This window comes from Benincasa hispida, chromosome 12 (assembly GCF_027475165.1).
Source record: "Benincasa hispida cultivar pf3 chromosome 12, pf3_genome.v1.1, whole genome shotgun sequence".
In the NCBI taxonomy this organism is placed as follows: domain Eukaryota; kingdom Viridiplantae; phylum Streptophyta; class Magnoliopsida; order Cucurbitales; family Cucurbitaceae; genus Benincasa; species Benincasa hispida.
This window is the reverse complement of record NC_143489.1, coordinates 42719964-42777672: the sequence shown is the minus strand read 5'-3', so window position 1 is coordinate 42777672 and position 57709 is coordinate 42719964. Positions and strand designations below refer to the sequence as shown.

Here is a 57709-nt window from a genome sequence, read left to right as displayed (position 1 = left end):
TTGTAGCAAATAATGCCCAAAACATCGTGCCCTTACAAACCAAATTGTAAAGAAAGCAATAAATCTAAAGATTAATCTCGAAATTATCCATGAATTGCAAACCATTCATTCATCCATTCATCGACATGAATAGAATACAAAATTCAAACCCACAATTAACTGTAAAATCAATTATGGTAAATTAAAATTGGGACCAAGAACCTCCCTTTGATACCAATTGAAAGAACCATGAGGTCCATTGCAAAAGCAAGGATCGTTCCAAATTTCGTCTTTTATAGTAACTAAAATTACAGTACAAACAAATTATGCATATACATAGAATAATTTACAACATGCTTTAGAATAAGAGGAAACGAAGAAAGTGTGGCGCCACACCTTCTCTTGGCCCGAGCAAAATTTACTCATAGTAGGATTATGATGTATTGTTCATTAGATGAATCAGTGGTGCTTAAGGAGTTAGATGTAATTACAGGGGGAAAATGGTAAATTGGCTCGGCTTTACTTACAAGCGATTTGTGAAGGGTCATTGTACTGTTGATTGGTTATATCCAATGGACACAGAAATATATCTGTAGCGCGAAGAATGTAGCTGTCGATCTTTAGTGGAATGCTCGACAGTTAATGGATGGTGGATATCATGATTAAAGAGTTTAGTAAGTTATTCACGTACCATTGGAGCTTCAAGCTACAGGTCCATAAGGTCCCCTAGGTAACTCAATGGATTCACATTGATAACAAGTTTTTGGGTTAGTTTGAAGTGTTCAAATTAACAAAAGGAGATTTGATTATATACGATATAATCAAATTGCATCAATTATGTGAGATATAATTGACTTAATATATTGCATATATTAATTGGAGGAATTATTATTAAATGTTATAAGGGAGAAAAATACTATGGTTTATATATTACATGTGATGTGATATTAAAACAATAAATATGACTATATTATTTATTTGTAATAAAATCAAGTATGGAATAATTGGTTACGATTTTTTCTCCCAATAACCAACTTAGTGGGAAGCTGTGATCAGTTATGGTAACGGATGGATAGAATGAAAATCGTTTTCATTTTTACAAAAAGCGATTGAGAATCGTACGATCAAAAGAATTAGTTATACGATAGCTTGAGAGCATACACGATCGTGTAACGAGTTTTCTATACGATAGTCATTTATTTTCTAAACGATCGAGTACTCAGTCTATAAGATAGACTATAGTCATCTCCCACTTACTCGATCGTCTATATGATCTATCAAATTCCTCCTAACCTCTACCAAATCCTACAGAGCCCACAACTCCTGAATTCTCATATCGAGAATACAAAGGTAACCTTATGGTGGTATTTGCTTCCTGTTTGAGGGTCGAATGTTCTTTGTGCTTGCTCGAGGAGATTGCTGAGGTGTGATGTTCATGTTGGTGAACGATCGTGCTGTTACATCGAGGGAACAAGAATAATAGTTCTTCAAGGGTAAGTTCTCTTGATACTTAGTAATTTCCTTTATGAAGCATGTTGTAATTTAGAGTGTATGCATAACTATTACCGTTGGATTGTAAATATGTATGCTCTGTCACAATAAGGTTTAGAACAATCTCACTTCCACTCACTGGTCTCTTTAAAAGAGTTCCTTCAATTGGTATCAGAGCCAGGTTGTTCTGATAGTCTAAATTCCATTGATGCATCGAATTACATTTACGGTCTTTGTGGGTTTTATGTAGTTTGCAATGCATTTAAACGTTAGATGCAGTTGTGGATTTGAATCGATGGATGTTTTGGGATGGTGGCCTCTATTTGTTAAAGCTTTTTTTACATTTCAAGTTCATTTGTAAGGGCCTTTATGATTTTGGGCATGATGATAATGCTATCGAGTCTGTATTCAAAATGTTCGAGTCTGTAAGAGTCGTTCGTGAAGATGCTTCAGTGCATGAAGATGTCGTTCTCATCGTGGAAGAAGACTAAAAGTTGGTCGTGTTGTGTAGCTCAGGTTAAACGATCGTTTAGATTTAGCTACGCGATCGTGTAGAAAAGCTATACCCGACCGTGTAGTATTTGCTAAACAATCACATGGCTGATGCTGAGCGATCGGGTAAAGTGTTTACTTGGTCGTGTTGCATTGGTTACTCAATCGTGTAGACATTGAGGTAAATGACCATTGAGGTTTTAATACTCGTCGCATGGTAAGCGCACACACTAAACAATTGAGTCAGCTAGCATTCTTCATCGCATAGTCACTGGCTACTTGATCACTTGGTATAAGATACTTGATGCTTACTCCACGATCGTCGTAGACAATCATGTTTTACCATATAACTGCATCTACTTGATCGTTTAGGCATACGTTACACGATGTAAGTTGCATGATCGCGTGGCCTTCATGCTTCATCGCATAGTCATATGCACACGATCCATGTTAAACGATCGTTTATTCTCGTTTAACGTCACTAGACGATCACACAGAGCTTCTATACGATCAAAGGAACGATGATTCACCTGGGAAATTCAAGACCCGATTCGCCTATTTGAACCGATTGACTCATTCGTTTTGTAATAGATAGCTTTAATTTTTTTTTCGATTTTTTAGGCTAATCATCCCGATCCATTGATTCTTGATGAATGTACATGTGATGTATGTTTATATTTGTATGTCATATAATTTCTAAAACCCACCATAGGTTATGCATTTGTCATGCATCTTCTCTATATTGCAAGAGTTATGATGTAGTAGCTTGTATGACTAAATTACTTTAAAGCATACTCATGTATCATATAATATATGCATGCATTAAGTATATCCATGCATCATCTTTATATTATAAGTGTTATAGTATAAAGGTGTATGAAAGCATGTATGTTTGGTTCCCTACATGTTATATAAGATTTATATATAGTAATGAATGAACATTGCATGCAACTTGACACATAGGATAATTTATAAAAGTTATAAATACCTAGTCTAGCTTATTAATGTGAATGATTTTAGTTGTTTATGTTTATAAGAGTTATAATAGAAATTAGAACTAAAATCAATAAGAAAGACATGCATGCAAACTTAGGTTTAATCAGGTTTTAAAAGAGTTTTAAAATTTGATTGAGATAAACCTAATATCACGGTTCTAATGAGATTATAAACGTAAGTTTAATCTTTTAATTAGTTTAATAGGATTAAATTGACTAATAAAAGATTAAATATGTATCAAATCTATCTATAAGGAATCTTTTGTCTAAGGCGGGTTCTGTCTAGGTTGAGGTATTTAAGGTGATGGAAATGGAACACCTCTTCTTGGGAACCTACCTGGAAAGGTGAATTAGATAAATTTGATGCATACATGCAAATTCGTTGATAGTCTGTTAAAGTGTTTAATGGGATTTGATTCGAACTTATTTAATTATCAAAAGCAAGAGTTATTTTTTAGCAAATTAAACTCACACTTAGATAAAATAAATAGTCGGATTGTCTAAGTTAATGAATCCCTAGGCAGAACATTCAGTGGGAGGCACTTGGGGTATATGATACTTCACTTAAACCTCTACAGGTTTCTCCCTAATGTTCACACCGTAAAATCTATCATCAGCCTCGTGGCACCTTGGGAGTGTCCCCCTAAAGGATGGTGTTTGAGTAGGTCAATACTGTAACATCCCGTATTTTTTTAGTATTAATGCAATTTCAATAATTTTTATTAACTGAGGACATTTTTGGAATTTTGGGCCTTAAGTGTAATTGCGGGAATTTAATTATTGACTTTGGAAATTATTTATGTTGGAATTGAATGGTAGGAGTTAATTATTTGTTAAAGGAAGGGAGTTTAAAGAATTCACGTAGATTAAGAAAAGAATAAAATATAATATAATACATTTTATTTTATTTTATTCTATTCCTTTTCTTTTCTATTATATTTATTTTTCTTTTTCTTCCCCCCCTCCCCCAATTTTACCGTTGCTATTCATGTGCCCTAGCAGCCGCTCAACTCTCGTCGCACGCCAAACACCTTCCACCGCTCGCATCTCTCTCTCTCGGCAACCCTCGCCCCTTCACTCATGCCGGATCTCGCCAACCGGTCAAGTCGCGCCACCTTCCGATCGACGTTTCAGACCCAGCCGCACGTGTGCCGCTTGTCCTCGTGCGCTGCCGCGTCTCCCCAAGGTCATCCATGTCGGATCTGGGGATTTGACCACACCACCAATAGCCGTCTGATGCCGCGAGCATCACTTCAAGCTGTAGAGCCACTTCAGCCCCGCGTCCGTCACCCTAGTCGCATCCCTGCTGGCTGTCGTCACGTTGTCGCGTCGGGTCCGTCTTGGTCTTCGTTAGATCTGTTAAGGTAAGGTTGTGTCGGTTCGTTTCGTTCTCTTGACCATTAATATTGTGTTTCAGTGTTATGACTCGCCTTTGCTGGATGTTTGTTTCAAGCTTAAGTCATCAAGGAGTTTGGAAGTCAAAGGAGGCACCGTCGTGGAAGGTGGAAGTGATTTTCATTCTTTGAGTAAGTTATTGATAGTTTGGATTTGGACCTGAAGTCTTGTAATTGTGGCTTCAATTGAAATTTGAGAGTTGTTTTGTTGTTAGGGCCGCTACTTTGGATTGTCGTTATAGTTTGGTGGTCTAATTCTTTATCTGTGGAATATCGACTCGAGGTAAGTAATCTTACTACTAGAACTGCCCACGGGCCAGTCACTGGATGTATGCTAGCATGATGGATGAATGTTATGGTAGAATGACAGCATGATGAACTGATAGTTTAGTATATATTACGGTATAATGACAGCATGACAAACTGGTAATTTAGTATAACCGCTATACGTTTTTTCTTGAGGATATGAAAGATGTATTTGTGCACATGGATACTTAAATGCTAGCATGAGATGATATTTGATTCCATGAAGTTGTATGTGATCTGTGGATATTGAGGCATGTGTGTTTGTTGTAGAGCCATGGTGTTGAAGCATATATGTATGTCATAGAGTTATTATGATAATTATGGTGTCGAGCCTATGCTAGTGATTTTACTGATTAGTTAGTATGCCCACTAGGTTTGTGTCTCCTTTGGGATTCACCAGTTTGTGTCTCCTTCGGGATTCACCAGTTTGTGTCTCCTTCAGGATTCACCAGAGGTAGTGGGCATATTTAGCTACAGTAGGATATAACTCAGTTTTTCATGTATGTATGTGTCCCCTGAGGACTAGGACAGTTTATGTGTTCCACCAGAGGTAGGCATCTAGAGGACATAGATGCCTAACATGACCCCTGTATTGGGGTTACTTACTGAGTATTTTATACTCATTCCTTTTCATGTTGTTGTTTCAGGTAGGTAGAGATGCACCGGCGATGGACAATCGAAATTCTTGATCGAGCCACTGGGACTAGTTTTATGCTCCTGCTCACGAGATTTAAATTTCTTTTCATATTTTTCTTAACTTTCAGTTTTGATGTTTAAAACTTACTATTAAGAATTTTTTTTAGACTTATTTATTATTTATGATTTATGGGTACTCTACTGTTGTTTTTAATATTTGAATTTAATGAAAGCCTTTGAACTTACCTTATTTAATTAGCATTTATTTCACCATAACAGAGTGTCGTTTTAAGTTTCATGCATGCATGTATTTAGTAACGGCCTAACTTAAGTCCTTAGGGGTCGGGTCATTACAGATACTAAGGTGAATGGAGAGAATGTTCGTAGTAAGTGGGAACGGGACGTGTGACAACATATCCCACAGCCTCTCTTATTAGGTTGGATAATGTTTTGTGCATCGCCTTGAGGAACTCGGCGAATGTCCCCTCAAAGGATGGCAGTTTTGCACGACTCTTTATCTGATCTCCTGAAAAGGATAAGGTTACTTTAGTCTCTTGTCCTAATATGTTTTTTTTCCTACGGTGGGCACATTAAGGCGGGACTCTAGGACCTAAAATGAGGGGTTACACTTACCGAAATTGTTAAAGTTTAGCATGTTCTGGACTGAAAAAATAGTGACTGTCAGAGTCAGTTACAAAGGTTGTTTATGTCTAATGGTTGAGAATGTCTCATCTCAATGAAGGGGTACTTGATTACCCCACCGATGACTTTTGTCTTGCCTTGCTAGGGCATCATTGCAAAATAGATGTCTTTCACTTAGGTACAATAAAACTATTTTGTTAAAACCTAAAATTGATGTTAAAAGTGATAGTGCAAATAGACTTATTAAGTTTGTTCATGTTTTTTCAACAACTTTTTATTATCACAACCGCGACATTAGCTTTATTAGTCGCAGACAAACTAACCAGCGATAACTACGCTAGTTGGAAAAACTCAATACTTACTATATTAATCATCGATGATATTCGGTTCGTCCTTACAGAGGAGTGTCCTCCTATTCCAGCTCCTACTACTGCTCGAAACGTTCGAGACGCATATGAGCGATGGACATGGGCGAACGAAAAGGCCCGAGTATATATCTTGGCCAGCATAAACGATATCTTGGCCAATAAGCATGAGCCCATGGTCACTGCACACGATCATGGAGTCTCTGAAGGGAATGTTCGGACAACCGTCCGGGCAGCTCAAGCTTTTTCCAACACTAACAAGTGGAAAAGGAATAAGGGTAGTAAGGGGAAAGGGAATACACCAGCTAACCCACAATCTACCACACAACGGGGTAGGTAACAAGCGCCAGTTGAAAAAGGAAAATGTCTCCATTACAACTAGAATGGGCACTAGAAGCGGAATTGCCCGCGTTGGCTAAATGAGAGGAAGAAGGCTAAGGCCAATAGCAGACAAGGTAAATGTTTACTGGTTTTGAAAACTTGTTTAGTGAAGAATTATGATTCTGTCTAGATTATAGACTTTGGGGCTACTAATCATATTTGTTCTTCTTTTCAGGGGATTAGATCCTGGCGGCAGCTTGAGGCTGGTGAGATGACGATGCGAGTAAACACCGGGCACGTCATGTTAGTTGTGGCAGTGGGAGGCCTCCAATTAACTTTACACAATAGATTTATCATTTTACATGATGTATATGTTATTCCCGAGTTAAAGAGAAACCTAATTTCTGTAAAGTGTTTTCTTGAATGTAAATATACCCTCGACTTTTCAATGAATAAAGTGTCTATTCTAAAAGATGATGTTGAGATATGTTCAACATTACTGAAAAATAATTTGTATGTGCTAAGACTGTTAGCAACAAATTCCCTCCACAGCATAGAGATGTTTAAAATTGTCATAACTTAAAATAAACGAATTAAATTTTCTTCTAAAGAAAATGCCAAACTTTGGCACCTTCGACTAGGGCACATTAATCTCAATAGGATCGAGAAATTGGTGAATAATGGACTTTTAAACGAGTCAAAGGAAAATTATTTACCTGTGTGCGAGTCATTCCTTGAAGGCAAGATGACTAAAAGACCTTTTACTGGAAAAGGTTATCAAGCCAAAGTGCATCTAGAGTTAGTACATTCAGATATTTATGGTCCAATGAATGTGCGAGCCAAATGAGGTTACGAGTATTTCATCATTTTTATTGATGATTACTCGGGGTATGAGTATGTTTATTTAATGCAACATAAGTCAAAATCCTTTGAAAAGTTCAAAGAGTTCAAGGCTAAGGTTAAAAACGCATTAGATAAACGGATTAAGATAGTTCAATATGATCGGGGTGGAAAGTTTTTGGATTGTAAGTTCCATAACTAATTGATAGAACATGTAATCGTTTCCCAACTCTCAGCACCTGATACACCTCAGCAAAATGGTGTATCGGAGAGGAAAAACAGAACGTTATTGGACATGGTTCAATTGATGATGAGTTATGCTTCCTTATCAGACTCGTTTTGGGGTTTTGCAGTAAAGACTACAACATATATCCTCAACTGTGTTCCTTCCAAGAGTGTTGTCATAACACCTTTGGAGTTGTGGAATGGGCGTAAAGCTAGTTTGCGTCACTTCCACATATGAGGTTGCCTTGCATATGTGCTTGAGGCTAATCCTAAGAAATTGAAACCACGTTCGAGGCTGTGCCTATTTGTAGGCTACTCCAAAGGGACACGAGGGGGCTACTTTTATGATCCTAAAGAAAACAAAGTGTTTGTGTCGACAAATGCTACCTTCCTTGAGGAATATCATATAAGAGAGCACAATCCGAGAAGTAAAATAGTATTGAGTGAACTTTTAAAAGAAAATTGAAACTTCAACAAGAGTTGTTGATGGAAGTTTATCTAGTAGGTCAAATCCATCTCAAAAGTTGAGGGAACCTCGACGTAGGGAGAAGGTTGCGAACTCACCTGTTTGTTATATGGGTTTAACTGAAATCCTGGCTATGGTAGCCAATGACAAGGTTGAGGATCTGTTGTTTTATAAGAAGGCAATAGAGGATGTTGACAAAGATGAATGGGTCAAAGCCATGGATCTCGAGATGGAGTCTATATACTTCAACTCAGTATGAGATCTTGTAGATCAACCTTGATGGGGTTAAACCTATAGGTTACGAATGGATCTACAAGAGGAAACGGAGTGCTGATGGGAAGGTGCAAACCTTCAAAACTAGACTTGTGGCAAAGGATTATACCTAGGTAGAGGGAGTTGACTATGAGGAGACTTTATCACCTGTTGCCATGCTTAAGTCTATCTACATCCTCATGTCCATTGCCTCATATTATGAACATGAGATATGGAAAATGGATGTCAAGACTGCCTTTCTGAATGGTAATCTCGAGGAGACCATTTATATGGTGCAACCCGAGGGATTCATAGCCTAAGGTTAGGAGCAAAAGGTTTGCAAACTGAATCGGTCTATTTATGGACTAAAACAGGCGTCTCGATCTTGGAACATAAGGTTTGATACAACAATCAAATCTTATGACTTTAACCAAAACATTGATGAACTTTGTGTCTACATGAAAATCATCAACAGTTCAGCAATTTCCCTAGTGTTATATGTAGACGATATTCTACTCATTGGGAATGATGTAAGTTTACTAACTTTAGTTAAGAACTAGCTAGCGACCCAATTCCAAATGAAAGATTTGGGAGAGGCTCAATTTGTTCTTAGGATTCAGATCTTTCGAGATTGAAAGAACAAAGTGCTAGTACTGTCTCAAGCACCGTACACAAGATGTTAATCAAGTACTCAATGCATAACTCCAAGAGGGGCCTTTTGCTCTTTTGTCATGGAGTTACATTGTCTAAGGAGCAATGTCCTAAGACACCTCAAAAGGTTGAGAAAATGAGACAGGTACCCTATACATCTACCATTGGCAGTTGATGTATGCGATTTTATGTACTTGACCTGACATCTGCTATGTTGTGGGGATAGTTAGTAGATACAAGTCTAATCCAGGACATGGTCACTGGACTGCTGTCAAGAACATCCTCAAGTATCTTTGGAGAACGAAGGACTACATGCTTATGTATGAATATAAGGATTTGATCCTTACTGGATACACGGACTATGATTTTCAGATTGATAAGGATTCTAAAAAATCCACTTCAAGATCAGTGTTCACTCTTAACAAAAGAGCTGTAGTATGGCAAAGCACTAAGTAGGGGTGCATCGCTAATTCCACTATGGAGGTCAAATATGTGGCGGCTTGTGAAACTGCTAAGGAGGCCGTTTGGCTTAGGAAGTTCCTGACTAATCCGGAAGTTGTTCCAGACATGTCTAGGCACATCACCCTTTATTGTGATAATAGTAGTGCTATGGTAAATTCCAGAGAGCCTAGGAGTCATAAGCACGAAAAGCATATCAAACGGAAATACGGTATCATCAGAGAGATTGTGCATCGAGGGGACATGATTGTCACGAAGATAGCTTCAAAGCACAATGTTGCTAATCAGTTTACGAAGGCTTTCATGACTACAATGTTTGAGGGTCACCTTTAGAGCATGAGTCTATAGGACCGTCCGTGGTTGGACCAGGGCAAGTGAGAGTATTGTTGTACTTGGCCTTTGTGCCTAGTTTATTGATTTGTACTTGTATTTTTCTTGTACACTCAACTAGCTTTAGGACAAATGGGAGATTGTAGGAATTGATGCCCAAAATCTCGTAGGGTTCAATAGTTTGTAAACACCTGTATGAACAAACATTTGTGAAATAATAATATGAGATATTTTTTTCACTGCAATCTTTGAAATATGAGATATTTTAGTTGCATTAACCACAAACCAATAATATTAGATCTTTGGTTATCGTTGTAACTTAAGCATGTATGTGATGACATACAAGTGGATCATGCTTTAAGTGATAACCTAAGTGGTATGTAGCATATGGATAAAGGAGAGAAACCTTGTCATGTTGACGCTACGAGTGTGGTCCGCTTTATAGATATTACGAGTGTTGTAAAGTGCTACAAATGGTCTGATTCTGACCATTTGTGTATTAGACATGCGAGCGGGATGCTCTATATAAAAGAGTCTGTATATGACCAGACCACAAAATGTATAGTTTTGTTATATAATGCCGTTCATGACAACGACTTTCATTTCACTAGGATGACCATAGGTAACATGACCTTAATCCTGAGTGAGTTAGGAACCTTTGCTTATGAGGGCGGTCATTTGATTTGTATGGGTACGAGTGGCCAGATCGCCGACTCAAACCTACCACTTTAGGGATTCGTCTGATTGAGGAGCTGAGAACTCAGCTACATAAGACGAGATTCACTCATTCCTCGATTTAGGGGTAAGTAGATAGATTGCTCCCTTAAGGGCTGATTCTAAGACTTGAACGATATGTCGCTACACCTTCTCTTGGCTCGAGAAGAATTTATTCATAGTAGGACTATGATGTATTCATTATAGGAATTAGTGGTACTTAAAAAGCTTGATGTAATTAGAAAGGCAAAATGGTAAATTGGCTCGGTTGTACTTACGAGCGATTTATGAAGGGTCATCGTACTGTTGATTGGTTATATCCAATGGACATAGAAATATATATGTAGCACGAAAAGTGCAGCTGTCGGTCTTTAGTGGAATGTTCAACAGTTAACGGATATCGTGATTAAAGAGTTTAGTCAGTTATTCACGTACAATTTGAGCTTCAAGCTACAGGTCCATAAGGTCCCTTGGTATCTCAATGGATTCATGTTGAGAATAAGTTTTTGGGTTAGTTTGAAGTGTTCAAATTAATAAGAAAAAATTTGATTATATATGATATAATTAAATTGCATCAATTATGTGAGATATAATCGACTGAATGTATTAGATACATTAATTGGAGGAATTATCATTAAATACTATAAGGGAGAAAAAGAACAATGGTTTATATATTGCACGAATTGTGATATTAAAACTTATGAATATATTATTTATTTGTAATAAAATCAATTATGGGATAATTGGTTACGGTTTTTTTCTCCCAATAACCAATTTAGTGGGAAGTTGTGATCAATTATGATAACTAATGGATAAAATGAAAACCGTTTTCGTTTTTACAAGTGATTTTTAAGCGATTGAGAATCATACAATCAAAAGAATTAGCTATACGATAGCTTGAGAGCATACACGATCGTGTAACGAGTTTTCTATATGATAGTCATTTGTTTTCTAAACGATCAAGTACTCAATCTATACGATAGACTATAGTCATCTCCCACTTACTCGATCGTCTGTACGATCTGTCAAATTCTTCCTACCCTCTACCAAATCCTACAGAGCCCACAACTCCTGGATTCTCACACCGAGAATATCAATGTAACCTTATGATGGTGTTTGCTTTCTGTTCGAGGGTCGAGTGTTCTCTGTGCTTGTTCGAGGAGATTGCCGAGGCGTGATGTTTGTGTTTGTGAACAATCATGTTGTTATATCAAAGGAACAAGAAGAATAGTTCTTAAAGGGTAAGTTCTCTTGATACCTAGTACTTTATGAAGCATGCTGTAATTTAGAGTGTATGCATAACTATTACTGTTGGATTGTAAATGTGTATGTTCTGTCACAATGGGGTTTGGAACAATCTCACTTTTGCTCGCTGGTCTCTTTAAAAAAGTTCCTTAAGAAATGTTAGAATTCGACTTACCCTTGAAGAAACAATCCGTCTTCACGAAAATCCTCCCAAAAGGTCACGATCACTTCGAACCATCGACCTTCAAAAAATCACAGCAAATCAAAAGGACACCATAAAAAGGTAAACCTTTATACTCTTTGTAGGAGATGAGAATCACAAGAGATGAACTCCGTGTTCTTTTGGGAAGAGGGAGATAATTTGAGAGGAATTAAATTTTATTGGGAGAATTACATTTTGTTGAAAAAAGATTTTTTTTCCAGAGAGCTCTCAACAGTATTCTTTTATGAAGAAGATGATGAACGTAAAAACCGAACAACCTCTCTACCACGATCTTCTAACCGAGAGAAAATTAAGGGGAAGGAAGTTGTAATTCCCTCCCTTTGATTTTGAAATTAAATTGAAATTAAAATACCATGACTGGTACAAGTTTTCATTTTAGAATGTCAATATCTTATTCAAAGTCATTTCATATTCCCATCTATTGAGGCATTTCATAACCACCAAACTAGACGAGTTTTCTCAATTTCCAATGTGTTCTATCTCTATTACTTTTACATTTTAATTTTATTTGTTTTTCTCCTTTATTGATATTGTTTAATTTATTTAATCTTTATAAAAATGTTTAAATTAGATTCATAATTGACATATATAATTAATTTTATTAATAATAATGCTAATATAATAATTTCTGATATTATTATTAATTAATATGAAAAACCATAATCTTTTAAAAATGTATATAAACAACCATAATTATATCTGCTTAAATCTCTTGTATTGGTAAATATATATTGACATGATAAATTATTTATTAAAATTACACTTTTAAAAATATCAATTAATTAACTAATAGTAAAATAAGTTACTTTTTTTTTTCAATCAAACAATCTTGCACACTTGTAATTCTAATTTTAATTAAACAATTAGCTAATTAACTATTCAATTAACAAAACTACAAGAGAAAATTAGATATTTAAATTAATTATCAATATGTTTAATACAAAATTGACAATATAAATGTACAATATAAAAAATTAAATTGTTAATAAATATATTAAACTGGACGAGTGGGTAAATTTGATTAAATTTTAATGGCTTAAAATTGATTTAATAACTTTGTAGTTAAAATAAACTAACAAACAAAAAAATAATGATTGAAAACAACTTTGATTAATTTTATACTTTATAATTACATAAAAAAGTATAACATGTTCCCACACATTTTATTCTCATTCTCATACACAATCATCTTTGATTCTCACATATCTTATTACCAGACATCTTCTATTTTGAGGCTTCTAAAATCCTTAAATCAAATGATCATCATTGAACTACCAACAAGTGTGAATTTAATTTTTAAAAGATTATATGGTAGATTTATCACAAATTCTTTGTTACCATCATCGTGTTCACAAGACTAAAATTTATATGAAAAAAAAGAAAGAAAAAACAGTATAATTGCTCTTTAAAAATAAAATAAAATGGATACAATTCTAATCAAATTCATCCAACTCTTGATTTGCAACAAATTGATTCTAATGTTGTGAATTTATATTATTTGTTATAGAATTTGAACAGTTTCCGTTTCAACATAATAATAATGATAACAACAATAAAAGGGAATTGTAACGGTCTATAAATTTAATGTCATAATTTATCCATCAAATGCAATTACTTCGGTTACAAGTAATTTAATTTTGGAAAAAAAAAATTAATTGGGTTTTCATATTTATTTATGGCATGTGATGAGATAGTCTTAAATAAACGTGACACTTGCAATTCACTCGAAATCAAAAGAGTAAAACAATCTAAAAATATTTATATCAATCCGACCTTTTTAATATAGATGGATATAATATAAATTATACATTATAGATATGGATAAATCCTGACATCATTCGATAATCATTGATTTTAAAAATTATGTTTTTTCATTACAACATCTTTGCCCAGTTTTTCATATTTCTAACTAAGCATTTGGATTAATTTAAAACATAAAAAACTTCTCTTTTTTGAAAATCAATCCAAATGCTTTTCAGAACTTAGTTTTTTAAAATAACAAAACAAACAAATTGATAGGTATTAGGTATAAGTAGTGTCTATAACATTAATTTTTTAAAAATTAAAAACTAAATTTCAATCCTTGTTTTTAAATTTTTGAAAATTAAGATTATACTATTATTTTCATCATGGACTATTGATTCATTCATTTTGTTGTCAACTTTTTAAGGATTCTTTAAAAAATTTAAACCAAAATTTTAAAACTAAAACAATAGTTTATACAAAACGTTTTTTGTTTTTGTTCTTTTTTTTTTTAGAAGAAAATGTGAAGTATATCATAAAGAAACTATATTTGGATATACATATCATTTGAATATTACTAGACATAAAATTAAACTATGTCCATTAGCAATATTGACTTTCGCTCACATTTAGTGAACACAATCCATTGATTTGAAAGCTTATTTTTTGAATTTAATTATGTTAATAAAACAACAATTTTACCCAAAAAAAAAAAAATTGGTTTCCCGGGAAAAAAATTAAAAGTCACTTTTAATCTTTAAACTTTCACAAACATAACAATTTAGTTCATAAACTGCTCGTAATGATTTAGTCTAAATATTTTCATTCACGTAACAATTTAAACATTGAACTTTAATATATAATAATCTAGTCCTTAAACTTAATTTTTTTTTTTAATGATTTAGTCTTTATTGTAGAAATTAATGTTATAGTTTAATGAGATTTTATGCATAAACAAACCGTTAAACTAATTAAAAACTCAATATTTCTACAAAATATAAAGTTTACATCACAAATTATTAAGAACTGACATCTAATTATAACGAGTTTTTTATGTTAGGGACTAAATTGTCATAAAAGTATAAGGACTAAATTGTTACATAATAAGGTTTATGGACTAAATTGTTACAAAATTGAAAATATAGTGATTAATTACCAACTAAAATTTTGAAATGTTACTTTTATGAAAATCCATGGATGAAAAGTATTTTTCTTAAAAGAGCTTTATTTTAATAAATTTTAACATTTTTTTTCTTGAAAAAGTGTGAATCTTGAATACGTTAAAAATAAAATTGAAGAGTCTAAATGATCGAGATCAATACGTTTAACTCTCAACAAAAGGAAAAAAAAAATGAATACGTTTAATTTAATTTTTATTTTTAAATACGAAAAGACAGCATCTAGGAAAAGTAAAAAAGGAAAAATACAAAAGCAAAAAAACTCGAGGAATCGAAATAATGTAAGAAAAAAAAATAGTGAAAACGAAAAAAGAAAAGGCAAGGGCGATGATCGGGTAAAACGATTGCATCAGCTAAGCGAATGGATGAGTGCCACGTATATAATAAAGGAGGTAATAGCGTTGAATTCAGACTTGCTTACTACATCCTAATAATTCTCCCCTATTAAAATATCTTCTAGAAACGAACCGCCTTCACTGCCTGCAAATAACGCGAATCTCTCTCTCTTCATTTCTCTCTTATCTCAATCGAAAGCGAAATCGAACTGTGAACAAAATTAAAATCATTTCACAAGAAAAAGGGATCCGAAAACTACAAGAACCATACTAATTTGAGACCCCAATTCTGGTTTCATCTCATCTTTTCCTCATCTTTACCCTTTGCAACCGAAGAGTTGGACCAGGATTTCAGGATTAGGGTTAGGGTTAGGGTTTGTTTTTCTACATAGCGAAGGGGGCCTGGATCAGAAAAAGCGTAGGTATGGCCGTGTTGGTATTTGGATAGAGTGGAATTTGAGGTTTTGACCATGGGATGCACCATAGGTTGGTTAATTTCTGGTTATTGTTGGTGATGACTAGAGACCGATGTCACCTGGGAAAGAAGATGATGGGTAGGGGTGCGGATGGAGGTTGTGGTACTGAGGAGAGGCCTTGTCCAGTGGCAAGAGTGCCGAACAGAATAACGTTGACCCAAACTCGAACAGACGAGGAGAAGAAGCTGTCTACTGTGGATATTGATTATTACGCGCAGGCTCAAAAGGCTTTATGTGAGCGTTCGCCATTTGATGTTGCGGAAGAGAGTTCAGCTCCTTGTGTGCCTACTTTGCCCAGTAGGTTGGGTAACTTCTTGAGTAGACATACAGGTGGTAAGAAACGGCAGAGGAAATCCAATTCTGGGGCAGATAAGAAATCTTCTAGACAAGGTGAAAGGTCGCGTGTTTCCAACATTTGGGTCGAGACTGAGGAATATTTTAGAGACTTGACGCTGTCTGATGTAGACACTTTGCGTACAGCGTCTTCCTTTAGCGGTTTAGTGGCTAGGAAATGTTTTTCAATTCCGTCTGTAAGAGATGTTCCAGAAGCAAATGTAGGTGGAAGTGAGAATGTTAGTGATGAGAATACGGATGGGGCCATTGTTAAAGAGGAGGTTGAGGATGATCGTTTGTGCTCGGATGTGGGCATGGTTGAAACCAGTGGTTCACCTCTCGAAGACAAGGGTTGTTTGAATTTGGATTCTACTTTCGGCTTAGAATGGCTTTTAGGATGTAGGAATAAGGTGTCTTTAACTTCGGAGCGGCCGTCGAAGAAACGGAAGCTTCTAGGTGGCGATGCAGGATTGGAAAAAGTTCTGGTTGTTTCTCCTTGCGATGGAAATCCATCTTTGTGCCACTTTTGCTCTAAGGGTGATACGGACAAAGGGTTAAATCCATTAGTTACTTGCAGTTGTTGTCATGTGGTGGTTCATTATAAGTGCTATGGCATAAAAGAGAGAGTCAATGGATCCTGGTTGTGTTCTTGGTGTAAGCAGAAGGATGAAACTAATGATTCCACGAAGCCTTGTTTGCTCTGTCCCAAGCAGGGTGGTGCTCTGAAACCTGTACACAAGAACGTTGACAGTGGATTTTCTGTTGAATTTGCTCATTTATTTTGTAGCCAGTGGATGCCAGAGTTATATATAGAGAACTTGACGCAGATGGAGCCCGTTATGAATCTGGGAGATATAAAAGAAACCCGAAAAAAGTTGGTATGTAACATATGCAAAGTCAAGTATGGAGCCTGTCTTCGGTGCAGCCATGGTATGTTTATTGCCCCATTATTCTATGCCATTCTCCTTTTCTGTTTGGATGATGCATCAGAAGCACATTCTACGTGGCTACTATGGTCGTCAGGTTTTGGCTCATGTTTTTCTTGTTGATTTCTGTATTTTGTTGTACTGGGTAGATTAGTTTTAAGCTATCTAGCAGAAAATCATGATAACGTCATCTGTACAAAGTATTTAGAAGTTGGTAGAAATCTGAAATCATCGAACAATTATTTTCTACTACTGTGGTTTGATTTTATGTTCCTGGCTGCTCTCTCTCCCTCTCTCCTTCCCTTCCTGTCTACGTCTCTCTCTCTCACATGCACAATTGTGCTTTCTGATTTCTTTGGAAGGTTAGTTGCTGAATTATCATACCACTACTACCATATCGAGAGACGTAGGAATGGGTATCAAGAGAGTCGTGTGTGTGGTGTCTTCCTATTTGTTATATTTCGTTTCTCGTCTGTGTATACTCCAAAAGATTCGAGCAGTATAGTAGGCCCCAGGATTTATTGTTGGTTGTAAATAGCTATCATTTAATTCAGGTTTATGAAATTTAAATAAATAACGGGTCTTTGTCTCATGTTAGAGAGTGTCTTGTTTAAAAAACGTGCCGACGGGGGGATTTAGCAGGACAGACTAGTTTCTTCTTGCATGCTCTGTACGTTATGTATTCTGATAGTTATAGGGCAACTTTCTTATAGGATGTTGGTGGTTCCTGATTTTCCAAAAAGAAATAAGATCCAGGAATTCCTGTATATTTTATAATTCCTGCATTTCAACTTATAAACCTCTTATTGGAACTCTGAAATGCCGACTTTTATTTTATTTTATTCTTTATTGTTTGATAGGAAACATTTCATAGATTAGTGGAATAGGGGAAACTTCATTGTGAAAAGACAGATTACAACAGAAATTTCTAATTGGAGACTAATAAGATAAATTGGAATGAGTAAAATGGTGCTTATTTTTACACCAATGAAAAGCAGTAGACTTTTTTCTCCCCAAATCATCAAAAGAGGAAAAAGAATCATAGAAATGATCGTGTTCTCCCCAAGGAGTTCAAAGGAAAGCACACATGATAGCTAGCCAAACCATCTTTTTAGTATTGCTAGAAGGATGACCCATGGTGTAGGGACATTTTGGGTATTTTGCCAATTAGTTTGGCCGTTTTATTTTCAGTTTATTAATTCTTAATTGTAGATTAGGTGTGAACAAGCTCTTCCTCTTTGGATCTATTTAAAGAGGTTAGGATTAGATAGTTAGGTGTGAAAAGCCCTCCTCCTTTGGGTGTATTTAAAGGGGTGTTATTACCATTTCTCCAATTGAATAAAAGTTTACACGTCAATTCCGAGAATTCTCCAAGAACCAACGACATCAACCCACCAAAAGAGATGCTATAATATCAAGAATGGGATTAGGACAGGTCGAAAACCAACCAAAAGCTTCCAAAATTAAGTGCTAGAAATGAGAAACGGAAGGACCATGCATATATAAATGAGTTGGGGACTCAAGATGACATTGACACATGATACCCTGAGGAGGAAGAGACATATACGACATTTGACGTTGTAACCGATCAACTATATTAACAACTCCAAGACTAAGCTCCCAGAGGAAAATTTTAATTTTCTTAGGATAATGGTCTTTCCAGATGACAGCATAAAGATCCTTGACAAGAGGCTCAACCATATCCACCAAATTTGGCAAAAGAGATTTAACAGAAAAAGACGAAGATGGATCCAGGGACCAAGACCAAGTATCAAGTAAAGGTCGTTATCTTAAAGATGATAAAAGATGGGATAAGGAAGCACATTCAAGAGTCTCCAAATCGTTAAGATTATGACGAAGACTGAAATCCCATGCCTTTGTATCCGCAATTCATGCACAAGCCACCTTAATGTCAGGTTGAAGCGCGAAGTGATTATGTGGGAAAACAATGGAAAGAAAGACCACAACTCAACCAAGGGTCCTTCTAGAAAGAAATAGATGTACCATCACCAAGACAATTTTGAGTACAAGTACCAATCAAATCAATAGTCTGACAAATAGACTGCCAAGGGGATTTTAAGGACCCACAACGGACGACAACATGCCAAACACAAGAAGGCGAGTAATACTTAGCCCCAATAAGTTTTCGCCACAAAGATCATGTTCATAAATGAAGCGCCAAATCCATTTTGCTAAAAGGGTAGAGTTATAATGACGAAAATTACCAACACCCATTTCACCTATCAATTTCGGACGTCGAATCTCCTAATTACCATTATGCATCTGCCATCATCATGAGAAGCTTCAAAAAAAGAAAAAAAAATTCTCAAACCAACTTATCCAAACTCTTAATAATATCGTAAGAGCACGGAAAAGAGAGAGGTAATATAGTAGGCATGCTGGAAAGTGTAGCGTGAATAAGTGTATGCCTTCCTCCCTTGGAAATAAAAGCATATTTCCAATTGTGAAGCTTATACTGTATACACACCATAACTGGTTGCCAGAAATGGGGAGAGCAAGGTCCCTCCCAAAGGCAAAACAAGATAGGTGGAAAGCTAGCTACTTTGCTTGCAACCAAAAGTGGCCAACATCCGCTCCAATTCAGAGTCAATAACATAGATCCCTGATAATTCACTCTTAGAAAAATTAATAGCTAGCTAGAGGCTTGCTAAAAAATTTGGATAAAATCAAAGAGATGTTGTAAAGCCAAACGATATACGTGGAGAAAAGCAAAGTATCATCAACAAATTGAGATGGCTAAAGAAAAAGGAAGACTCACCAATAGAATGAGTTGTTATAAGGCCCATGAAGAGCTATGATCCATAAGATAACTCAAACAATTAGCAATCGAAATAAATAAGAAAGGGCGGAGCGAGGCCCTTTGCTTGATGCCACGAGATGGGATAACCTTTCCTTTGGGTTGACCATTAATAATAACAGAGAAATTTGCACTCGAGTTACTACCACAAATTCAAGATTGTCAAATAGGGCCAAAACCGTTAACCTGAAGCACAACATTCAGAATGTCACAATCAACAGTATCGATAGCCTTCTCAAGATCCAATTTAAGAATCACACCCTGCTTTCTTATTCATAAACCAATCATCAAATAACTCAAACAACAAATAAAGGAGGCATGACGAACAATTATTAGTAGAGTATTTTTTTCCCCCCTTCTTTAGCTGAGAAAAAAAATGAAAGAATACAAGGGTACACAAAAAACCAAACTCACAAAAAAAAGAACCCCTATAAAGAAAAGGGGACCAATCAAGAAAAATAGTGCTTATAGAATAGTTACAGAAGAACTTTAAAGTCGAAGCTCAAAGAACAGGAAACCTAATAATGGCCAAAACATCATTAGGCTCCCTATCCAATCCTCTGAATATTCTATTGTTCCTTTTCTCCCTTAGATTCCACATGAGAGAAGTAGCACACACCCTTGTCAACTATAAGAAACAACCCCGTTCACGAAAAAGTAGATGGGGGAGGAACCCCCGATCATTAAAAAAGGTATAAGAACATTGGATTTTACAAAATAAGCTGTTGTGGACGATGCTCAATTAGAGAAATTGGACCAATTGAACCCCATACCTTCCATTTGTTTTTCTTTTGTCAAAAAATTCTATGATTTTTCTATCCAATCTCCAACGAAATAGTCATTGAGGTGCTTGGGCCCACTATTTCAAATGGGTGGAGTGGGCTTTAATAATAGTTCGCTTCATGTTTGGGGCCCAATTATAATGGTTGGTGTTTCCAACTATTATGACATACAATTAACTACACTATTACTATTTCAAATATCTTTGTTACAGTGTTTACTACTATTACCGTGTTTACTATTTCCTACTCATTCTCTCTCTCTTTGTTATAATGTTTACTATTTCCTACTCGGACTAAAATAGTATGTGCCCCAAACACATACTATTGTAACCAAGATTGAAATAGTCTGCACCCCAAACACAAACTATTATAATCCACATACTATAATAATCAACTCAACGCCCTAAACACCCCATAGCAGTCTAGAGATCTTGTCTATCCCTTTTCTTCTTTTGATATATTTGGGTGCTCCTCGACTATTCTCTTGAGACAACTACCCGAGCCTACTACATTTGGTCTCAGATGATAGGGGTAGCTCAATATTTAATACATCCACTCATTTTCTTGAGGTTAGATGTTCAAATTTCTCATAACCACCTATGTTGTAAGAAATTAGGTTGGACTGTTTTTGATATACGTGAGTGTCTTGACCAACTTGAGTGTACCTCGACTATTCTTCTAAGACAACTGTTTGAGCCTAATACATTTGGTTTCCTAAGTAACTCATAGGACATGGATTCTAGGTAGGTGGCTAGAATGGCTAGAACCCATTCCCTTTTCTCTTATTATTTACCTGGCATGTATTGACCCTCGGCCCAAGCATGGTTGATTTTTTATCTTGTTTCTGGAAGGTTGCGCTCAAGCTAGTTGATGGATGAAGTCCTGAAATCTTTTAGAAGCACACTTTGAGCAATTGGAAGTTTTTATAGTCTCAAGAGAATAGAGTTAGCTCGATATTTAGTACATCTACTCATTTTATCGAGGGTTCTCATCCTCACATTTGTTGTAAAAAATTAGTTTGGACCGTTTAGATTCAATTGTTAAAGAGTAGTTTCTAAAATCCTGGGCTCTGTTAAGTGTTGAAAACTTTTTAAGTGTTCTATATACTAACTAGCTGAAAGTATGATAGCTAGACGGATAGGTTTGAAGGAAAAAGGTTATACATCGCTAGTCACTGCTACAGTTAATATTACAGCAGCCAATCTTACTGTGGAGATGATCTGATTATAAAATTTTCCATTGAACAAGCAAAGGTGGCGGAGAAAATGAGAATATCAGTAATCTTTGGGCTAGAGGGTTTCGTACTTGCAAAAGTTTCAATTAACTCGTATTGTACCGTGTGACATTGATATCCTATGTCATAGATGTAGTGTTTAAACTGAATTGAAAGAAATATACTAAATGTTTTGGAGATTCCATTTTTCTTTCGTTTATGTCTGGTTCTCTCTGTATATAATTTATAAGAAAATGATGCACTATACTGAAGAGCATAAAAAGAAAGATGAGATATCCCCCATAAGACCTAAATGTTACAAAAGGGGGCCCTTGGTCTGTACCAGGTCATAATTAAGTTACTAAAATCCCTATTTTTTTTGGGAACAAGAAACAACTTCTCATTGATGAAATGAAAAGGAATAAAAGCTTAAATGATACAATCTCCCAAAAGGAGAGAAGAAGAAAATAGATGAACAACAAATACAACCAAATAAAGATGAAGTTTCTAACAACTGCAAACATGCCTCCTTCAAATACTGAAAAAACAAAAACTACTACAAAAAACACCAGAGAGACCCAATATTCGACCACCAATCAACAAAAACCCAACAAAGAACAAACTGGAAACTCTTCAAATTGGCACAAACTAAAAGTTTGATAAAGGAAACTTTTGATGAAGCAGCACCAAGAAGTTTCCTTAATTTATTACAGAAACACCAATGGATGCCAAACAGATAGAATAATCTGTCCACCTGGCTCTCACAAAATCGCAGTGAAGGAAAATGAGCTCTTGGTTTTGCACACCCCTTCTACACATTACATAAGAACTAGGGGAAATGCAATCTTTGAAAGTTGCTCTTTCTAAGGCCTTTTGTACATGTCAACAGTCATTTCATTTGAAACAGACCACATTGGAATTTAGAGGTGGAACTCATCATTATCACAGAATTTAATAGGCGGTTCTTTGAGAACAGTTGTCAAATATTAGAAGATTCAGCAGTACCATGCACAATGAAGTGGCAGGGTACCTCCCTTGATTCATTTTCTTTGGTTTTTAATTTTCTTCCTCATTTTTGTTATAGAATCTAAAGTTGACGAAGATGAGAAATCTTCTTAGCTACAAACAAATCACGTGAAAAAATGTCTATCCAAATTACATTAGAAATTCCAAGGGGGCTTTTGACATACTAGTACTGATAATATAATTTGAAATTTTAATCTATGTATATATATTGACTATAAATTAATTAATTGTACACGGTTAAATTAAATTTGGCAATAAGATTTTGTTTAATAACTTGCTAAATACTGATTCAAAATTAATTATTTCTAATTAAAAAAATTAAATTGCATTTTATATTAACTTCGTTTCATGGGTTAATGAGCCAATGTCTGATACTAACATAGGTTTAGGTTGATCACTCCCTTAATTTCCTTGCTGCAAGCTAAACAGCCCTAGAAGTTTACATGTTCTGAACAACCTTTAAATCAATCTCTAACTGTACTTGTGGCGTGGCTTCGCTGACCTTTAGCCTTCTTAAGGCAAACTGATTTGGTGCAATTTGGTGGAAACCTAGCCTTGGCCAGTTTGGTTAGGGATATGAACAAGAGGAAATTTTGTGGACAAAATTAAAGACTCTGGATTTCGCGTTCAGAGAAATTTTGGAAGTCAGATAGGTATTTGGGTTCTTCTGAGGCATACTCTTCTAATTGCAACTTCCCTTTGGTTAATGCCATTTAGAGTATTCTTCAGGTATGGAGGATAGTTCATCTTCCTTTGTAGGTTTTCTTGGATAATTTTTTTATCCAGGAGAAAATAAGTATTAAACACTATTGTGATCCTGTTACTCTTTTTTTTAAAAATTGCTTATTCATTTCCAATCAAATGATTTAACATAAAGTGAAACTGTAAGCCTTTAATGAGCCCGTCTCTTTTTACTGGTAAGTAGTAATTTCTCCAAAAATGTCCTATATTCCCTTCAGATCCCTCTCTGGTATAGGTCTAAGGAGCACCTATGGGCTATTATAGCGGTTTTGTGGAAGATTTAGGGTCAAAGAAATGCAAGAATTTTCCAAGACAGTCGAATCTTCCAAGGAAGTCTTAGAGTAAGCTACTCTCAATGCACTCTTTTGGCGTAAAAATTTACAAGCCATTAAAAGTCGATAGGCTCTCGAGACCTATACATATATTTATGAGAACATAATTTATTCTTTGACATATATGCTAATCCTCACTGTGATTTGTTTATATGGTTTACTGTCCTGTTTTGTCTTTGCATGGTGGTGAGAACAGGAGCTTTCTCTGTCTTGGATGTTTTAATTCGCACGATATTGTTGGCTTGATATGGTGCTTCTTTGGTTTGCTATGATGTTTAATTTTATCTAATTTCTTCATTTGTTTGGGGATGATTTTTAGTATGTGGATTTGCTCTTCCCTCTACATGTTTTGATTTTTCTGTTTTCTCATTCCCTCCAACCCCTTTGAATTCCTCCTACCCTTTATTAAAGGTTATCTTGCTGGATGATTGCTCTCAGGAACCTGCAGAACCTCCTTTCATCCAATTTGTGCAAGAGAGGCTAGACATAGAATGGAGGTGTGGGCCAAATATGGGTGTGATAATGTAAGTGTGAATTATTCTCATTCTACAATTCGAGATGCCAATTTCACATGCTTCAATCAAAACAAACTAAATGTGACGGTAAAATGTTACCCAATCAAATTTTTTTTTTTTTATTATTATACTAATTATTATTTATCAAGAAGCCCATTGTATTGTCTAGAAAGTGTTCACTTCTCAAAGATTTAAAGGTTTGCTTCTTTCAGGTTGAGCTTCGTGCTTTCTGCTCTAAGCACTCAGAAAGTCGAGATAAGAGCAGCAATCAAGACCATTCAGCAGCTGTCAACAGTAGCTCATATGTGGTCAACCACCTTCCAGTGACATTGTCAATTAACCGACCACAAAAATTAGTTGGGAGAAGGAACATTGATAGCCTTTTACTCTCTAAGGAAGCTTCTGATACCAACTCTGGAAAACTGGATGATGGCGAATTAGAAGATATAGGATCCGCTGATCCCAGTTTAAATGCTGCTTGTGTAACACAGAAGTCTACTGTCCAGGGGGTTGAGGATGTTAACCCACTCGATTCCCATAAGTTTGCATCGATCATGAAAAAGGCAAGTTTGTTAATCTATTTTGTTATTCATTTATTATTATTTTTAAATGCATTCTTTCCTTCTAGGACTGTCATAATTAAATCGTATATCTACCTTCGTGCAGTTGATTGATCAAGGAAAAGTGAACGTTAAAGATGTAGCCTCAGAAATTGGAATACCACCTGATTTATTATGTGCAAAACTTACTGTAATGCTTGTGATTATTTAATCTTTTATTATTGTTGATTTGAGCTCTTTCCCATATAACAAAGTTCTTGTCTGCTTATGATGTCCTTCATGTTGCAGGCTGACAACATGGTTCCCGACCTGAAATCCAAAATTGTCCGATGGCTAAGAAATCATGCTTATATTGGTTCCTTGCAGAAAAATTTGAGAGTAAAACTTAAATCGGCTGTTTTAGCTAGGGCTGTCGTTGGAGCTGCTGATCGTTCCGACTCTTTGTCAGTACTTGATTCTGATAATTCAGATCTTATTGCTGATAAGATGGTTACACCTCAAAGAAAAATCAAAAGCAATATTAGCCATTTGAAGAATGATGAAATCAAATTTTCATCTGAAGGTGGCCATGGTCTAGCAATTCAAAGTGATACCTTGGACTGGCAAACTTGTGAAGAGCAAGGTGATTCAAAGAAGGAATGCTTCCAAGACACCGGTGAGAAGGTGAGCACGTTATCAATAATTTTTTTCCTGCCATTATTTTTTTGGGGTGTTAATCTTCTTTTTTAATATACATTTTAATTTTTATATCCTACGGAATCCATGTGATGATTTGTACTGTTATGCTTTGTTCCCCATTGGCCCTGCCTGGTTGCTTTGATTTCTTGATTGGTGGACTTGAGATGGTTGCAATAACGACCTTACTTGAATAAGATCTGTTTTATAGGTTGTACAACTGTGTCCTTGAGTTCTAAGGATATGGTTGCAATAGATGGACTTGATTATGTCAATGCAAAATAGAGTGACACTTCTGTTCTCATCTGTCTCTATTTTAGTTCATTGTTTATTTGCTGCATTTTCAGGTCTGCTAAGACAACATTTGTATGTGCTGGTTTTTGAAAAAAGTTATGTATAATCAATTCAATGTTTTACTTTATCATAATTCTCATACTCATACTTCATTGTTCTCATCTTTTATTGTTTACCAATATTAACCGACTGATACAGTCACGTTGGTAGGTCGATAAAGGCAGTGTGTTGAGGAGTGGAGAATCTCTATGTAATTTTGCATATCTTGGTATTTGCCTAAGTTACGTGGTTTTGGTTGTATTTTCATGTTCTTTAAAAGGTTTGGAGGGGCTTGATATTGAAGAGAACATGGTATAGGGGTTGAGGAAAATATCCCCCAAGTATTACATGTATATTTGAACCCGTTGGTTGTCAAGAGAACAGGGATTCTTTGAGTATTAAAATTTAGGGTACCTTGCAAAAACCATCCTTGAAGTATGGTGGTTGTAATAATTGCCCCCCTAACCTTTCAAGTGTAAAAATTAAACCCTTAAACTACAATACATGTAAAAATCAAACCCTCAAACTATCACAAATGTGGAAATTAAACCATTCTACTAAATTTCTCTCAAATATTTCTTCTTTCTCTTTCATATTTATTCCCTCTCCCTCTTCTCCTCCCTCTTCCTCCCTCTCTCTCTCTTTCTCTCTCTATCTTCCACTTCTTCCTTTTGTTGTCATTCCTTGCCATTTAGATGGAGGAGTGACATCACATGAGAGTGGGAGATTTGAAACACTCGCACAAGGAAACCAGAAGCTCATACCATCTTCACATTTTCCTCAACATTAAAAAACTCACACCAAAACCAAAATTCCATTTCACAACAAATCCATATCCACCCAGAAACCAAAAAACTTAGGCACACTACGACAAGAAACCCATCACCATCTTCGTTTTTCCTCACCATTCAAACACTTACACTCGAAAACCAGTAAGCCCATTTCGCAACAAATCCATATCCACTCGCGAAAAGCACAAAAACTTCAGTTCGATGTTCAAACTGTCAGATATGGGGCATTAATTGTTGGGTGACTGATTAAAGCGAATGGAATGATCAAAGGGAGGAAGAAGTGGAAGGTAGATAGAGATGGAGGAGGAGAGAGGGAAAGAAGAAATAGAAGATAGAAATTGAGTATATGGTTTAATTTTCACATTTGTGAGTGTCTGTGGGTTTGATTTTTACATTTATCAAAGTTTGAGGGTTTAATTTTTTCACTTGAAAGTTTAGGGGCACAACTTTTGTACTTTTAAAAGTTCGAGGGTTTAATTTTTACAATTGAAATTTTAGGAGTGCGATTGTTACAATCACCCTACTTCAGGTGTGGTTTTTGCAATTTGCCCTAAAATTTATAACTATAGCTGTACTTGACTGGTTTAAGATTTGTGTTTCATTCTGCCGGATGATATTCTTCACATTGTCTCATCTGCTTATCTTGCTGTTCTGTTTGTCACTGGTGTTTCTGACTGGTTCTGAATTGATATGAATTGGGAAGATCAAAGTGATAATGTGTTTCTCATTTTATTCTTTATCTTTCTAAGTGTAAATTGTCCCCTCTTTTTCATCATTTTAGCTACTCTACACTTCTGTGGAATGAGAAGTTTTTTGTAACTCCTTTGGATTGACACACCTCCTTTTTATAACCTCTTGTTGTAATTTCATCCATCAACGAAATTGTTTCTCAAAAAAAAAAAAAAAAAGAAGATAAAAAATGAGAATCTACCCCTTCTTCTCCGATTGCTAATGTTTTCGTGGTTTCTCTATTCATTAGTTAGCTCTCTGCCGTCATTCTCATTGGTTGTAGTTTTGTCTGTTGTCACATGTCACTATCTTATGCCCCACTCTGACAAATTCACCTGAGAAGCCATATGGTCCTGAGGTGGGAGTGGAGAAACTAAGCCTGGATGTCTACTGCTCACTCTCACGTTGCTTCCTCCATGGTCTTAACAACCAACCCATCAGGTTAATACTTCGATCAGCTTCTTGTCTTTTGAGTTGCACCAAGCCACTAAAGCAGCCTTAGATTCAGTGATTAAGTGTAAGGAGGAAGTAAGTGAAAAGTTAAATGATATGGGATGAGAAATCTTTCTTCAGTCTTTTAGTTGAGAAATATGGAACATTACGTATGCTAAAGCAAAATTTGGCCAAATTTAAGCAGAGACAGGTGGTTTGACAGAGATGCATCTTGCCTTCTTATAATCGCCTTGCAGACTTTCAGTGGCGAGAATTAGGTAAAAATGTGATCTTGGCAGACACTCTGATCCCCTCCGACTGCACCATTTCTTTCAGGAAAGATCCTGGCCACTCCAGCTGTAGGAAATAGGTGAAGTTAGGGTACTACGAATTGAGCACTTCAAAGATTCCATCCGCTACCACACACCTTAGATGTTGGAGGAACCTTTTGTAATTTAAATGACTGTATCATTATGCAAAAAATTCAAATGGTTATATCCTTCCTGAACACAGTGTGGTACAATTGCAGCAATGCTGTTGATTTAGTGGTTAGCTATTCACTCTCCTGGCAAACTTGGCAGTTGGCACTGCCAAACAGTTTATTCCATTTATGTCTGCGGAACAAGCTGATATACTTCTCTAGCCAATATGTGATAGCACCTGAGAATCCCTGAATTCTGGCCTGTTTGTCTACTGTGAAACTAACTGTTAAGGGGTAACCTGTAGTGAGGTGATAACTGTTCTTGTTTCTGGTTTTCCATTTGGTAACATTATCATATCATTCCTGGTTTCTTTTTTTCTATTTCCAGTTTTTGAGAAACATAACTGTCTGGCCATTATTTCTGTTCCTTGTTTCTCAATTTTACGAAACACACGTATACTTTTGGAGACAAAAAATTCAAGCTTTTTTGTTTTTATTTGTCCCGTTCCAGCTTTTCAAAAACACGAATAAGAGCATTGTTGTGTTATTGGCTTATAAAATTCATAATAAATATAAAACATAATTGTAACAAGAGAATTTTTAATTTTTAATTATATATGTATGTATGTATGTATGTATTTGTATTTTTTTTTTCATGTAATTCTTTCTTAAAATTTAGAATTTGTGAGAACGGTAAATAAGAATGGTTACCAACACACTTATCTTCTTTTTGTCCTGAAAGCAGAAAGAACAAGAAATTAGAAATAGTATACATTTTTCTTTACTTAAAAACAAGATAAGACACATGATTGTTACCAACCAGGTCCTAAGCTAGCAAACTTTTAATTCCTTATCCTTTTGTTTTTATATTATGTCAAGGTTATCGACAAGTGCCTTAACTGTTATATAAGAACTCAGAAATCGGTGTGAAGAGATCCCCAATGAGCTCCCTTCTTTCTCTCACTTGGCTTTATGTGTTGTGAGTGATGGAAGGAAATGTATTTCTTGAGGATAGTGGGTGGGGATAGACCTGTTGTACAACATTTCGTCATTTATATAATTTAGGGTTTATATGGGAAATCACTGTGTGGCTGAGGTTTTGGTTCTTTTTGAGAGCTCTCCTTCTTTTCCCTTTAGTTTTTGTCGTTCATTGTTTGATAGGGAATCAATGTTTGTCAAATCTCTCTCTCTCTCTTATTTATTATTTGTTATTTATTTTTTTTATTGGGGAGTTTGATTTTGGAACCCTAACGTTTCTTGGGTTTCTCTTGTAGCTCTTTTTTCCATTGTTTGTTGGACCCTTCTCTCAATAGGGCTTTATTCTGCTTTATAGAAGATCAAAATTCCAAAGAAGGTTAGAATCTTTGTCTAACATGTGGAAGAGTTAATACTCCTGATAGGCTTTGAGAAAGTGGCCTCATTGGTTATGTCGTTTCGTTGCATTCTTTGTCGGAGGGCGAAGGAAGACATGGATCACATTTCCTTTGGAGCTGCGATATTGTGCAGTCTGTTTGGATTTACTTTTTTGAGGCATTTGGCTTTTAGTTATCCCATCATAAGAGATCTTAGCTAGATGATCTATAAGTTCCTTCTCCTATCTGCCAATTAGGGAAAACGAGATATTTTTGTGGCAGGGTGGGGTGTATACTTTGTTGTGGGATCATTAGGGAGAGAGGAATAATGGAGTCTTTAGAGGATGGAGAGGGATTCGAGTGATGTTTAGTCCTTTGTTAGGTTCTAATTTTCTCTCTAGGCTTTGGTGAATGGCGACAAATTCTTTTAGGTTTTATTTTGCACAGTTGGTGCTTCCTTTTGCTGGCTTGATTTTTTGAATTCTGTTGTATTCTATCGTTTTTCTGAATGGAAGGTTGATTTCACATAAAAAAATGTTATATAGGAACTTTTTTTGACCACTGTTATATAAGAGCGTTGCCTGTTCAGGTTGTGGCGTCTTGTGCTTTTACCACGGATTGATGTTTCTCTTCTTGCTGCTTCTTATATTTTGAACAATTGGGACTATGCCATGTTTATGAAGTTGCACATTTCTTTCCAAAGATTCCCCAGTGTTACTATAGTTCACAATTTTTTTTTTTTTTTTTTTAAAGTTTGTGATATTTCCCGTATCCATCGTTGATGATTTTTTTTCCATCCATGCAGCATTTAAACGAGTGTAGTTCTCCTTCAAGAAATTTTCCAAATGACATAGGTATGTTATAAATTTTATGAACGGTTATTCTCTATATGTTTCCAGCAGAATCGTCTTTTCTCCCCTCCATTCTTTGATAGATTCAAGACAATTTTTAATCATCTATAATGATAAGTCTGTTAGTAATTGTAACTTATTTTTGTTACTCTACTACAACAAAGTATTCTCTACGAGGTTTTGAAATGTTTCCATTTGACTTGGTGAGAAAAACTATTTTCAATTACTTCTTGATCCCTATCCCTTTCTTCCCCAGATTTTAAAATTTATCGCATTTGAATTTCTTGGCTCAGTGGAAGTTTGAAATATACCTGAAACATAATCTTGACAATGAGTGAAAGCATTAGAAATGTAGTTTAATCCTGTTTTGATGGCTGTTGAAATTCAGTTATTTTAATATTATTATTGTATAAACAACACCCACATAAATTATTTTAATGAGAAACCAAAAATGAAAAAATATAAAAAGGGCGTAAAAAAGAGCCCACACAAAGCCAGCCTCTAACTATACCGAAAAGGCTTCCAGTTCAAAACAAAATTAAACCTAATGGATTTTTGCACAAGACTTTGGAACTGAAGCCCAAGTAGAGGCATTAGGCCTAATGAGAGACCATACTTCCTCAAGGAACTCTGATTTCTACCAAAGAGGTATTCTATTTTCAATTTCCAAAGATCTTCTAAGGTTTTATAGTTTTTGTTCAGTTTTTATATAGGTGGCTGATCAATTTCTGTTAAAGATAAATAGGCAGGCTTATGTAACCCACCAATAGGTGTTTTGGAGCTTCTCATTTCATTCGTCAATGGATATTGTTTCTCTTCTTAAAGAAAAGGCTCTCTTATGGGTTTCTTTTGGAAGGAGAGGAATGCTACGGCCTACAACCTATGAAGATAAATTCTACTGTTTTGATTCCTTTTGTAATTTGTTCAAAACACGACCTTTTGGTGGCTTTCTTTACGTACAAAATTATTTTGTTATTATAACCCCTCATGATTATTAACGATCGGAAGACCCTTCTTGTTTAGCTTTTAGGGGGATTCTCTCTACCCCAGCCCTTAGGTTGTTCCTCATTTTTTGTTGAATATGCTTCTCTAATGTTTCTTATAAAAAAAGGTAGATTTTTTTAATAATTCTTTTTATAAGAAACAATTTAAATTTACTCTAAAAGGGGGCATAACTCGACGCTGTCATGCTTTCTATGACCCTCCCACCCACAGACAGAAAAAATGGATCTTCAAATATTTACTTGTGAACTTATTGGATCCTTGGATTTGCCCCTAGAATATTGGTTACTCATTTTTCTGTTATATGTTTTGCCTTGTACAAGGTGATCAATTGAAGGTTTCCGTTTCTGGCCATAATTCTTCAATAAGAGCAGTTCATGGGTATGTGGTTATTTCATATCTATTGTAGATTGATTTGAAGGCTTTTGACAAGTAACTTATATTTATATATTATCTGCTGATGTCACAAGTTTTCTAAACATTCTAGATGAATATTGTGCAGAAAGGCTGGAGAGTCGCCTGGTTTTTATTTTCATCCATTTGTCCAAGAGAAGATGGCATATATGTTGCATGGAAAGCTTCTAAGTAACTACATACTTGGATCTCCTGCTAATGTTCTTCATGTACTTGGTATGCATTGAATTTATTATGACATTATTTTACTTCACAGATGTGTCTGAAGGAGAGAGGTCATGTTCGCAAGCATCTTCCAATGCTAGCGGTTGTTGTGATCACCAACATCAGCATTTAGACTGCAACGACGTGAGTTGCAATTCTGGTGGATTTAGTCCGAAGCAGCAAGTGAATAAAAAAATAGATGGAATCATAAAGTTGTCTCCAGAAGATGAAATTGAAGGAGAAATTATATTTTATCAGCACAGATTACTTGCAAATGCAGTTTCAAGGAAGAAGTTCGCTGGTATTTTAATTGTTCTTTCAAGCTTCAATTTATATGTTGGTCTTTTTTTGCTCATTGTTGTTCATTCGCCCTCCCCTTTGAAAATTCGGAAGCATTAGCATTAATGACTATCAATTGAAAGAGAGGATTTAAATCCGATATTTGATCCTTGAACTCTTAGGCTTTCCATTTTGGGTTGCTCAACTTCCAATTAGTCTTAATTTAGTTCTTGAATCTTTTTAAAGGACTATTTTGGTCTTTATCATTACTCTGCCATCAATTTGCTGTACCCAATTTCTGCACGAGCCAAACTATATGACCTTAATACATGCCATGTTAGCTTGTTAATTCATGTGTTGAAGTCATATCATTCATCAATTAAATATTTGCACCAATATAATGGTAAACATCAAATTGGTATTTTTTCTTTTTGAATGGACTAAATCAGACATTTGAAATGTGGCTTAAAAAATTAAACCATTGACGGTAAAAATGGGCAAGGAAAATGGGTTTTCTCAAATTTTTCTATTTAATAGTGTATAGACTTAAAATGACATTTTATTAGTTTAAAAGTCTGATGACTTTTTACTTTACCATGAAGTAGTACCACAGGCAAGCTTTCTCTGATAACTTTTGGTGTACCAAATGGTTTTTGCAGATCATTTAATTTGTAACGTTGTTAAGAGTCTTCCAAAGGAGGTTGATGATGCAAGAAGTACTAGATGGGATGCTGTTCTTATTAATCAGTATTATAGTGAGCTCAGAGAAGCAAAGAAACAGGGTAAGAAAGAGAGAAGACATAAGGAAGCACAGGCTGTACTAGCTGCTGCAACGGCTGCTGCTGCTGCCTCTTCTAGGATGTCATCATTCAGAAAAGATATATACGAAGAATCTGCTCACAGAGAGGTTTTTTTATGACTTTATATTTGGGCTCTTTACTGCACTTCTATGTAATATCTGTTGAGAAGTGACTAATGATGAAATGTATGGCAATTATTCCCAGTTGATGCCTCGTGCAAAAAAAACGCTTACTAAGGTTGCTCTCGCAAAGACTTCATTAGAGTCGGATGTCTGTAAAGAACACACTAGATCCTGTGATATCTGCAGACGGCCAGAGACAATACTAAAGCCAATTTTAGTCTGCTCAAGCTGCAAGGTTTGCATTCTTTATCTGCTTGTTTTTGTGAAAAAGGAAAAGGAAAAGGAAAAAGAAATATTATATTTGATTGATAGATGGTGTATATATCAGGTTTCAGTACATCTGGATTGCTATCGGACTGTGAAAGAGTCCTCAGGTCCATGGTGTTGTGAATTATGTGAAGAATTGTCACTATCAAGAGGGTCTGGAGCATCAGTAGTCAATTTTTGGGATAAATCATATTTTGTCGCAGAATGTGGTCTATGTGGTGGCACCACAGGTGCATTCAGGAAATCATCTGATGGCCAGTGGGTTCATGCCTTCTGTGCAGAGGTAAAATGATTTTTCAAAGTTATAACGAACCACCTTTTTTTTTTCCGGAATATTGTAAAATGCATAATTAATCTATAGTACTTATCCCTCTCATTTTACTTGCTCTCTTCTTCTGTCATTCTGAAAAGATAAAACAAAGATAGCCGCCGTGCTCTTAAAATTTTAAAAACATCATTGTTGTCACTCTATAGAGGATATGACCAATCTATTGGAAAAATTATTTTATGCATTCCTCTTACATATTCACTAATTTTTGTTTACTTCATGTATCATCTTGTAGTGGGTCTTCGAATCAACTTTCAAAAGAGGACAAGCAAATCCCGTGGGAGGCATGGTATGTAACATTTCCATGTGTTTTACTACTGATTATATTTGTGAATATATTTTCGTGAGTCAAAAGTTCATTTGTGTGAGCACTGACACTCATATTATTTTTTAATCTTCAATTCTACCTCTCTTAATGTAATTCCAGGAGACAGTTTCAAAAGGGGTGGACTCTTGCTATATTTGTCACCGCAAGCATGGTGTCTGTTTGAAGGTCAGCTTACTTATTTTTTCCTCTATATGTCTGTTTTAAAATTATAGTAGTGTTGGCATGTGAATTCCTGTTTTCCGTTGGTCTTTTTGTTTTATTGACTATTGTGATGGTTAAAGTATCTTGATTTCATCGGCTTCAGTGCAATTATGGTCATTGCCAGTCCACTTTTCATCCCTCATGCGGTAGAAATGCTGGATGTTACATGACTGTAAAGAGTTCTGGTGGTAAGTTGCAGCACAGAGCATACTGTGAAAAGCATAGCTCAGAGCAAAGAGCAAAGGTACTCTATCTTGTCTGTTTCCTATAAAAAAAATGATTTCTGTTCTTGTTTCATACAATTGTGACATCCGATTTTGAACGAACGTGGACAGGCTGAAAACCAAACACATGGAATCGAGGAATTGAATAGAGTCAAGCAAATTAGGGTAATTCTTTTTCCTTTCTAATAATTTCTTATGAAATTACTTTTCTGTTATATCTGTGACACGATGCTGATGCTTATGTCGTATGGTTACATTAGGTGGAATTTATGTTTTTTGATAGATTCTGCTGGATTACATGAATAATTTTTTAGTTTTAAACATTTAACTACTTTTCGTTATTATTTTACATTCGTTATTATTTTACATCCATTATTTTTTTACATCCATTATATCTAATTGGTGAATGTAAGAAGTGATTTGTAAATTATACTTGAAGAGGTTCCATGTCATAATCATTTATGAGATCATTTTTAATTAAAATTGTGAAACCAGCTTCATTTACATGCTCTGCCTTGTGTTTTTACTGGTTTGACTTTGGCTATATGTGGGTTATATGTGAAATCAGGCTATAATTTTTGTAGCATATTGTTGATTTCTCTACTTATTTTGTAGGTTGAACTTGAGAGGCTACGCCTACTCTGCGAGAGAATCATCAAACGTGAGAAGATCAAGGTGTGGCATTTTTAGCTCAAAAACCTGTTTCTCATGAAGTTTAGCCCATATTTGGATTGACTTTCCAAGAGTTTAAAAACAATTTTTTAGCCTTTAGAAAGTCAATTCAAACAGGGGTCTAATATCTTTTCAATTGGTAGTCCTTCCTCAATAATTTTTTTCCAATAAGTAGTTAATTCTCCAATCTTCTTTTTTGGTTACATTCATTGGGCTTAACTTTACTCTCTCTCTCTCTCTGTTTTTTTTTTTTTTTTTTTTTTTAACAATGAACTTTTCATTGAGATTTGAAAAGCTACACACTATCAACTTTCACAAGAATGTCGACTATAGTAGTCTTTCAAAACTACAACAATACCAAAAAAACAAACAAACAAACAAACTTTCCAATTAGGATTAATGTCAGAAATGAAATATTTTTGAAATAGTTTGGAAAGAACACCAGGAAGCCACATGAACTTTAATCATCTCAAAGTTCAATTGTGTTCTCTCATTGCAAAAAAAGGTTCAATTGGACTCAACTCTTGAATCAAAAGTGTTTGCCAACCATGGGCATTCTGAATACGATATAAATGAGTGAGTGCCTAGCCACTCAAGAACTAGCTTTTAGTTAGTATTGGTTCATGAAATCGTGAACTTATCTCAAGGTGTGGTCGCTCTATTGGGTTGAGTGCTTGGGGGTTTTGGGCTATCTTGAGTAGATTAGTGCGATGGGGTAGTACCACTGCTATTTAAACAAATGAAAAAGAAATTCAGGGCTTGGCGTTAAAATCTTTGGACAGGAAAACTGTTATATGGCATTATTTGGGGAATATAAATTTGAAATTTCTTCCCTCTTTATGTGTTCCGTAGGTTTTTTCCTCAAAATTAGTCAGAAGACTGCTTTGTATGTTTGCAGAGGGACCTGGTTCTCTGTTCACATGATGTTCTTGCTTTTAAAAGAGACCATGTAGCACGATCAGTACTTGTTCGCTCTCCTTTCTTCCTACCCGAAGTTAGTTCTGAATCAGCTACGACATCACTGAAGGGGCACGTGGAAGATTTAAAATCGTGCAGTGAAGCTGTGCAAAGATCAGATGATGTTACTGTGGACAGCACAGTTTCCATCAAGCAGTGGAACAAAGTACCGTTGTCATTGGATACTGAGCAAAAGACGGATGACGATAGTACTACATCTCAGAATCCATTCCACCGAAAATTTGCAGACAGGGGTCAGTATGCTGGGAAGCAAATACCTCAAAGATCTTCGACTACTGCATCACGCAATCTTGTAGATGTTGGAGGATTGAGGCGGCTCAAGTCTAGAAAGGTACAGAATTATATTTCCTTCTTTCTTGTTAGCCTACTGAGGCTGTAAATTCAAGTATGTGCATGATCCTGACTTGAATATTATGAACCGCAGCATGCCGAGACATTTCAGAAAGAGCTGGTAATGACGTCTGACCAAGCATCAATGAAGAATTCTCTTTTACCTAAGCAGTATCTGTATGTTCCTGCTGATGTCCTTGCCAAGGAGAAGCAGGTCAACCAGGAAACATGTTCTGCCGAGCTGCCGAAATGTGACAGGTAGTTGGAGAAGGCATTTCTTGTGTTTCAGATTTCCACGTTGGAGGCCAAACATCCATATGCCTCGGGATGCATATCCTGCTCGGAAACTGAGTCCGAGAGCAGGTGATATGGCCGATGGAGAAGAACAGCAGAGTGAATGCTGGGATGGCTCCACTGAGGCGCCGGGTTTTGACTTGGGCAACAAAAGTTTTGGCATTGCAGATGTACGTTCGACGTCGATTGTAATTGTACAGGTGGGTGGGAGTCATGGTTAAATGTCGAAATGGGAGCAGATTGAGTTTTCCTTGTCTTTGATATCTCTTCCTGGTGGGTAGAGTCGAATTTTTAGAAGTATTAACCATTGTGTGTACGAGGAGTTGGGGGGAGGGGGAAAGGAAAGAGTTGCTGCTGTGAAGCTACCCCTGTAAAGTTAGTGAGTGTATAACTGATATGCAATCAATCACTCTGTCCATCCTCTTCCAACCAACTCACTGCCCACTTTAAAAAGTACAATAATGCTCAAGCTCAAAATTCGTTCTACTCTTCTATCCGTTCCATTAATGAGATTAGGAAATTTTTAATTATCACGTGCGACTATTTCTTTGATTGAAGGTTTTTATTAGCTTCAACGCTTGCCAGGAACAAGATGTCAGTTCGCTATAGAAGGAATCAAGTATATACTGCTGGTCTTAAATTTGATTGGTTTGGTTGGTCAAGTATGAAATCGATGTGACCTTGTGAAAAATTGGACAAAATAATTTACAGCCTTCTCCGTATGATCATAAAAGTGATTAGCTAATTAAGCCCCCTTGAGACGAAGAACACAACACAAATTACTACCAAAACATAAACACCTCATGTTCCTTAAAAAAAAACGTCCATAATTAGACAACTGCAAAGTGTTGAAAAAAATTATCAGTCACGTTGTAAAGGCTTTTAGACCATTATAGACAAATCAGTTTCACACCCCAGGTAAATGGATACCTTCATATGGTGTTTTATTTTATTTTATTTTTTGACGTGTGAGATATATCATGTAACTAAGAGATAATGTGTGTGTGTGTGAGAGATGCTATTATGATCATGAGCGGGGAGAGAAATGATAGAACCAATAAACGAGGTGAAGGAGCGCGAGTAAAGAATGAATGATGACTAGTGAGATTTGAACAGAAACTGTACTGTTTTTATTGTTTTTTTTTTTTAATGCATTTTTGTTGTTTGAAGGATGGACAAGAAGACTCTTAATTCGGTATAGTGGTTGATTGAATGACAAAGAACAATACTATAGTGGAGCTCCTTTGAAGGATATTATAGTATCGAGCAGATTGAAGTATAATGAACTGAGAGATCACATATGTGAACTTACTAAAGTTAGGTTAAGTTCAACATTATAACAATGGTAAAATATAAGTTGGATTATGAATCTCTTCCGGTGTACTTAATGGATCACGATGATGTTCAATTTCTCTTTTTGGAGGTGGATTGTTCTAAACCTCAGATGTTCATAAGTATTGAACAAATCTATCAATAGACAATCTTTGAAAACAGAGAGAGAGAATACTAATCCATGTGTGGAGGCAGGTGATATCATTACTACTGGTGATAGTGAGATGGATACTTTTCCATCGGTGGTCTCATGCATCAACCATGGGATCCGTTTACCATCCAACATAACTCAAATAAAAAAAATGATCGTAATGATGAATGGGATGCATGTAGAGAAAATTGTTACCTAGAATGCATGAGGAAAACCGGTAGATTGCACTTTATAGTATATTTCTTGTTTGTTTTTTGCCTTCTTCTCGTACGTACCGACCTTGTCTTTTAATGCTTTTTGAAGGTCACTGAAGATTCTATCCCATAAAATATGTCCCAAATCGAAACTATTGAAGTAGTCTAGGTCCTCTACATCCTCCGATGGTGATTTATAAACACTACTTTTTGTCTTGATTTTTCCCATAATCTCCAACTCAATATAATAGACTAATGTAATCTTGAAAATGTTTGGGCCATTGTTGAGCTCAAACTCCTTGTACCATTCTTCAAAGGTTGCGGGGTGCATTTCTGTCACTAATAAAATATTAAAGTAATGTTCATAGGGATTCAATAACTTCAACATTATGAACTAGTTTAGTAAGTGACCGCCACAATCCTGTCACTAAGGAACTCTTCTTTGGAGAATTTGACGATCTTCCTGTTCAAATCAAACCTCATGGAATCTCTTCTATCGCTCTGTAGCTCCCTCAATAAGATATGATGAACTAGAGGATTTTTGAAGACTATGTCCATATCCACGAACTATTCAAGCATGATCCTCTTGAACAAGTCAAGTTGCCTTTCTATAAGCTTTTCTTTGACTATCTTATTTGCAGTCCAATGTTAAATAATAAGCTTGTAGCTTGGCTGGAAAATCGATCTTCAATGAAAATCTTTAGATTTATAGTCATCTATTGATTCGTATAAACAAAACAAAAAAAGCATAGTTGGGAAAAAAAAGAAGACAATTTGGCTTAAAATTGGCACTTCTGCAAAACTCTTGTTCCTCGCTCTCATGTGCACTTTTGTTTCAACATCTTGTTCCTCTTTACCTTATCTTGATACTTGATTCTATTTATTATATTTGGGTACTCTCTGAGCCTCTCTCGCTACTTCATCTCGATGATTGATTCCCACTACTCACTTGAAACCTATTTTGCTATTCAGGTTAGAAATGAAAACCCTAACGCCATAAAAAGCCAATGAGAGAGCACATGAAAAGGAATTAGAATTAAGTGTTACCTTTTGTGATAGAGAGAGAAGAGAGAACTGATGGGAATGAGTTCGCTAGTACTGGTTAAAGATCGAGAACGATAAAGATGGTAAAATCATAGTCAAATAAAAGTCGTTTGAGAGAATGTAGAAATCGCTTGATGTATGGGAGAGCAAGAGAAAGTAATAAGAAATGAGAGAGAGAACACCAACCCAAATTTTTTTTTTTTTTTTTCTTGTATGACGATTAAAATTCATTTAACACGATCAAGTGTTATGAATGAAAATAGAATAGCGCAAGTGAGATATTGGAGCGAGAGATGAGAGCGAGAATCAATACCAATGATTGAGGTTAGCCACCGAGCGTGGTTCTTGAGGTCGACGCGTTATTTTTACAACATGTTGATGCAAGTAGAAGATTAAAATTCATTTGATTTTAAAGCGTGGGCCAATTTTCATTTGGGTCTCTGAAAATGGGTCATCTGTACACAAAACCCATTAAGATATGGAATGAAAGATGTGTCAACTTTATCATTGTATTTCAAAAGGTTCCAATAGACCTTTGCACTTTTAACTGTGTTCTTAAATCAAACATTTATGTGATATTTGATCTTTTATTTTATTTTAAGTTTAGAGATTGATTTTCTTTTCAAAGCTGATATAATATATTGCACAAGAAAATTTCTTAGCTTACGATCAGGGCAAAAACTAAAACAAAACCAATATAGAAGAGCTAGAGCTAACAACCAAAACAAAGAAGCAAAACAAAAGACAAGCTCACATCTCTAGCTAGAAGAAACCATCGAAATCACAACAAAAGAACAAGTCCTTTGACATGTCAACTAGGTCTTAGAGGTTTACATAAAATTTAGACTCATTATCTCAGAGCGACAATTGACTGCAAAAAGGGTGACATCATCTCGAGAGAACAACACCAAATTAAGGAATAATCTGCAATATCTTTAGGCGACATTGACATCCTAGGCACCATCGGATCGTCCACATGACTAGACCAAGAGTGTAGCCCTTAGCCTCTACCATAGAAGAATCTTCAACAGTAACAGTAATTACTCCCTCAAATAGAGAGGCAACAACTCTATAACTTGGTCCCTAAAAAAGGGGTGGGGACTGAACCATCATGTATGTTATCTTCTGTAACTTAAACATGTATGTGGAGACATACAGGAGGATCATATTTAATTAATAACCTAAATAGTTTGTAGTAGATAGATAAGGCCAGATACCTTATCTTGGTGACACTACGAGTATGACTCGCTTTGTAGATGTTATTATTGACTCGCTTTGTAGATGTTATTATTGTTGTAAAGTGCTACAAATGATCTGATCCTGATCATTCATGTGGAGACATGTGAGCAGGGGTATTCTATACAAAGAAGTGTTGGGAATGGTGTCCTAAACCTCCTTGTAATCTCATAGTTTGTAAACTCTGTATAAACATATTATTACTAATAAAATAAGTGTTATTTTATAAGCATTTACTCAATCTAATAAATTAAGATCCGATGAATTTTATGTAAACTTAAACAAACATGTAGAGACATACAGTTGGATCTTGTTTAAATAATAACCTAAATGGTCTGTAGTACATGGATAAGGAGTGATACCTTATCCAGGTAACACTACGTATATGGCCCACTTTGTAGATGTTACAAGTGTTGTAAAGTGCTACAAATGATATGATCCTGATCATTTATGTGGAGACATGCGCGCGGGAGTATCCTATACAAAGAGTTTGTATAAGACCGGACCATGAAATGATTAGTCTCTTTATATAACGTCGTTGATAATAGAGACTTACGTTTCACTAGAATGATCATAGGTGACATGACCTGAATCCTGAGTGAGTTGGGAACTACTGCCTATGAGGGCGGTTATTTGATTTGTATAGGTGAAAGTGACCAGACTGCCAACTCAACAAGCCTACCATTTTGGGGATTCGTCTGATTGGGAAGCTGGGAACTTAGCTACATAAGACGGAATTCACTCCTTCCCCAACGTAGGGGTAAGTAGATAAATTGCTCCCTTAAGGGCTGATTCGGGGTCTTGAACATAGTGGCCACACCCTCTCTTGGGAAGAGAGGACTCAGTCATAGTGGAACTATGACTTATTGTTCATTACAGAAATCAGTGGTACTTAAGAAGTTAGATGTAACTACTGGGGCAAAATGGTAAATTGGCCCAGTTGTACTTACGAGCGATTTGTGAAGGGTCATTGCACTATTGATTGGTTATATCCAACGGACACAGAAATACATCTATAGTGCGAAGAGTGCAACTATCGGTCTTTAGTGGAGTGCCCGACAATTGATGAATGGTGGATATCGTGATTAAAGAGTTTAGTCAGTTATTCACGTACCGTTGGAGCTTCAAGCTATAGGTCCATAAGGTTTCCTTAGTAGCTCAATAAGTTCAAGTTGAGAATCAGTTTTTGGGTTAGTTTGAAGTGTTCAAATTAACAAGTGGAAATTTGATTATATATGATATAATCAGATTGATTCAATTATATGTGATATAATTGATATAATGTATTTGATATATTATTTGATTGGAGGAATTAATATAAATATGATTTATATTAAATACCATAAAATAGAAAAAGAACAATGGTTTATATGTTGCATATGATGCAATATTAAAACTATAGGTTATAAATATAATATGATAAGTTAGTTATTATATTTATTTATAATTTATTAATTATATGATAATTAATAATTCTTTTTCTCAATAACCGATTTGAGTAGGAGGTTACTTGCGGTTTTATGGTAACTGCGAGATAAAAAGAAAAATAGTTTTCAAAATCATTCATTCGAATCATTCTCACAAAAACACTATCGAGTAAAAAAGTTTTACTACACGATAGTATAACAAACGCTAAATGATCAAGCGTTGAGTTACTATACGACAGTACTCGTCACTACACGATTGAGTAGCAAGTCTATATGATATGCTTCTTCTACACGATCGTTTGATTGCATACTCGATTGTTTACATCCTCCTTCCCTCTATCCAAAGTCACACAAAGCCCACAACTCTTAGATTCTCACACCGAGAATACCAAGGTAACCTTTATGGTGGTGTCTTATTCTGTTCGAGGGTCAAGGGTCGAGTTGTACTCGATTGTGATCGAGGATTTTCCAGTTCGTGTTGTTTGCTGAATTTCTCGTTGCGTTCATGTTGTTGGACGCATTGTTGAACGATCGAGGGATACGTGAAGAAAGGGTTCTTCAAAGGTATTGTTTACTCGATCCCTTGTTTGTTCTTTAAGAAGCATGTTGTAATTTAGTATTTATGCATAATCGTTTCTGTTAGCCTGTAAATGTACGTGTTCTTTCTCAATGGAGTTTGGAACGATCCGCTTCTACTTACCGGTTCTCTAATTTTAGAGTTCCTTCATTTGGTATCAGAGCCAGGTTGTTTTGATATTCCAAATTCCATTGATGTATTGAATGTCATTTACAATCTTGGTGGGTTTTAAGTATTTTACAATGCATTTAAGTGTTAAGTGTGTTTATGAATGTGTTGATGGATAATTTCAGGATAATTGCCTCTGTTTAAAGCTTTCTTTACGTTTACAAGTGTTAATTTGTAAGAGCCCTTGCTTTTTGGGCATAATTAACAAGCAATCGAGTCTGTATTCAAGTTTTTGTTTGTGTTTGAGTCATTCATGATGAGGCTTCAAAGACGCATGGAGATGCTGTTTGCTTCGAGGAAGAAGACCAAAGGTTGGTCGCATTGTGTAGCCCAGGCTAAACGATTGTGTAGAAAAGTTCTACTCGATCGTGTAGTATTTACTAAACGATCGCATGGCTGATGCTTTACGATCGAGTAAAGAGTTTACTCGGTCGTGTTGTATTGGCTACTCAATCACGTAGACATTCGGGGTAAACGATCGCATAGAATATATGACACTCGACGCATGGCATGCGCGCACACTAAACAATCGTGTAGTCCAACATGCTCATCGCATAGTCACTGGCTACTCGATCACTTGGTATAAGATACTCGAAATTTGCTCCTCGATCGTTCAGACGATTATGCTTTATCGCATAGTCGTCGTCTACTTGATCGCTTAGCATGTGTTACTTGATGTGCGCTACACGATCGTATGGCCTTCATGCTTCATCGCATAGTCCAAAGGCACTCGATCCATGCTACACAATCGTTTAGACTCGATAAGCGTTACTCGACGATCATAAGAAGTTGTTAAACTATCAAGTGACAAGGTTTCGCTGGGCGGTTCAAGACCCGGTTAGCCTGTTTGAACCGGTTGACTCGATGCTTTATGTAATAGATAGCTTTTCTTTTTCGATTTTGAAGCTAATTATTCCGGTCCATCAATTTTATTCAATGTACATAAGATGTATATTCATTTATATGGCATAATGTATGACATATAGATTTAAAACCTACCATAGGACATGCATTTTATTCATGCATCATTTTTATATTATAAGTATTATAATATAGTAGTTTGCATGATTAAATTACATTAAAGCATGCTCATGTATCATATAATATAAGAGTGATAATATATGCATGCATTAAGCATATCCATGCATCATCTTTATATTATAAGTGTTATAGTATAAGAGTGTATGAGAGTATGTATGCTTAGTTCATTGCTTGTGATATATAAAAGTTATATATAGTAATGAATGAACATTGCATGAAGCATGACACTTAGGTTTATTTATAAATATTATAAATACCCTTGTGGATGTCTAGCTTAACAATGTAGTTGATTTTGATTGTTTCATTTTTTATAAGTGTTATCATTAATAAAATTAGAATTAAAATCAATAACCAAGAGTTGAATACAAACTTAGGTAAAATCTTTTTTAAAAAAGTTTTAAAATTTGATTAAGATAGACCTAAGATCACGGTTTTAATGAGATTAGAAACCTAAATTTAATCTTTTAAATTGGATAAAGCTAGGTACCTTATCTTGGTGACACTATGGATACGACCCGCTTTGTAGATGTTACAATGTTGTAAAGTGCTATAAATGATCTGATCCTGAACATTCATGTGGTGACATGGAAGCAGGGGTATCTTATACAAAGAGTTTGTATAAGATCGGACCACGAAATGATTAGTCTCTTTATATAACACCGTTGATAATAGAGACTTACATTTCACTAGAATGACCATAGGTGACATGACCTGAATCCTGAGTGAGTTGTGAACTCCTGCTCATGAAGATGGTTCCTTTGATTTATATGGGTGAGAGTGGCTAGATTGCTAACTCAATAAGCCTACCATTTTGGGGATTCGTCTGATTGGGGAGCTGGGAACTCAATTTCACAAGATGGAATTCACTCCTTCCTCGATGCAGGGGTAAGTAGATAAATTTCTCCCTTAAGAGCTAATTCCGGGTCTTGAACATAGTGGCCACAACCTCTCTTGGGAAGAGAGAACTCAGGCATAGTGGGACTATGACTTATTGTTCATTAGAGGAATCGGTGGTACTTAGGAAGTTAGATGTAACTATAGGGGCAAAACGGTAATTTGACCCTGTTATACTTACGAACACTTTGTGAAGGGTCATCGCACTATTGATTGGTTATATGGACATAGAAATATATTTATAGTGCGAAGAGTGCAATTGTCGGTCTTTAGTGGAATGTCCGACAGTTAATGGATGGTGAATATCGTGATTAAAGAGTTTAGTCAGTTATTCATGTACCGTTGGAGCTTCAAGCTATAGGTCCATAAGGTCCCCTTGGTAGCTCAATAGATTCAAGTTGAGAATCAGTTTTTGAGTTAGTTTGAAATGTTCAAATTAACAAGAGGGAATTTGGTTATATATGATATAATTAAATTAATTAAATTATATGTGATATAATTGATAAAATGTATTTGATACATTATTAGATTGGAGGAATTAATATAAATATGATTTATATTAAGTGCCATAAAATAGGAAAAGAACTATGGTTTATATGTTGCATATGATGCAATATTAAAACTATAGATTATAAATATAATATGATAAGTTAGTTATTGAATTTATTTATACTTTATTAATTATATGATGATTAATATTTCTTTTTCTAAATAACCGACCTTAGTGGGTGGTTATACACGATTTATGGTAATTGTGAGATAAAAGTAAAAACTTAAAGAAATACTTGAAGAAAAAGAGTTCGTGCTGTTCAGACACGTTGGTGACTGATCAAGGGAAATACTTGAAGAAAGAGTTCTTCAAATGTATTGTCACTCAATCCTTTGTATTTGATTGAGGAAGCATGCTGTAATTTAATCTTTAATGCATAATTTGTTTCTATATGATTGTAAATATTTGAGTTCTTTCACAATGGAGTTTGGAACGATCCGCTTCCGCTCAAAGGTCCTCTAGTTTTAAAGTTCCTTCAATTGGTATCAGAGTCAGCTTGTTATGATTTCCAAGTTCCATTGTTGTATTGAATATCATTTACAGTCTTGGTGGGTTTTAAGTATTCTATAATGCATTTAAGTGTTAAGTGTGGTTGTGGATGCTGTTGTTGATGGATAATTTCGGGATAATTGCCTTTGTTTAAAGATTTCTTTACATCTCCAAAATTTAATTTGTAAGGGCCCCTACGTTTTTGGGCATAATTAACAAGCAATCGAGTTTGTACTCAAGTTTTTGCTTTGTTTGAGTCGTTCGTGATGAAGCTTCAGAAGCAAGGAGTTATTGTTCGCTTCGAGGGAAAAGATGAATTGTTGGTCGCATCGTTTGGCTTAAGCTAAATGATCGTTTAGATTTGGCTATGCGATCGTGTAGAAAAGTTCTACTCGATCATGTAGTATTTGCTAAACGATTGCATAGCTAATGCTACGCAATCAAGTAAAGAGTTTACTCGATCATGTTGTGTTGGCTACTCGATCGAGTAGATGTTGGGGGTAAACGATCACAGAGTATATGATACTCGACGCATGGCGCGCACGCTAAATGATCATGTAGGCCAGCATGCTCATCGCATAATCACTGGCTACAAAATCACTCGGTATACGATACTCGACGCTTGCTCCTCGATTGATTATACAATCATGCTCATCGCATAGTCGTTATTTGAACGATTGCATGGCATGAGTTGCTTAATATGTATTGCACGATCGCGTGGACTTTCATGATCATCGCATAGTCCTTAACCATGCGATCAACGCTACACGATTGTTTATACTTGATAATCGTTACTCGACGCTCTGAAGAAGATGCTACACGATCAAGTGACGAGGCTTCGCCCGGGTGGTTCAAGACCTGATTCGTCTGTTTGAATCGGTTGACTCGATCTTTATGTAATAGTTAGCTTTTCTTTCCGGTTTTTGAGGCATAATTATCCCGTTCCATCAGATTTTTTATTTAATGTACATGAGATGTATGTTTGTTTATATGCCATAATGTATGACATATAGATTTAAAACTCACCATAGGTTATGCATTTTATTTATGCATTATCTTTCTATTATAAGTGTTATAATATAGAAGTTTGCATGATTAAAATTACATTAAAGCATGCTCATGCATCATATAATATAATAGTTATAATATATGCATGCATTAAAGCATATTCACGTATCATCTTTATTATAAATGTTATAGTATAAAGATGTATGTTAGCATGTATGATTAGTTCATTACTTGTTATATAAAAGCTATATATTAGTAATGAATGAACATTGCATGAAGCATGACACTTAGGTTTATTTATAAAAGTTATAAGTGCCTTGTGGATGTCTAGCTTAGCAATGTGGTTGATTTTGATTGTTTTATTCTTTATAAGAGTTATAATTAATGAAATTAGAATTAAAATCAATAACCAAGAGTTGCATGCAAACTTAGGTAAAATCATTTTTTAAAATAGTTTTAAAATTTGATTGAGATAGACCTAAGCTCACAAATTTGTAATGAGATTAAAAATTAGATTAATCTTTTAAATCGGTTCAATAGGATTAAATTGATTTCAATAAAAGATTAAATTTGTAATAAATCTATCTACAAGGGACTTTTTGTCTAAGGCAGATTCTGACTAGGCTGGGGTATTTAAGCTGACGGAAATGGAACACCCCTACTTGGGAACCTACCTGGAAAGGTGAATTAGATATATAATGAGACTAAACATTTCATTGTCAAGTCTTATACAAACTCTTTTGTATAGAATATCCTCGCTCACATGTCTATACATGAATAATCAGGACCAGACCATTTGTAGTACTTTACAACAATTGTAACACCTACAAAGCAGGTCATACTCGTAGTGTCACCAGGATAAGGTACCAAACCTTAGCCATTTACTACAGACCATTTAGGTTATCACATAAACATGATCCACCCATATGTCTCTACTACATGTTAAGCTACAAGATAACCTTAGATGTTAGTTTATTGGTTTTGGTTAATGCAACAAAATGTGAAATAAAATATCATATATTTTATTAGATAAACAATGAGTTTGTTCATATCATTTACAAACTATAGGACCATACAAAATTTAGGGCATCAACCCCAACAATCTCCCACTTGACCTAAAGCTAGTGAGGTGTACAATATAGTCAAAATACAAAGTACACAAATAATAAACTAGGGCATAACACGCATCCAATACAAATCTCCCACTTGCCCTAGTTTAAACATGGCCTGTCCCATAGACCTATACTCTGTAGGCGACCTTCAAACACCTTAGTCATGAGGGCCTTTGTAAACGGATCAACAACGTCGTGCTCCGAAGCTATCTGCGTGACAATCACGTCCCCTCGATGCACAATCTCTCGGATGAGATGATACTTCCGCTCTATATGCTTCACGCGCTTGTGACTCCTAGGCTCTTGTGAATTAGCCGCAACACCACTATTATGACAATAAAGTGTGATGGGATTTAACATGCCTGGAACGATTTCCAGACCAGTCAAGAATTTCCTGAGTCAAACAGCTTCCTTAGCAGCTTCACAAGCCACTACATACTCAGCCTCTATGGTGGAGTCAATAATGCACCCTTGCTTGGTGCTTCTTCATACTACTGGCCCTTCGTTAAGAGTGAACATTGATCCTGATGTGGATTTCCTAGAATCCTTATCAGTCTAAAAATCAGAGTCTGTGTATCCTGTAAGGATTAAATTCTTAGAACAATACACGGGCATGTAGTTCTTCGTTCTCTGTAGATACTGGAGGATGTTTTTAATGACGGTCTAGTGATCTAATCTTGGATTAGATTGATATCTACTGACTATCTCCATTGTATAGCAGATGTCAGGTATAGTACATAACATCGCATACATCAAACTGCCCACAGCTGATGCATAGGGGATTCGTCTCATTTTCTCAACCTCTTGAGCTATCTTAAGACACTTTTCCTTAGACAATGTGCCTGAAAGGCAATAAGCCCCTCTTGAAGTTCTATATTGAATATTTGACAAACATCTTGTCAATATACGATGCTTGAGATAGAGTTAGCATTTTGTTCTTTCGATCTCTAAAGATTTGAATACCTAGAACAAACTGAGCATCTCCCAAATCTTTCATTTGGAATTAGGTCCCTAGCCAGTTTTTAACTTCAATTAGTAAACCTACATCATTCTCAATGAGTAGGATATCATCTACATATAACACTAGAAAAACTACTGAATTATTGATGATCTTCTTGTATACACAAGACTCATCAACGTTTTGATCAAAGCCATAAGATTTAATTGCAGTATCAAACCTTATGCTTCAAGATCGAGAAGCTTGCTTCAGCTCATAGATTGATTAAGCTTGCAAACCTTTTTCTCTTGACCTTGAATCCCTCATGTTGCTCTATGTAAATGGTCTTCTCAAGATTGCCATTCAAAAAGGCAGTCTTGACGTCCATCTGTCAAATCTCATAGTCATAATATGAGGCAATGGACAAGAGTATTCTGATAGATTTTAGCATAGCAACAGTTGAGAAAGTTTTCTTATAGTCAACTCCCTCTATCTGGGTATAATCCTTTGCCACTAATTTAGTCTTGAAGGTTTTCACCTTCCCATCAACACCTCGTTTCCTCTTCTAGATCCATTTACAACCTATAGGTTTAACCCCATCAGGTTGCTCGACAAGATCACAAACGAAATTGAAGTACATAGACTCCATTTCGAGATCCATTACTTTGATCCACTCATCTTTGTCAATATCCTCCATTGCCTTCTTGTAAGACAATGGATCCTCAACTTCACCATCAGCTACCATAGTCAGGATTTCTATTAAACCCATATAGCGAACAGGTGGGTTCACAACCTTTCTACTATGTCGAGGTTCCCTCAACACATTGAGGTGGATTTGACCTACTGGATGATCCAACTTCAGCAACTCTTTCTGAGGTACTAGGTTCTTCAACAACTCTTGTTGAAGATTCAGTAGTTTCTTTGGAAATTTCATTCAACACAATCTTACTTCTTAGCCTGTGCTTCCTTATGTGATTTTCTTCAAGAAAAGTAGTGTTTGTTGATTAGCCTCAAGCACGTGTGTTGGGCAACCCTAGTTCTGAAATGGTGTAAACTAGCTTTACGACCATTACATAATTCCAAAGGTGTTCCAGCAAAACTCTTAGATGGAACGCAGTTCAGGATGTACGCTGCAGTCTCTACTGCATAGCCCCAAAACAAGTCAGGTAAGGAAGTATAACTCATCATTGACCGAACCATGTCCAACAGGATTCGATTTCTCCTTTATGATACACTATTCTGCTGAGGTGTGCTAGATGTTGAGAGTTGGGATACTATTTCATGTTCTATCAAATAGTTTTAGAATATCATATCCACAAACTCTCCACCTCGATCAGATTGAGATGCTTTAATCGTTCTGTTTAATGCATTTTCAACTTCAGCCTTGAATTCTTTGAATTTTTCAAAAGATTCAGACTTATGTTGCATTAAATAAACATACCTATATCTTGAATAATCATCAGTAAAGGTGATGTCCCCTAGCTTTTACATCCATCGGACCATAAATGTCTGAATGCAATAGCTCTAAAGGTTCTTTGGCTTTGTGACCCTTTCCAGTAAAAGGTCTCTTAGTCATCTTGCCTTCAAGGCATGGCTCACACGCGGGTAAAGATTTTTCTTCTAACTCACTTAGAAGTCCATTCTTCACCAGCATCTCAATCCTATTGAGATTGATGTGTCCTAACCTCAGGTACCAAAGTTTGGCATTTTTTTTAGGAGAAATTTTAAGTCTTTTATGTTGAGTTACTGTAGTCTTAAACATTTTTGTGTTATGGAGGGCATTAGTTGCTAACGATCTTAGCACATAAAGATTATTTTCCAGTTTTGCAGAACAAATATTAACACCATTTTTGGAAATAAACACTTTATTTACAATGAAATTGATACAGAATGAATGTTCAAGCAAACACTTTACAGAAATAAGGTTCCTTTTTAAATCAGGAACTACATATACATTTTCTAAAATAAGAAATTTGTTTTGTAAAGTCAACCGGAGACCTTCCACTGCCACAACCAAGATGACGTGTCCAGTTCCAACCCGCATCATCATCTCACTAGATCTAATTGCCGCCATGAACTAATTCCTTGAAATGAAGAACAAACATGGTTAGTGGCTTCAGAGTTTATAATTCAGGCAGAATCATCATTCTCTACTAAGTAGGATTCCAATACAAGTAAATCATATTTACCTTGCTTGGCCTTCTTCTTTTCTGCCAAGTATTTGGGGCAGTTCCTCTTCCAATGCCCAACTTGGTTGCAATTTGCCTTTACAATCTTGATCGATTTTCTGCCCCTTTGAGCGCTAACTACTGGGTTAGCTTTCCCCTTTCCACCCTTCTTCTTCTTCCATTTTTTGTGCCAGAGGAAGAAGGTACAGACTTAGTCCCAGTGGTCGAACCTTTGTGGAACTTCTTAGAAAATGAAGCAGCATTTGCTTCACCCTTCTGTTACTTGCTTTTCATCAAGGATTGGAAGGTTTGTAGCTCATTGAATAGAGTGTTCAGGTTGTAGTCAATTCTGTTCAAAACAGCATTGTTATTGAAATGTAAGAAACTTTTAAGTTAAGATTCCAAAGTGAAGCTAACCTGACTGACTTCATCGATGCTTGACCCATTCATCTCTGTCGCGTTGAAGTGGACCATCATGTTGAAAACATGTTCTCGAACAAATACCCCTTCTTGCTTACGGGCATTGAAGATGTGTTTGAGAGCGTTATGCCTGAGTTGTATGGACGGTTGTCCGAACATTCCCCTCAGGGACTCCATGATCCCATGAATTGTGAGCATGGGCTCATGCTTCTTGGTCAAAACTTCGTTAATACTTGCCAAGATATACGCTCGTGCCTTATCGTTTTGTCCATGTCCAATCCTCGTAAGCTTCCCAAACATTTCGAGAGCATTAGGAGCTGGAATGGGAAGACAATCCTCTATGAGGACAAAAGGAAGATCATCGATGATCAATATTGTATTGATTGTGTTTTTCCAACTAGTATAATTCTCTCACGTTAATTTATCTGCGGCAAGTAATTTTAAAGTAGCGGTAGCCATGTTAAAGTAATTGCTGAAAAAGAACAAACTATTTACATTAATCTACTTGCATTAAACCACTTAAGACAACCAATCAGATTCTTAACAAAATAGTCTAGTGTATTCTAAGTTACATCTATTTTGCAATGATGTTTCAATGAGGCAGAACAAAAGTCACCGTAGGGTGATCAAGTGCCCCTTCACTTAGATGAGACATTCTCAACCATTAGAAAGAAACAACACCTTGTCACTGTAACTAATAGTCATCATTGTTTGGTCCAGAATTTTAGGTTCTAGAGTTCCACCTCAATGAACCAACCGTAGGGAAAAACCGATTGGGACATGAAACTAAAGCAATCCTATCCATTTCTGGAGATTGAATAAAGTGTCATGCAATACTGCCATCCTTTAGGAGGACACACATGATGCCACGAGGCGATGCATGAAACTTTATTTAACCAAACGAGAGAGACCGAGGGAGGTGCTGTCACATGTCCTGCTCCCACTTACTATAAACACTCTCTCTATTCACCTTGTTATTGACCTACCCAAATGCCACCCGTTAGGAGACACCCATGGTGCCTCGAGGCCAAGTGTAGATCTCATGGTGTGAATTTATAGGGAGAAAAGTGTAGAGGATAAAATGAAGTATCATATACCCCATTTTCCTCCCACTAAGTGTTTTACCTAGGGTTAATTAACTTAGGAAAAAATCAGACTACTGATTTTATCTAAGTGAACTTTTAATTTGCTAAAAAAACAACACTTGTCTTTGATGATTAAACAATTTTGATTGAAGTCTCATTAAACTCTTTAAAATACTTTGATCAAACTTGCATGCATGCAACAAGTCTATCTAATTCACCTTTCCAGGTAGGTTCCCAGGTAGAGGTGCGACGTTTTCGTCAACTTAAGTACCCCAGCCTAGCCAGAATCCGCCTTAGACAAAATGTCTCTTATAGATATATTTGTTGCATATTTAATCTTTATTAAGAATCAATTTAATCCTATTAAACCGATTAAAAGATTAAACTAAGATTTCTAATCTCATTAGAAATATGATCTTAAGTCTATCTTAATCATGTTTTAAAATAATTTTAAAAATGATTATAACCTAAGGTTTGTATGCATCTCTTAATTATTGATTTTAATTCTAATTCATTTAGTTATAACAATTATAAGTAAATGAAACAATTAAAACATTCATTGCATGCTTGACATACTTTAGTTAATCATAATATTTATAAATTAACCTAAGGTAATGTCCTGCTTCATGTAATCTCCATTCATTACTAACATATATAACAATTATATAACTAGGTGATGAATCATAATATAGCATACTTTCCATACATACATTTAACCATATATTATAACAATTATATATAAATGATGCATATATATGCTATTTGCATGCATACATATACTATAATATTTATACTATATGATGCATGAGCATGCTATATGATTTAAATCATGCATATACATATATTATTACATTTATAATATAAAATGATGCATGAATATAAATGCATAACCTATGGTGGATTTACATCTATATGACATACAATATGACATATAAGAAAAACATACATCAAATGTATATTTAATACTAACAGTTATAGATTGAGATAAGACACCTAAAAGAAACTTAAAGGCTAATTATTACAAGAGTAAGAGTCATCCGGTTCGAAACAAATGAACCAGACCTTGAACCCCTCAAACCGAACCACCCTTCAACGAACTCTCTATAGTGATCGTGTAATAAGCTTGATGTAAATGCTGTAGAAGCTTGATACACGATCTTGTAGCAAAAACTACACGATCTTGTAGCAGTAGCTACATGATCGTTTAGAAAAAGCTACATGATCTTGTAACACTGTTTTCTTCCTCATCGAAGCATGGTTTTTGAATTTCTTCTTTGAATCTCCTCGAGAACAGCACGAGCGACTCAAAACAATGAATACAGACTCTATAGCATAATTATGCCCAAAACAGGGGCCTTTACAAACAAAATTTGTAAACGAATAAAGCCTTAAAACTAAGTATCCTATCCCGAAACATCCATCAATGAAACCACATTCATTATTAAACCATTCATCGCATGAATTATGTACAGAGTGCATAATATTAAAACCCACCATTACTGTAAAATTGATTCAATAAGAAATGGAACTTGGGATCAGTGAACCAGCAAACCTGGCTCTGATACCAATTGAAGGAACCCAAATTGAAGGTATCTTGAGTGAACGCGGATCGTCCCAAACACCATTCTTTAAGGAAATTAATTTTTACAAAAAAGAAAAAACAAGATATGCATTTACATAAATTACAACCTGCTGAGTTAAAAGAAAACTTAGAATTTCAGAAACTCTTACCTTTGAAGACTTTCTTCAAGTATCCCTCGATCAAGATATGAACACTACCACGATGGCTTCTTCGGTATTCTTAGGTCGAGAACCCAGGAGTAGTGGGCTCTGACTATTTTGGAATGAGGGAATTGATTTTTTAGAAAGGAAGAAGAGTTGAGATTGTTCACCAACAACTCAAAACTCACATAACAACTTTTGTCTTTCTCACATTGTGTATAACGAATAAGGAGACTCTTTCCTCTCTTTCAAAAACCAAGATATTATCAAAATAACCACCCATATACGTGGGTGGAGAGAAAAGAGGGGGAGGGAGTTGTAATTCCCTCCATCATTTAGATTAAAAGTAACAATTAGTGATCAAAACTAACAGAACAACTTCTGTCTATCTCACATTGTGTATAACGAAGAAGGAGACTTTCTCCTCTCTTTCAAAAGCCAAAATATTATCAAAATAACCACCCATATACGTGGGTGGAGAGAAAAAATGGGGAGGGAGTTGTAATTCTCTCCCTTATTAGATTAAAAATAATAATTAGTATATATATAAATATGATAACTAACTTATCATTTAATAAATATATTAAATTATATGTTATATCAAATATAACATATAATCTATAGTTTTAATATTGTATTATATACAATATATCCTATAGATTTTTTTCTCTCTCATATGTCATTTAATATAAATCACATTTATGTTAAATTTAACAATTATGAATCCAATTCATATTAATAATATTTGAATCATATTCAAATATTTATTTCCTCTCATTAAAGCTATAATGTATCAAATACATTATAATAATTATATCCATATAATTAAAATAACTTAATTATATCATATATAATTAAATCCCTCTATTAATTTGAAAAATTCAAATTAATTCAAAAACTGATTCTCATTTAATTCTATTGAGCTACCAAGGGGATCTCAAAGATCTATAGCTTGAAGCTCCAACGGTACATGAATAATTAATCAAACTCTTTAATTAAATTATTCATCATCCATTAACTGTCGGACAGTCACTGACAGCTGCACTCTTTGAACTACATATATATTTCTGTGTCCATTGGATATAACCAATTAATAGTACGATGACCCTTCACAAATTGTTCGTAAGTACAGCTAGGCCAAAATTACGGTTTTACCCCTATGGTTACATCTAACACCTTAAGTACCACTGATCCCTCTAATGAACAATAGATCATAGTTCAACTATGACTAAACCCCTCTCGGGCTAGGAGAGAGTGTGGTGCCACATTGTTCAAGCTCTAGAATCAGCCTTAAGGGAGTAATTTATCTACTTACCTCGTCCTTGGGGAATGAGTGAATTCCTTCTTGTATAACTGTGTTCCTAGCTCCCGAATTAGACGAAACCCCAAAATGGTAGACTTGTTGAGTTGGCGATCTAGCCACTTTCACCCATACAAATTAAAGGACCGTCTTCATAGGTAGGACTTCACGACTCACTCAAGATTCAGGTCATGTTATTTATGGTCATCCTTGTGAAATGTAAGCCTCTATTATGAACAATGTTATATAATGAGACTAAACATTTTGTGGTCTGGTCTTATACAAACTCCTTTGTATAGAATATCATCGCTAACATGTCTATACATGAATGATCAGGATCAGATCATTTATAGCACTTTACAATAATTGTAACACCTACAAAGCGAGCCATACTCGTAGTGTCAACAGGATAAGGTACCCAGCCTTATCCACCTACTACAGATCATTTAGGTTATCACTTAAATATGATCCACCCGTATATCTCTACATACATGTTTAAGCTACAAGATAACCTTAGATGTTAGTTTATTGGTTTGTGGTTAATGGAACAAAATGTGGAATAAAATAACATATATTTTATTAAATAAACAATGAGTTTGTTTAAATCATTTACAAACTATAGAACCCTACGAAATATACGGCAACAACCTCAACAATAACACCATTCATAATAGAGACTTATATTTCCCCAGGATGGCCATAGGTGACATGACCTAAATCCTGAGTGAGTTATGAACTCCTATCTATGAAGGCGGTCCTTTGATTTGTATGGGTGAGAGTGGCCAGATCGCCGACTCAATAAGCCTACCATTTTGGGGATTCGTCTGATTAGGGAGTTAGGAATACAACCATACAAGACGGAATTCACTCATTCCTTAATGTCTAGGTAAGTAAATAAATTGCTCCCTTAAGGGTTGATTTCGGGGCTTGAACAATGTGGCACCACACCTTCTCTTGGGCCAAGAGGGGTTTGGTCATAGTTGGACTATGACTTATTGTTCATTAAAGGGTTTGGTGGTATTTAAAGAGTTAGATGTAATTATAGGGATAAAATGGTAATTTTGGTCTAGTTGTACTTACGAGCAATTTGTGAAAGGTTATCATACCGTTGATTGGTTATATTTAATGGACCCATAAGTATATATCCAATGGACCCATAAATATATATTCAATGGTCTTTAGTGGAGTCGGCAGTTAATGGATGTTGGGTAATTTAATTAAAGAGTTTAATTAATTATCTAAGTACTATTGGAGTTTCAATCTACAGGTCCATAAGGTCCCCTTTGTAGCTCAGATAATTAATCTTGGACTAATTTGAAATTGTTCAAATTAATTGAAGGTATCAATTATATGTGATATAATTAAATTAATTATATATGTGATATAATTAATATAATATATTTCATACATTATAATATAAAGTTTATTTGAGAAGAAATAAATATTTGAATATGATTCAAATATTAATTATATGAATGAGATTCACGTAATTAAATTTAGTATAAATGTGATTTATATAAATACCACATATGCATGAGAGAAATAAAACTATAGGTTATATTGTATTTGATACAATGTAAACTATAAGTTATGTGTTATATTTGATATAACATATAGTTTAATATATATTATATGATAAGGTAGTTATCATGTGTGTATATATATATATATTAAATAAATTGTTATTTATTAAATTATTAAATTATTATTATTTTTTAAAATTAATTTGAAGGGAGTTACAATTCCCTTCCCCTCTTTTCTCTCTAATTGCACTATGTGTAGGAGTGGTTATTTTGATTATTCAAAATGATCATCTTCTTTAC

At 35.4% G+C, this 57709-nt stretch overlaps 1 protein-coding gene across 4 annotated transcripts; it reads left to right on the top strand.

Annotated features, from left to right (window-relative positions):
* Positions 1–15405: 15405 nt before the first annotated feature.
* On the top strand, positions 15406–37523 carry LOC120067860 (PHD finger family protein). 4 transcript variants are annotated; one of them, XR_016525179.1, is made up of 19 exons: positions 15406–17021; positions 24368–24453; positions 24657–25007; positions 25111–25194; positions 25293–25667; positions 30543–30591; positions 31914–31971; positions 32093–32175; positions 32261–32509; positions 33147–33394; positions 33492–33644; positions 33738–33959; positions 34240–34293; positions 34432–34497; positions 34637–34777; positions 34869–34922; positions 35373–35432; positions 36282–36738; positions 36832–37523. XR_016525179.1 is itself a non-coding variant. In XM_039019466.2 (19 exons), the coding sequence occupies exons 1-19, from the start codon at positions 15758–15760 to the stop codon at positions 36997–36999; spliced, it is 4176 nt and encodes a 1391-aa protein (XP_038875394.1). In that variant the 5' UTR covers positions 15406–15757; the 3' UTR covers positions 37000–37523. The 4 variants fall into 4 exon arrangements, 2 of the variants coding, with proteins under 2 accessions (XP_038875394.1, XP_038875392.1); XM_039019466.2 differs by having other exon boundaries at positions 36328–36738; XR_016525178.1 differs by having other exon boundaries at positions 15448–17021; positions 24368–24531.
* The last annotated feature ends 20186 nt before the right edge of the window (positions 37524–57709 follow it).

Bases quoted from the DNA above. Each gene is read 5' to 3' on its own strand.
- LOC120067860 (XM_039019464.2), top strand. From the start codon at position 15,758: ATGCACCATAGGTTGGTTAATTTCTGGTTATTGTTGGTGATGACTAGA. The intron at 33,395-33,491 runs GTTTTTTTATGA...AATTATTCCCAG, and splicing joins AAGAATCTGCTCACAGAGAG to TTGATGCCTCGTGCAAAAAA. The intron at 34,294-34,431 runs GTATGTAACATT...ATGTAATTCCAG, and splicing joins CAAATCCCGTGGGAGGCATG to GAGACAGTTTCAAAAGGGGT.